General features: G+C 41.6%; 1 protein-coding gene across 3 annotated transcripts; it reads right to left on the bottom strand.

Moving 5' to 3' along the window:
- Nucleotides 1-41,571: 41,571 nt before the first annotated feature.
- Nucleotides 41,572-52,656, bottom strand: pcdh18b (protocadherin 18b). Of its 3 annotated transcripts, none has more exons than XM_073487732.1 (4): nt 49,872-52,656; nt 49,342-49,430; nt 48,785-48,954; nt 41,572-43,101 (listed from the first exon to the last, which is right to left on the bottom strand). In XM_073487732.1, exons 1-4 carry the CDS (start codon nt 52,371-52,373, stop codon nt 42,143-42,145), a joined length of 3,720 nt encoding a protein of 1,239 aa, XP_073343833.1. In that variant the 5' UTR covers nt 52,374-52,656; the 3' UTR covers nt 41,572-42,142. The 3 variants fall into 3 exon arrangements, with proteins under 3 accessions (XP_073343833.1, XP_073343835.1, XP_073343834.1); XM_073487734.1 differs by having other exon boundaries at nt 48,839-48,954; XM_073487733.1 differs by having other exon boundaries at nt 49,342-49,397.
- Between the last annotated feature and the right edge of the window lie 19,433 nt (nt 52,657-72,089).

The raw sequence follows: 72,089 nt of genomic DNA, 5'->3' as shown, positions 1-72,089 counted from the left end.
GTGATTACGGAGGATTTTGGCTGGTGTGGAGAGAGATTGAGCGATGCGAGAGCTGACATTTATCGAATATTTGCAGATGCTTTAACTACTAAAGCCACAAGCTGAACTTAATTGATTTTGCCGTCTGGCTCACTGCGCGGCAGAGCAGAGTGAGTAATCCCTGCCATCCTGTGGAACATGTGTGTGGTCAGGTGTTGTTTTTCCTTATGACAACTAGTTTTTGTTTTTTTTTCTACTTTTGAGTTGGGCTTAGCTTTGGTTTGATATATAAAACAATATTCAATATTTTGGGAAGTATGCCTATCTGCATACTTTCTGAGGATGAGATGATCATCCTCAGAAAGTAAGCAGATAGGCATACTTCACTCTGGCCACCAGTTTTAGCTGTTGTAATAAAATTGGATCAAAGGGCCAGAATCCAGAAGTATTTCAAATGGATATCTCTGAAAGTCTCTGGAGAATACGAACTGTTTCTAATGCATATACAGAGTTATGTTGATATGTGCCATATCTCGTCAAATATGGACTCAATATACATCACGAGGACATATGGTATACTAGGATACCAGATTCATTATATCTTTGTCATGTATGTAGTTCAAAAACTACCTCATGACCTGTCTGGAGATATCCAGGCTCAATATTTTTTCAGAATACGGATTGTATCTATGGCATAACTCTAAGTGTCATTGCACAAACAAATAAAGTCCATATTCAGTTCATATATGACTGAAAGCCATATCATTACTCTATATTCTCTACAGAATACAGACCATTCCCACTGCATATTCATAGTGTTGTTGGCATACACCATATCTGGTCAAATATGAATGAAATATACATTTTTGGGACATATCCTGGATACAATTTATGTCTTGGTGAAGAGCCCAAGAATGCAGAAACAATTTTCTTAATTCTCTGTAGAATCCAGTATAATGACCAGATGACTTCTCATAATTTCTCAAATATTAGGACTTTGGACCGTGTGCCCCAAATTTGACATCTTTGCATGTGACAGCCCAGATAGTGCTCGCTCTGCCCTCAACTCAGCAGATAAGCAGATGTCAGTCATTTCAGACAGCACACAGGACATGGCTGTCTGCACCGTCTTTCTCCTTCTTCTTATCCAAACAGTGTGGATAAGGGCACCAGGCCGAGTCACAGCTTTTTTCCAGTTTCAAATTTTAACTGTCCTAAAGGTTAACACAGAGAGCGCTCCGAGGAGTGGACAGCAGCACACAGATCTCCGACCTGACACAGTGAGTAAACTGTGTTGTCAAAATATGCTTTATTTGTGCAGTCACTTACCCAGTAAAGTTATACCCGTCATAAATAACATGGTTTATTGCTTTACTTGCTGTGTTTAATTCTGCCATTAAGCTAAGTTAACGCTAGCTGACCATGCAGCATGTTAGCTAATTAGCTAACCTAACTTAGCTTTGAGTTAATAAAGCTCTTAGGACAGGATTTACTCCTGCCTGGGAGGTGGGGTGATTTTCAAAGGTTCCCCGGTGGATCAGCATTAGTTACCAGCACTGGTCAGTCATTTTAATCAGTCCAGAGTAGATATGTGGTAAATAATTGAGTAGTAATTGCAGGCATAATTAATGCTAATACCAAGAAGCTGCTCATACTCATGTAACTCACCCTGTTTGTAGTTGATTATGTTTACATTTGGACAAATTAATGCCATTTAAAGTATGCCGAATAAGTTATTGACAGTTCTTGTTTCCAATAGCAGTGAATGTAGATATTTGTTACCAGATTACTTTGATACTGACCAAAACTACAAGAAAATCTGAGTATTCTCAGGCAAGTTCTGAAGCATAATCTTTCTCTGGTTTTTGAGCGGCTTTATGGAAGTACATTTTATTCAGGTTATTTCTCAGGGACAGTGCATATTAATGGATATTAAAAGTAAAAGTGCCAAAATTAAAAAGTTTAAAAACAATCATGATGCAAACCATCTCAATTACAGTAAAGGCAGGATGTTTCATCAACCTTAACCTGCACTCCACTGTGGAGGCTTTTGGCTTCGTCAGCTACATGTCCTTACAGAAATTGGTTGAAAGCATTAACATTAAATGCATCTTCGTTCTTCATGCCTACAGCATATTCACATGTGGCACCAATCTGATTCAGGGTCAGCCTGCCATCCTATCCTGCTGCCTGTGTAAAGAAAGAATAAATACAGTTTTACACTTGATTTAGCTGAATATTTTGTCAAATACTGACTATAGTCCACACGCAATCAGCTTTTAAAACCAAATAAATGTACACATTTTTCTTTCTGATGAGACCTTTACATCGAAAGCATTTTATTATAGTGTGACAGAGAAATGATTTCAGTGCACCGATGTGAATGACTCTTGAGTTTTGACAAACATCCTACAGATATGTATTGTGACATACATGGATATACAACATGTTGATCATTTCTTTTTGTGAACCCAGGTGTTAGCATCGCCCTGGTTCCCTTGTCAAAAAGCCTATGGGATTTTTGAATTGGATTTTGGAATATCGCTGAAAATAATCTCTGTGACAAACACAAGTTTATGATACTTACAGGTTTTGTTCATCAAGATTATCTTCACAGATGAACACCGCTTTGTGATTTTTTAAGCATAAATTAAATCTCTAGCTCTCTAAAAAGCTAATGTTAGGCTATAAATAGACTACATCACGGTAACATGACTTAAATGTCACCACCACTAACCCCTAAATTCCACCAGATCTGTGTTCGGTCCGTCTCCGATCTGCCACGGCAGCAGAGCTGATAGGTTTCACTCTAGTCTATGTATGTATTTCTTCTGGCTCCGCTGTGTTGCGTATCTGCTCCATTGCAGCTCCGGCAAGTCCGGACCCTTCCGTAGCAGATACGCTAGGCTTCTATTTCTGCCGGATGCTGGAGCATGGCGCATCAATTCAGCCAAATTCAGCACAAAGAAGACAGGAAGTCAGACACCGAAACAACAACATAACATCCGGTTAATTTTCACGATAAAACACTCTGTGTTGACACCAGCAGAAAAATCTTAACAAAAAGAGACAAATCCAAGCCATCTAACTCTAACTAAGTCTAACTGTGGTCACGCGTGATTCTGTGATTCTCGGTGGGGCTGTTTGCAGGGAGCAAAACCGCAGCGGAGCCATTCCACAACGTACATGCAACCAGTGGAATTCCTAGGTAAGTATCTTACTACACAATTACTATACAGTTTTCTATAAACTGATCAATGTACAAGTTGTAAAGTGGAGGTTGAGTAGATGAGTCTCTGTGTTCCTGATGACATTTAATGTCCCTGACAACCTCTGTAGTCTCATTTAGACACTTGTTAGCAACCTCCATTTTTTTTTAACACACGGAAGAGCATTATAATTAAACTGTGGGACATTTAATGTATTTTATGTCGCAGAACAAAACATGTAAATATCTCCAATAGGGTTGTCATGGTACTCCAAATCCTCGATTTGATTTGATTTTCAATTTTAAGGTCACAATTATTTTTTTTCTTTTAGAACAGATGGCTGTGCCATTTTTAGACTTGGCTCGTCTAGGATCATTGGTTTTATGCCATGACAACTCTTTTAATTTTTTAATCCTTATTTCAAAATATGGTCTTCATGGTGAACTGAGTGATATAATTTTTTTTTTTTTGCAATCTAAGGCTTTATTGTCAAATTAATATTTCATTAACAATATGTTGAAATTGATGGTAGGACAGGTGTGGTTATTACAAATTAATAATTAACAATAGTAACTGTTAAAATTAATAATCAATTTATTAATCAAACGTATTAATCAAATCATTGAAACGGAGCACCACCCTGGACTCAGGCACCAATAACCAGACAGAAAACAGTCTCAAAAGAAGAGTTCACTTTAAATGTAAATATTTGTAAAATATTTAAAATTAAAGGAACAGTGAAGGAAATTAATCCGAGCACTGACCATCACAACCAGCAGTTATCACAAAACATATGCACGAATAATAACATAAATCTGCTCTGTACAATATAATAGAATTTATTCGTGTTAGCAATTGATCAATAATCAATAATACTTCAATCAACAAACATCTATCATTCAACTACAGCAGCTAAACTATGAAACTAAAACACTGAGACAAACTCAAGCAACAAACAAGCATGCAGTGTGTGTCAGAGAGACAAAGGCTGTGTCCGAAATCACTCACTACTCCCTATATAGTGCACTATATAAGGAGTACGCCATTTTGTAGTGCTGTCCCAATGTCTAGTGGGAATTATTATACCCTATATAGTGGACTCAAAGTATCCCACAATGCATCGCGAAAAGTAGTGTACAACCGATGGTCACTAACCAAGCAATTTTTACCATCATGCATTGTGCTGAGAGAAAAATGGCGGACGGACGTATGGAGGTCACGGAGAGGGAGCTGATCTACAAATGTGAGAAATTTAAATAAAAAATATATATGGATGTGTTGAAGTTTGTGTTAACAGTTGCTTAGTAGTATTATGGCATAATTCGCAGCTAGCGACGCTCGCTAATGTTAGCTGACTGTCTTCTCTACAGTAGTTTGTAATTGCCATTAGCAGCGGCGCTAAGTGAAAACTAACTTTGATGAGCTACATTTTTTCTAATTCGTTAGCAGTGAAATTAAAGGAACTTGGGGCAGGATCAAGAAATAAGACTCAATAGTGACACGACGGCCGTTGCGACCATCAGGGTAACTGCAGCCATCAGTCAAGCCGGCGCGGGAGCACGCATGAACTCTTTACAGCAGTGCAGCTGATGCTGTGACACTGTTATTTCTTTACTCGCTTTAGTCGCTGTTCACGTGACTGTTTACTGTTTACTCCCGGATAACAGGTTGGGCTTTCGGTCCCATTTATGAAGGGACATATTTCTAACTATTCGGTTTCAGACTAAAGGGCCGTGGAAAAGCAGTCTGTAACTATTCAGTGTTACACAGCGGTGGACTAAGTTACATGTTTGCAGCTAATGCTACTTTGCACGTTAGGTCACTCCGAGTCCTCGGTGATCTCATATGATTTTCAAATCAAGCTCTAAACATGACCTGTGATGTTTTCTTACCCGGTTACTAGGAAATGAGCCATGTCAGCACCTGTTTTCAGTCCCAATTCAAGTTGAAGCTGCCTCCATGAGACGAACGCGTATCTAATGTTTATTCAGGTGCCAGCCCAGCTTTGGTCGTTGTAGGAGATACACTAATAATAAAACACTCGTTAATGGGGCACCACCTCCGTTATTTTGTCTATTTGAATAATCCGGAGGTAATTAATCAAATTCGACTGGACAAGTTTAACTTGTATCAATTCTAATCAATTTCAGATCAATTTATTCAATCTCATATATATGAAGCAGTGAATTCTACACATATCCATCGGTTCTCCACATTAAAAACAAACCTGCACAGACAACGACATACGGTTAAATATGTTTATTGACTAAATAATTCAGGTTAAATAAATGAAATGGCAATTTAAATGAATAACACAGGTAACAAGAAATATGAAATAACTAAGTCATGGGTTATTAGTGGAATATTGGCTGATGGTGAGATTACGAGTTAGGGTGAAGCATTTAAATATTACGGTAGTAATTTTAATACTAACGAGACCCTAACCGAATTTCTCTTAAGCTAAAAGATATGAATCAGAGCCATAGACCATCTCATGTATAATGTGTGGATCCAGCTGTTGTGAGTGATGGAGAGCCTACTTTCTTAGCAGAGTTGCGGGGTCCGCGGCGGCGGATTCCCTCGGGTGATTTGCAGCTCTAGCTGGCAGTCCCGGTCCAATGGCCGAGGGTCAGCTCGTCCGGTATCAGTCGGTTGGGCACCTCGGTCCGTTGTCTTAGGAAGAGGGCCGCTGGTCCCGTATCGATCCGGTGCAGATCTTGGCTCAGTGCCCAGCGGGATGGTACCGCTAGCGAGCGCTGGGGGCTTGTCACAGAGTCTTTCGTTGGAAACCGCTTGCACGGTCTCGGACACAGCAAGTTGCTGTAGTCGTGATGATGATTGTGATAAAGATGTTCTTCGTTTCTTCGAGTGGTTCTCAGGCTCTGACTTTGTAAACTAGATTTAACTTCTTGAATAAAATAACTGAGGATGATACGTTGATCAGGCGGATCTTCCGTTGTTAGTTAATGCAAGGTAATCTAAATTAAGTTCACTTCTTCAAAAGCGGGTTACGATACTTAACGGTATAAAACAAATTAAAACAGAACTTCGTTCTGGTACAAACTTAATAAAAGAAGCTAATCAATACTGCGAAAAATATAAAATGAGAAAAATCAACGCGTGAGCACTTCTGATGAGATCGCTGTCTTGGAGCGTGTTTCAAAGTAAAGTAAAGAGCTTCAAAATAAGTTACAAAAGAAAAACTTAAACAAAATTAAAACTGAACTAAAAACAAAAACTGTAAAACAAAACTTTTAAAAACAAAAACCTTTTTAAAAACTGACTCGAGAGACGTGATCTCTCCGTTTTATTATTCGCAAATCGAGGCGTGTCTAGGCGGGGCTTACCGGCTTTTATCTCCAAGATTTAAACGTTACAAAACAGTACTTCACCTTCTCACAGATTCTCACCATGGCTCAATAGATATACTTTGTCTATCATGAAAAGGATTATGACGTGATTAAGCATTAATTATACATATTCAGCTTAATACTTGTTAAAACAAAGACATATCAGAGTCATTTACTGGTTATAACCATGAACATATTAAACAGAATATTTCTCGTCCAACTGTATCAGGACTCACCATCAGGAGGTGCTGTGGTTCCACCGAACACAGTACAGATTAAACATTAAAATTTGATCTCAGTCAATCTTAATCGTAGAGAAACGGGAGAAAGATCAGTTTTATGAGCTTCTCTTACTGATTCTTAATGTGTTAGAAATAAGATTGTGAGATACTGACTTAATGGTTAATTAGAAATGGTCTGAAATCTGGAAGAATACAGAGGCCATTTGAATGGAATGTGACCAGATAAGGATACCAGGCATGTTGTAAATAATAGAAGACAGAGTAACAGCATAGAACAACACGTCACACGTCGACATGCCGTGTCGTCAACACGTCGACATGCCGCTGATAAAACCTTTGTTTTCTTCTTAGTATGACTTTTAAGTGGACTTTGTGTGGCGGTGGGTCGTTTGCTGGCCATAGCAGAATCCATTACTACCCAAACACTAGTTTGGGTCCACGCATTGTCTTCTTCCCATATCCAGCACACAGCACACAGCCTGTTCAAGGCAATGGAGAGACATGTGGGTGGGCTCATTCTTTTTGGTTTTGAACACTTCATCACCCATTAGCATTAAAAAACTTAAAATGCATGTTTATTTTTTCACAAATCCTGCCCCATGTCCCTTTAAGTTGGAGTGTCACACCAGCACTAGAGAAAATATCATAGTTTAATCTCTTCAGGGACTGACGACGATGTGTCCAAACTTATCCGCCTGAGGAGAGCCTCAATTAATACCAAACTTACAGGTTTTTGCTACATAGCTTGTAATGATTGAATAGGTACTTGGTAGATAAAAAAATAACTACAGTGTACATTTTTTGAAGTTCCCAAATTATTACACCCTTTATTCCATAACTTAACGTCTTGTTACCCTACATATATGTGTTGGTATGTGCTGTACTGGTACACTGTGAGAATCGAAGATTACACTGTAAACTCTGGGGTCAAGTTTTACATTGCAGGCTGTAAACTAAAGTGATAATAAAATGTCATATACTTTGCAATGTGTGCAGGAGCTAAGGAAACCACCGACAGGAAGTGGCACTGAATCAGGGGAGCCCACTGCTGCGACATGGAAGTGGTTCTCCCTCATGGATGAGGCGATAGGAGGCAGGCCATCTATTCAGCCTCCATGCCTCATTGCCTCAGCATGGGGAGAAAACCCCCTGATTCAGTGCCACCTGACTCTGACAGTGACACACCAGAGCCAGGGAATGAGACAGGTTCAGAGGAGCCAAGGCCACCAAAAAGGCAACGGCGTGATGCCATTTTGGAGTTGCTGGAGAGGGAGGAAAAGAGGGCAGAGGAGAGAGACAGGAGAGCTGAGGCCAGAGGCTGTTAAATTTGATAGAAAAGATTGTTGAAAAAACGTGATATATATATATATATATATATATATATATATATATATATATAGATAGATAGATAGATAGATAGATAGATATAGATATTGAAAAGACAGATCTTTGTTAATAAAATTTTCTTTATAAACACTGACTGTGAACTCATATCTATTATAACATATCAACATACCAACAATACCTTAACTCAATGGATTATCAATAACAAAAACTGATGAAAACTAATATTTACAAGGCAAATTCTAACATCAACATTTCCTTAACTAACATAAACAAATCAAAGATTATATTATTAAACTATTAACACTTTACATAATCATTTGAAACTATTTACAAGAAGTATAACCTAACCAAAAAACTTGACTTTATACTTCTGTTTTCTCTAATAATTTTTAACAATATTCATGTTCTTGAAGAGCTCGAGGAGTGTTGTCCGATGCAGACAGAGCAGCAGCGATGCGCCCACACAGCTGCTGCTCTGTCTGAAGCTGCTCAACTCCATCATCTGGAACCTCTTCCACAGGCTCTAGTATGTCTATTATGTCCCCATCCCTGATACAGAGGTTGTGCAAGATGGCACAACAGGCAATCACCTTGACGGCAAATGCAGGGTGCAGCTCCAGAGCCTTGAAGAAGATCGATCGCCATCTGGTCTTCATGATGCCAAAGGCCCGTTCTATGACTGAACGGGCCTTTGCATGGTGCCGGTTAAACCTTCCAGCGACCACACCTCTCACAGGCTCTCTGTAGGGGGTTACAAGGGCAACTGGTTGGGACATGCAGAGGTATCCACCATCCCCTAGAATGCAGTAGCCCTCAGGTGGATACAGGCTGCGGACATAAAGAGGGCTATTTTTCAAGACTCTGGAGTCATGCACTGAGCCTGGATACCCAACAAATATGTCCAAAAACTGGCACTGGTGGTCACACACAGCTTGCAATTGGATGGAATAGAACAATTTGCTATTGAAATAACACTGAGCATCTGCACTGGGTGGCTTTATCCGAACATGGCAGCCATCAATGCTGCCCACAACCCTGGCGAATGCTGGTGATCCAGCCAAGCGTGCAAAGCCATCACCGATTTGTTGCAGGTCATCAGGGAACGGAAAGCGGATGACTCTGTTCTTTATTTTTATTATTTTGTCAGCAACCCTGTGAATGACATCATGTACTGTGGACCGTGGGATGCCAAACGCTCTGGACACAACACGATAGGACGTCGCACTCGCCAGCCAAAACAAGAAGACAAGAACCTCGAGGTCATGACCCCAGCCGTGGTCAAACGGACAGCAGAGGACGTGGACAAGATGGGCCACTGTGGATCTTGAGAGGCGTCCAGGCGGAGGTCACTTTGGCCATCAAAGTATAAGGCCAAAACAGGGAGCTGGTAGTTCACTCTGCAGTAGTGAGATGGCTGTTCACACTGTAAAAAAATAAATAAAACTGATAACATAGTGTCATAAAATAAAATGTGCAATAAGAATTATTTTTAACTTATTTATTCGTGTGTTTTTATGAGCTACTGGACACCTGAATTTCCCCTAAGGGATGAATAAAGTATCTATCTATTTATCCATCCATCTAATCTGATTTATGAACAAAGTTGTGCCATGTCTGTTTCCACAGGAGGGGGTGGTAGTCTGACAATACGAGTGAATTATTGACACTGACAATACATTAATGATTTAAATGTCTTGTATAAATGTAAAATCCCTAATCTTTATACTTACAACCTGACGACGTTTTGCTAGATTAGCAAGAGCCGCAAATCTCACTCTTCTTCATCTTGTTTGTTGGATTCTTATTCTCCTTCTGATCAAAATCATCTGGATGATGGTGAGTAAGAATACAGATAAATTGATGTTTGGTGGCATTTTGGGGAGCTCTGAGACTCATGAAATTGCGAAGTAAATGGGGTCTAACTATATCTCTGATCGCACGGTACAAGATAAAAGAGACGAAAGATGTGGCGCAAAAATGGTGTTTATACACATACATGTATATAGTATATAGATTTTATATATATATATATAATCGGGATGTACATTAAAATGCTTGTGTTTTGACTCAATATTAACGGTATACTTTTTAAATACTCATTTAAATATATATTTAAGTATTTATTATGGATAGTCCACAACCGGCAATGATGTATGACGTTTCAACTGTGCGACAGCAGTGACGTAATTAACGGCGCCTGAGTAGTGTCCGAAAGTGCTTTTTTCTTTCTGCCGAAGAGCTCCCTATATAGTTCACTATGTTGGACTCCCTCTGTAGTGACTAGGGAGTAGGGAATGAGTGAGTGATTTCGGACACAGCCAAAGAGAGAGAGAGCCAAGATGACGGAGAGCAAAGAAGGCTGACGTGATCTCTTGGAAGATGACATCATGGACTGTTCAAGATGGCGGACGTGGCCACGTCACACCAAGGGCTGCTCAATGGAGGTGACAAGGCTTGAACAAACAATGGAACAGTGTCTGTCGACCTAACGTGCCTTGAATCACAGTTTGGTTTGGACAGAGTTGGACCATGATGTTCCGAATTTGTTGTGAGTGCTACTGTGACACGTGTCTGATGATATAGCAAAGGTTGTTAACCTTTAGCTTTCAACAAGACGCTCATGAAACTATGTGTGTGCGTTTACCCGGACATAAGCATGCGTGTACGTGTGGGTTAGTAGAGAGAAATAAAGAGAGCTACCGCTGGGAGTGCAGCACGGAGGGAGAAACAGCCGTGGAGACACAAGACTCACCTTCCTATTACTCAGCGGCCGGTGAATGAACTCAGGCTCGAATCACCTTCAGCTGATCCTTGATAGAAACGTGGCTTATTGTACACTCACACAGCGGCAAAGATATTACTTTAGCTCCACAGAGTGGAGAGGCTCATATCAGCTTGTGATGAGCAGAAAGAAAGGCAAGCAACAAACAAAGTTTTACAGTGTAAAACTAGCAGCAAAAAGGACTCAGTGGTCCACAAACTCACAAACAATGTAGCTTACAAGCATGCAATACACACTAATTTCTAGTATCTGCCCAGACACTAATTAAGCCTCACTTGTGATAGCGTCTTCTTTTATCCAGCTCGCTTCCTCAGCGTGGATTAAAGGCGTTGCAGTGTCCTACGGGCTGACGGTGGCTGATGAAAAGAGTTTGACGTGGGCGAAGGAAACGGGTCAGAGCTGGTTGCCTTGAGGGGACGTTCTTCTTCTGCAGTGATGAGACTGGGGTTGCACAGCTCTCCTCTGGATCCAGAACGTGTTTGGTAAACACAGGGCAATCTTGGCTCATCCAGCGAGATGAAAGACTGCGGCCTCCGAGGGTAAAAGCTTAACGTTTGTGGTCAGGTTTGTCATCCCCTAGCACTAAAAGATGCTGTTGTGAATCTAAAACATCAAATAATTCCTGAAGAATATAAAGAATTATGTATATTATGTATGTATGTATATACTTACATGTGGATATACTGTTATTTCTCACCAAAACGCATTAGACATCCCTGATGTTTGTGAAATGTTGTAAATATTTTGAATGGGTAAGTGAAGAACAAATACTTCTGTGAGAATTCTTTGTATACTACATACACTCCATCACTGCACTCTACAATGTTATGTATGCGACTAATATCATTTCCAATGACAAAAACATTATCCCCAGTTGAAACTTTGACAGTCCACTTGTCACAGGCCATTTCACCATATTGTGCTTTCACTGACAGTCCACCTCCAATTGGCCCAACAAAGTGCTGTTTTTTAAAAGAGGTAACATTTAATGGAGCGTCAGTGAACCTCTTCTCTGACAGCCGACGGATAATTTGGGCAAGAGGAAAGTCTGGTTTTCTAAATAGCTTTTTGAGCTCGGCCAGGTGACTTTCATAGGGAAATGCAGAAATTGAGTCAAGGCAACCATGTTGTTGTACTTCATCTGCCAGATGGACCAAACCATGTACATTATAAATAATTCTGTGTGTGGCAGGATAGTCCAGGACTTATTAAAATAGCAATACCAGAGGAGAGCAGCATGGAATTGCTGTACATATTTCTGTCCAGGAAGGTTCCTAGCATTACAGGTCCTGTATATAACAGAAACTGTCTGAACTCAGTGGCCTTCCACCGATCTAATTCCCTGAGTGATCTGGGCTTTCGGGCAAATTCCAGAGGAATAAAGGAACACGTCTACAATTTTGACATTCTCTCTGCTATGTTTGCAGGTACTCAGAAATTTAGAGGACCCCTGAGCCAGATGTGTAACAATCGTCTAACAACGCCTAAACAAACCAAATGCATTTAGTCCAGAGGGAACTGTGAAACCATGCCAACATTGCTGTCATTAAATGGATGTGGCCCCTCATTATGATTACTCTCATCAACCTTGTTTTCGAATGATTCGTCCGTCCTTAGGGCATAGTCTGTACATGGCTGTGTCATGCATCTGTTAATGTATTTTCCAGGCTGTGCACATTTGTCACAACCATGGTAGCCATTGTGGTTCTTTGTGTTTTTAACAAAGGACCTGGCTGGTGTGTCACAAATGGCTGTGTCCAGTTTGAGCCTCAAATTCCTACCCTCAAAATCAAAACCTTTCTCAAGCTGTTGTAACTCTATAACAAAATCTTCAAGGAACTCTTTTGCTGAGCTAGGTTTCTTTGGTCCACTGAATAAACCTATCACTACTGGTTCTTTCATGGGAACACTCAGTAGAAGACCTAGGATAGGCCACAGTTGCAGACTAGAACTCTTAAACTGAGGAAGTCCATCAATGTTTATTTGCAACTTTAAAGTGAAACTGTCCGCCAGCGTGTGGGTGTACTTGGACAGTGTATTTCTAAGAGATAGCAGAATACCAAAGTAGTGATACTGTCCTCCAGCCTTTTCCAGAATAGAGTATTTGGTCTTAGTCTTAAGGAGGGCCCTAGCATCCTTTAGAAGATCAGGATGACAAATTCAAAGTATGCCCAAAAGTGCTGTCAAAGCAACCAAAGAAATGCCAAAGTGTATTGCCCAGTTGGAAAAGCTGTCAGAGAGTGAAGTCTTATAGACTTCATCATCAGAATGCTCTGAGTCAGATGACTGAATCCGCCCTCAGTTATGTCCACCTCATCTACTTCGATATCACCTTCCTCCTCACTAAAGACTACACCAGTTGCAATGTCCGACCAAGTTGGACTGTCTGTGCAATTTGGTTCCTCAAAAAACTCTCCTCTGAAATCTCCAAGGTCCCTCTCTGTTGTCATTAGAAAGTCAGTCAAATTTGTGTAGTCATTCCTAATATTCTTTGAAGTCATTTGTCAACGTCTAAACGTGTCCTCCATCTTAAGGTGGAACTGGAAACAGGCACAGTCTTTCTATTCATTTTATCTGAAAGAAATATTTCAGAAACACAAAAGACATATTGCAACCAGTAAGGTGTGGAAAAGTGGCAATGATTTGTGATGTTTTTAAATATATATATATATATATATATATATATATATATATAAATAAATATATATATATATATACATATGTATGTATATATATATATATATATATATATATATATATATATATATATATATAAAAACGACAAGATTATGATAATATTTTGCCATAGCTTTAATTAGGGATGCATGATATAATTTGGTCTGATATTGGCAACTTTTTATGTTCTGCTAGTTATCGGTATCTGTGAAACTACAGCCAATAATAGAGGCAATAATATAAAGCTAAAATGCTTTCATTGACTTCATCAGTGCAGCATTCCTCACAAAAGGAGAAAAGGAAAAATAAGGAAAAGAAGGGGAGGAACAAGCTCAAAATGCTGTCATCACACTCATGGTGTCAAACTGTGTTTCAAAGGAGGACAACATGATTTTAATATGCAAAACATGTTCTACAAGACTTCAGAGAGGACGGGAAAAGTCTAAGAGTTTTAACACTACAAATCTTTGATATTGCCTCGAAAGGCAGTTAATGATCGGCATAGCCTGAAAAAAATCCATATCATTCACTGCCTAGTTTTTACACTTTGATCTGTGTCATGTAGCCTGGTGAGTTGTGCTGGACGTACCTGATGGACCAATCAGAGCAGCAGAACTTTGATTGACTGGTTTCCAGGCCAGAAAGACTGTTGTAGGCCTAAATAAATAAAAAGGAGAGGCAGTTGGTGTTACACAAAAAAATATTTCCATGAGGTAACAATGAGACATTTCTTAATTGCTTGTAAGTAGAGATAATAGATTTTACATGGCATTTGCAGAGGTGATATAAACCAATAAAACACATCATGAAATAGGGCTGTCTATTGGCATTGATCTCAAGAGTCGATTTGATTATGATTCACAAAAACCTGAACAGATTTATTTCAACTAATTTGATTCAGTTCAATGACATCAATTCATCGTGGGAAATTATATTTGTTCAACCTTCGACGAGTAATAAACACTGTTGTTTCCTTGAAAATAAAACTGTAAAGTACAAATTGTTAGATGAATTCTAAACAGATTAACCCACTTTTAAAAATAATGATCAATGATTTTTCCACCTTGTGCAATGCAAAAAGACTAAAATATGACATGTGTGCAAAATTTGTGATTTTGTCCACCAGCCAAATGTCTAGTGAGTGTTAAAATTATACCAGCCACTTGCATATTTTATCATCAATTGTTTGGTGGCTGGTGCTAAATTTGTGCATTGGGCAAACAGGAGCAAAACAGTCGAGCAAGAATAATAAAAGACCTGCAACACAACGCATTTTTCTTTTTAAATAAATGCTATCTGATACAGTTGCACATACATTTTCAGTTCTAGCTCATTGTAAGCACAAACAGCACAAAATGGTAAGTTCACTCACTAATTCATCTCGCTGTTTGTCATCACATTTTTGTTAACAAGACATAATTTCACTATTGCATTAAATATCAACTACTCCTGCTGTCTTTGTAAATATCACTATATATTCAAGCCAAATACAATTTGGTTATACAGAGCTGGAGTTAAAGGTTGAATTTGAGTTAAAAGAAAAAGGAAAAAAAGTCCTTGTAGCTAATCTCAGTCAAAATTAAGCCTTCATACAGTACAGACACACAAAACACAGTGCATCTTTCAGTGTGATTAAACTCTGAGTGATGGATGACATCTCTGAGGTAAATCACATATTTGTGTCCATAAATCCACTTTAAAATCAGAGAAAAAACGCTTCAGAACTTGACTATGAATTATTGTGTGTAAGTTCTCTTCAGTGTCAAAGTAACCCACAGATACTTCTCTGTACATCCATGGCTACATAGCAAAACGGAGCTGTTAACGGCAAATTAAGCAGACTTACAATGCCCTCAATTTGCCAAAATGTGAACATATTGGCTAAAAACAGGACCCAAACGTGTAGTATAACCTAGCTTCAACAGCCCGTTTGAGTTACGTTTGGTAATGCCAACGTCAGCATTAATTTCACCTGTAAAGGGGGAAAAAAAAAAAGTAGCCTACATAATGTTTTGCGCTTGTGACTGAATTAAACTTAGCAGGGCAGGTAACTAGCTAATGTGAAAGCCATCCTCCCAGACAGAAATAAATCCTGTACAAATGAGGCTTGTTATCTTTTAGAGCTAACATTAATGGTAACGTTAAGCTAACTTGTTGCAAAGGTTAGCTAGCCATTATCACACACTTCTTAATTAGAAACGACAAAACCAAACAGAGAACTACGTTATAATTTTACTGGCTGTAGTCAACTGTAGTACTAATAAAGCATATATTACATAGGTTACTTACTGTGTTCCTGTCCTGCTGCTAGTCCTCAGCTCCTTTCCAGCTCTCCCTGAGAACCGCCAGCCAGAATGGTTAACTATTTGAAATCACGAACAAAAAAAAACAAAAAAGGCACGTACAATGTGCGGGTCCGAAGTGACTGAGACAGTAGAGCAGATGTGCCGACCTGAGGACGGATCTGCCCCGCAGTCCACTGCTATCTGGGAAGTGTCTTGGCAGATACTAGATATTATCATGTATTATGTGCATACGAAGTCTGATTTATGTGCTGCTTCTGAATACTGTAAAGTATTCTGATTGTTTGCCTTTCATGAGCTGATTTGAGCCTCTACATGTTGTGGAGTGTTAGCTTTGCCACTGTGTGAGCGCACAGTCAGTGGCGAACTTAGCCATTTGGGGGCTCCAGGCGAACAGTCATTTGGGGGCCCCTGCATCTACCGGTCTAATGTACCTTATATCGCATGATGAGATACTCCATACAAGGGATGAACAAAAGTCGCTATCCTTCCTTTCGTCCATCACGCTCGGCCAGTGTAATCCATATTGGATTAAACATCCTTTTCTATGGATATTGCAAACTCTCATATTTTCCTAAGGCATGGATGTGTGCAAACAGATTTGAATTTGTTTCAACTTTAGTTTTCCTGATTTTGTTTTCCGAAAAGGCGGCAAAAAAAGCAAAAAACACGGTCTGCACTTTCACTGTAGACTAACCAAGACCTGTTCACCCTCTCGGCATTTTTCATTACTATGTAATAGTTTGCCTTTGTGAATCTGCGGCCCTTTTCATTTTGTGGAAAACCTTTATCTTTGACCTGGACTGGCCCCATTTTGACTATTGAGCAGCGCTCTCTATCAGTGAGCAGCTTGGGCCAGAGGGCTGGGTCATCCACAAGAATATGTGTCTCGCTGTCATTGTTGTCATAATCAATATCCGAAGTGGAAGAAGAAGAGGGAGAAATGCTGTTACTCACCGCCAGTTGTGCATCATCTCCGTCAGTTTGTTGATTATCCACATTAACGTCATTAGCATCGCTGTTGGCTGAGCCAGAGCCACTTGGATTGACAAGAGTGATACTGTTATCGGTGATAGCTTCAGCTGTAACGTTACCGGTGAGAGCAAACGGTGTAGACGGCTGCTCTTGTTCCGCCGACGGTCCCGCTGCCACCGCGGTTCCTGTAAAAAGGCTCGATAGCTTTGGCAGCTTTGAAATAAACTCCTGCCTTTGGTTCCTCTTCTTTTTCTGTGACCTGCTTTCGTATATTCGCTTCATTTCTCTCAATTTATCTCTTCTCTCTCTCTTACCGCTATTTACTGATTTTACGTCGTAATCATTTCCGCATACGTGCAGTGTGATGAGCATGATGCGTAACATGGAATTGTCCATGTTACGCATCACAACCGTAACATGGCAGAAAGACCGTCAGAACATGAGTAACTGATCAAATTAGACATCCCGATGCTACTATTGTGAAGAGATTTTTATAAAAACAATACATTTGGGGACAAAATATAAAGAGGGCATTTTGGGGGCCCCAAAGGGCCTTGTATGGGGCCCGGGGCTCCAGGCAAATGCCTGGTTTGCCTAATAGTACGGCCTACCTCTGCGCACAATAAGCCAGATTTCTATCTGTAACAGGGACCAGAGGAAGGTGATCAAGCCTGATAGAAAAAGCCTGGTGAAAAACAAATATTGTGTCTCATCACGGTCTAAACCTCCTTGCTGCACTCCAAGTCTCTTTTTCCTTTGCTCGCTTTCTCCTCACTACTAACCCAAACACACACACACACACACACACACACACACACACACACAGACATGCATGCATCACACACACCTCTTGTGAACAGATCAAGTTGAGATCGATTTAGTTTATTTAGCCTCCAAGCCATTGTTACACCAGATGCATGTGTCACGGTATAACACACAGCTACATTGGGTGTGTAATGTTCAGCTCTGTCCAACTCCATACTGTGATACTGTGAAGACACGTGTTAGGTCAGCAGACACGGTTCAACCATTGTCTCATTCCAGTCTTGTGGTCACCGTCTGACCAGCTGCTTGTGTGACGTACCCACTGACGAGGCCATGTTCGCCATCTTGCCTCTCTCACACTCACACTCTCTCACACACACACACACACACACACACACACACACACACACACACACACACACACACACACGCTACATGCATGTTTTGTTGATGCTTAAAGCTATGGTCTACGATTTGAAAGATTGATCATTATTATTAACATTATTTAGATGGTGGTTATGGCCCAATAGTATGACATACACAATGTGAAGAGCAAAAGGAACCAAATAAATCCATTCTCTCTAGCGCCTGCAAAACTGAAAAGAAATTGACCAATAGCAGCCATCCGGTCGGGATGGGAGTTTCCCCTTGCTCAAATTTGCACTCTCTCTCTTGGACCCTCCATCCAATCCCCTCGCTCACTCCCCAGCTCCTGGTCGCGTCTCGTCCCAACCCACTTCCACATTTCAAACTACAAGCGGGCAGGAGGTTTGCTTGGCCCTGAGCAGTTCAGGTATGGAGGGAAAACAGAGCGACAGTAGCAAGCGGCAAAGGCTGAAAGAAAGCGCAAGTCTGTAACTGAAAAGGCAGAGACAAAGCGGAGATGCGACACAAAGAGGGCTCAACCCGAGTAAACGTTGGGTCGAAAGCTCCGTGAAGATATGGACCTGAAAAGCGATGCTGATACAGCAGAGTTTTTGTTGAACAGGTAATCTTTCGTCGTTATTGTGGATGTTGTGACACAGATAACCGATGCTGGCTTATGACTGTGAAAGCTGCCGTTAGTTTTTTTCTGTGTTATTAAACGGTGTCGAGACAATTTCTGTCTCTGCAGTATTGTCGACACTTGTTTACTTGTTCGACGGAGACGTTAGCCTCTATGTTAGCATTGTAAGCTGAAATTGCTATAATGTTTACACCAAATCAGCCTATTTATTTGCTCGTGGCAGCTAAATGAAGCAGCAAGTAATGCAAGTAAGATGAATGAATGGATGAATGAAACCCTCCGCTTCGCGTTGGGGTTTCATTCACCCTGTCCGGATTTATTTCTCCATAAAAACCTCTTGCCCGGTCACTACTCAACTGTTTTGCTAACCCTCCTCCCGGTCTTGTCCATTTGTTTTCAACGAAGCCTTTGCTAAATCAATATGATGGATTATCATATATGCGTTACGATGTGTGTATTTGTGTGCTTTTTTCAAATCTTTCTCAGAACGTAGACCACAGCTTTAAGTGTACTGTTGTGTTTTGTAGTTGGCTAGTTGATGTTTATGTATTGAAGTATTATTGATTATTGATTTTGCTAATGTTGACACTATTATACTGTACAGAGCAGTTGTCTGTGAATTTTTGGTGCATATGTGTTGTACTAACAGCCCTGTTATTATTATTTATATTAATAATTAGATGTAGCAAAAAACATATTTTTTTTTTTATAAAACCCTTTTTATACATTTAATTGTAACCTTGTATTTACTTTGTAATAATCAAACCTGCCCTACCAGTGTACCAACACTGGATTCTCTGTACTCATCCAGATCACCCAAGTGGTAAGCGACAGTCTATGACAAACTTAATGGATTAGTTATACAGATATTTCCATATATCTTTATAACCCTAATTAAAATGTAGAGTTAAAAGATATATGAAGCTTTAACCATCAATCCGCTGACAAAAAATAGTCCTTTTATTTCTTTTTCCATTACTTTCAGTCAAACTACATTTCATCTTTATCAGCAGATGGAGTTGCCCGGCTGTCATGAAATTGAACAAATTTATATTTTTCTAAGCACTACCCCACTTCTCACCCTTTTTATTATAAAAGCAGAAGTTTGAAGTTCATTCTTGAGCTTGGAAATGGTAAGGAAGGTCTAAAATAAAGCTCAACTTGTTACAATCTCAAACAGGGGACTGAAAAGCAGCCACAGACTAAGGGGTAGATTGAAAAAGTTTTTATTGTCCAAAAACTGTTTCAGAGGGCGAGGGAAATGGAAGGGAGAGAAGTCCAGGCTGGGGAAGGCAGGAGAAGTCCGGGTGCAAACAAAAGGGGTAGGTGGTGGTGTGGCAGGCAGGCAGGCAGGCAGGAAGACTGAGAATGAATCCTAGGCACAAAAAGGCAACGGTTAGAAAGCAGAGCAAAATTCACAAAAGAGCAAAAAACACAAGGAGCCGGAGTCACAAATACCACAGAGGGCGTTTAACAATCTGGCGAGGATGGCGTGAAGAACCGGGGTAGATACTGCAGAGTTGATTGCTCGATGGGCTGCAGGCGAGTGGCTTGGAGCAGGTGTGTAGATGATCTCAGGGAGCAGGCACAGACCACAGACACAGACAGGAGAAAGAAGGAGGGGGGGAGAAAATAAATCAAGGGTACGGCCGAGGCCATAAAAACAATAACAGATGTGACAGAAGAGGGCAAGAAACCACGGGCTTGTAATAGACTTCATCAAATAAAGAATAAAACAAACTTAAAAAAACATTAATTGCTCAAGTAAAATATAGAAATACAACCAAAATAGAATATAGGAGACAGAATGCAGTACTGATCAGCTGACAAATCATATGTAGTAAATTTAGACAATGATCTTTATAGAATTTTCTTAAAAGCACGTTCTCTCTCCTAAATTTAATTGGTTCCTCCCCTTCTCTTCAGTTTGTCTTTATCTCCCCTCTTCCTCCTCTCATCTCCTTCCTGTTGTAAATCCACTGTCCTCTCAGCCGTGTGTGATTGACTCTAGCAGAGCTGATTGCTTCTAATTACTCCAACACATTGCTGATTAAACCTCTGACACACATTGGAGCACATGCACAGATACGATCTGCAAATACAACAACTTCCTGTGTTATCTTATGCTTATGAGGACCTCCAGTATCTTAAACTATGACTATTCATTTATGTCCTAAATTTAAAGTTAAACATTTTTGGGAAATATTTGCTTTCTTTCCAATACCAACATGACAAAGAGGAATGATATCAATATCATGTCTGTTTGTTATCCAAGGAAAGTCTGCAGTGTCTCAAGCTCTTCCTAACGGTCTTCTTGTTTTATGTTTTATTTTGTAACCAGCACATCAGCTGTCCCATATGCAGCCGTTCTGACTCCCAATGTGTCAAATACAGCAACCTGGTCAGTATCAGATTCATCAGATTTCTACAAAGTAATGTCAACTGATTAAAAATATATAATGTAAAATAAGTGATTGCATAAGTATTCACTCCCTTTAAAGTGACCTAATTCAACAGAGGTCCAGCCAGTTGGTGCTATATTGGTGAATACTTATGCAATCACTTATTTTACGTTATATATTTTTAATTAATTGACATTACTCTGTAGAATTCTAAAGCCAAATTATATTGACCATGATTCCATTTATAAAAGTAATAAAAGGGGAAAACATTGGGTGAATACTTTTTATAGGCACTGTATATAGTCATTCTTTGATAATGAACAGTTGTTATACAAACTCTTAACAGTGACATTTGTAGACTATCCAGACTAAACAACATGAACTCTGATTGTGGAAAGAGACGTTGCTGCTGGTGTTTTTGGAATGTCATTTTTCAGTGCTGTGAGCACGACATACTGAATATTGTTCATGTGTTTTATTGGAGTGGAGGCAAAAATATCACAGTTGGATATCTCAAAAACTTGGTGGATAAATCCAAAACTGTATACTCTTTACAGCGAATAAAAAGGTATGTTTCTTTATGTTTGGGGTTAAAGCAAAAATCACATATAATCCACCGCAAAATAACTCAATATGTACAGGAACTGAAGCTGGATTTACCTTGCTTTTAATGAAGGTTATTGGTGTGTGTCATGTGGTGTATGTCTTCATAATAAGGCCAGGTAAAGCTCTGCGTGGCTCAAACTGTGATTAAGGCTTATACAGGTATGTTTGTCAAGACGTCGTCATCAAGGGCGGATTAAGGGGTGAAGAGGCCCCTGGGTACAGAGTCTGTGCTCGACTACATCCGCCATACTACTGCTAGACCCTGCCAAAGCCCAGTCTGACCAATATCCATCTGTCAATCAACACTCTGTAATGAAAAATTGCCAAGAGTGTGTCACTCTGTACACATCTGTGTTTTATCTAGGAAGGAGAACATGTTCATGTTCTTTTACAACACATCACAGTTAAATTAAATGATTAAGTCGCTATGTCAAGACTGTCTGACAGAGTGCATTTCATATAGTTGTATATTTTGAATTAGCATCCTTTTACAGCGTTTTTTTAACAATTTGTTCTTATTTGAGGCTTGTAACTAATGTGGAGTAAAACAAAAGTAATTTAAAATATTGATTAGGCATTAACAAGGCCATAAAAAAAAAAAACCCTTAAAAAGAAGTGTCTAGTTAGATTCTATTGCTCAAAATGTCAAGGTTCAAGCTTGCTAGCTTTTTTCCAGAGCTTTTGACTCCCAGCATCATTTGAGGTCTCCCTGACAACAAGAACACTCTATTGTAAGGCATATGGACAACACCGCCACCATTGGCCGCATTACAAACAACAATGTGAGGTCATCAAGGAAATCAACAATCTCACTGAGTAGTTTATTGTGTTTCAACGTCAAAATCATCAAGGAATTATTTAGGAATTGTTTGCCAATCTTTAAAGGTCATGCTTGTAGGATTTAGTGGCATCTAGCAATGAGGTTGCAGATTGCAACCAGCTGAATACCCCTCGCCTCACCCTCTCCTACAGTGGCCGCTAAAAATGCCAAAGGCCCTCTCTAGAGCCAGTGTATGGTTTGTCCACTCTGGGCTACCATAGACACATTGGCTATGCAACATGGCAGACTATGTAGAAGAGGACTCACTCCTTAAATCCAACAATCTGGACTTTTAACAGACCATCCCTCTAGTATTTATAGTTTGTCAGCATTGTTAGTTCAAGGCGGCTCTTACCAGAAGCTCTTCAGCCAGTTACCACGTTTAGAGAGCTGCAGCACTGGTGTTAGCCTAACAAATCATTGATTTAACCCATTTACTGCAGTTTTTCTGGTTTTTTTTGCTGCATCACTGTTCACAGAGGAGCAGAGAATAGCTGCAGGGCAGGTTATAAACGTTTATGAACCTAGTCTTGTCTCACAATTACCATACTGTAAACTAGATACAATGGAAATAGAGAAAGGTGACGGAACATTAAGCTGTAGCTGATGGAAAAGCAGAGAGGAGGTGTGGTGTAGAGCAGCACAGGGCCCTGTGTCTTCACTACTTGAGACCCAACACTGGCATCGCCTCCTCAGTTGACATCCAGTGTGTTCAAAAGGGGCAATAGTCAGGATGCCACCAGGAAGGGCACTTTAACTGGACAACGATCACAATGTGCACTTGTCGACACTTAACAGCTGATGATTGGAGGAACTAAAATGTGAATTTTGTTGAATGTAGTGTGAGTGTAGTGTAGTTCTAGGTAATGCGCATTGCTAACAAAAAAAGCATTAGTATTTATTTGACTCTTTGAACTTTAAGCATAATAAAAGGGAGATAAAGAAGCTGTTTCATGTTAACTGAAGCCCACCCCGACACTTGAGAGTATTCAAAGCATCAGCCCTAACAGGCCACCCACAGCTGACTTAGGGTGTGTTCGTGATTGCCTACTAACATACTAGTCAGGGGGCCAAAACTGATATTGTAACTTATGTGGACACCTCAGGGTACAAGCTGACAACCTATCCAGTGTTAATTTAAATTTCAGTGTTAATTTTAATTTCAGTGGTAATTTTGAGCAAATTTGCAATATAATCCAATTCATATGCAAACATGATCTTTAGAAAACAATAATCAATATACCAAAGGAGTATAGGGGGTGTTTTGTCAGCACAGCTGTCGAATGAGGCATGAAGTGGAATTCTTGGAATGAGGCAACAGTGAAGATGATCACAGCAGGAGTCAACAGTCTCAACAGGGTAATGTATTTCAGATAATATATTTTATTTGTCTAATTGTCTACAAACAAAAGCATCTAATGCTACTTCTACCACCAAATGTTGTCAGAAAAAGGTAGGCGACGCTTTTTCCCAACTAGCTAAACTTCAAAGCTAAGCTAATGTACTTTCATACATACTACAAATGTGAATGAGTGTGTACTGGGGATATATGGTGACAATTTATTTTATGCACAGCCTACTCTACAGTCTGCTAGTTAAAAGTGTTAGCCAGCCTGTTAGCAAGCCAACTCATCGTATGTCAGATGACATTGTGGTGATCCATGTTTTTATTTTTCTCCTCATAAGACGCAATCAGGCTAGAGTTAGTGATCTTTAAAAAGATCTTTGTAAATTGGCAAAAATGTTTGTTTGTTTGTCAAAATGACTATGGAAAATACAGCAAAGATAAACAGCTAAGAAAACCATCTGAGGATGGGCTGATTCGTGAATTTCTGGACACAGAAATCGACAAGGTAAAATGGCACAAAACATGCTATGCTGCTTTTACCAATGTCACGTTCATTGCTCGTCTGCAGAAGAGCTTTGAAAGTGCTCAATTGGAACCTGCAAGCAACTCCTGTCCTGCTCCACTAGACATTCAGTACCGGTAAACGGTTTGGAAACAGTCACTAGTGACGCATCCAAAGTTGCCCTCACCAACTAGTTGTGGTTGGCACATGAAGGATGGTGTACTGGTTCCCCTGCTTTTAACCAAAGAACCTTTACAGGCCAGATGTTTGGAGCTGACAACCTGTGGATGCAAGGAAAGTGGAAGTCAATGCAGTACCAGGCAGTGTCGATGTCGAAGGAGTGGAGTATATTGTTCTGGGGCATGTGGGTGTGCCTGTGCAGCTTGGTGCAAGAATACTCAGGTACCAACATAATCATCACTGATATGTTTTTGTCATGTATATTGGGCTTATGTTATGTCCTCTGGTGTGATGTATTGTATTGTATTGTGAAAGTAAAAGCATCCTCAAAACTAAAACTATAAACTCTTCTCTTGTGTCTCTGAACAGGACTCTGACTGAGCACATGGACATGGTCCATAGGTGCCTTCTCACAGCTGTCTGCTATCATTGGAGGAAGACAGTTTGGATGGGGAAAAAAAAGTTCTACCGACAGGGTTTACTGGAAATTGCATGTTGCCAAAGTGAATGAAGATTCTGTAATTTTGTGATCATGTGATTATTAAACAATGTTTTTGTCAAAATCATCCCTAAGTTGCCTCAAATGTATTATATCTTAGCCATACAAATATTACACAGTTATTACTACAAATCATTAGTAGTTTCTAACTCTAGAGGAAGTGAGACAGCTGTTGAATTTGGAAGGAATTTGTAGTGAAATGTCAAATAAATATTCTAGATTTCCGCCTGGACATTTAAGCACTAAAATGTGTGCAGTGTTGCACTGTCTCACACTATAAGCTTTAAACTTGGCATGATTTATTCCCCTACATTTGGGTACTGATTGATACAGGTTTGGGGCTGCTATTTTGTGTTTCCAAGTAGATATTCACTTTAAAAACTGGCTCTCTTTAGGCGGAGATTGATTTTTACAAGTTCTAGCCCTATTTGCTCTTACACTGTTAAATAGATTTTCATTCTGACACTTCTGCAGACATCCCCTGAGTGTAATCTTTCATTTGATATCAAGTTTGTGTATGTGGTCCTTGTGGTTGTCGAGACATTTGACATTTATTGTGGGCAGGTCGTGTTAAGCAGGAAACCTGAAAATTTGCTTAAAATTGCTTCCAAAACTCACAAAAATATTTTTTCAGGTTGACAACCACCCTAGAATTTCACTTGTAGGTCCCTTCTAACTAAAAAAAAACATGTCCGCAAAAGTCTTAACGGAAGCACTTTTCAGAATTGGCCCCCTGACTATACTACGCATACCAAGTTTGACGTCAGTTGAGTATGTAGTGTGTTTCAACTGCATAATATGCAGATTTTGTGTACATGAGAAATACCCGGTTGTAGATTACATTGGCAGAATTTCTGAGTATGTGGCGGAAGCTTACTGCATATACTCAACTGCCCCAGAATGCATTGCGCCTGTTCAGAAAGATGGCATTGCGATTCAGCCCCGCGTTCCAGTCACGGATTCTTCCAGGTCCGAGCACGGTCCTGTCATGGACCGGTTATGGCCCCGTCACGGAGGAACGGGAGTTTTAAGAGGCTTCATCTTTATCACCAGAGTAATGGCTGACTGATGCTAACAGTATTCTCCTTATACATCTGTGACTGTGGTGGTACCTCAAGCTGAATATCTCCACCGGAGGTACAACTATAAAGCAGTATAACGAGACAGGATGAACTGCTAGCTAGCTTAACATGGAAACTTCAGTACCCTGTTTTAAAGGAATTGATGTTTTAGCTCAGTTTCTTAAGTCAGTTCAACTGAAATGTTGGGTGTACTCAAAATGTCAAGTTCAACTGTGCCCAACTAATCAGTTCAATCAGAATAGTTCAGGCAACATACATTTATTATCTGACTCAACTATGTTATCTGTGGCCTCTGCAAAAATGCAGAAGCCACCACACATAGCCAACAAGGGTCAACAGCAGTCCACCTGGACAGTGCCATGCACTACAACAACCCTAACTCTTGGATCAGGAGTTCTCAAGGTAAGAACAAACCTTTAACCTGCTTGTATTTATCAAAATTCTTGTTGAATTAAGTGTTACACTATGCCAAAGTTAACCTCGCAGCAGCATTTTTTTAATGACTGAAACAAACAAACATTGTTTTTAGACAATTGTATACCCTGTGTAATTCTTAGCTAACGGACTGTAGTGAACATAGCCAAACTAAGGATGTTGTCAATATTAGTGCCCCGTTTCTGAAAAATAATTATTTTGCAAATGAGTACATCATGGAAAATTACTATGACTATGCATATCACTTTTTTTAATTTCAGCCTTGTGTGTTCATATTGGCCTTTTGATGAACTGGCAACTTGTCCAGGGTGCACCCCACCACTCTCCTAATGTCAGCAGGTTCAGCTCCAACCACCCGTGACCCTGTCAAAGATAAGCGGTTACCGATAATGGATGGATGTTCCTTTTGGTTGAGTCTGCAGTACACATTTCATGTCCCATTCTTAATAAGAAAGTTCAGTATGTTTTACAGTATCAGTGCAACATTGGGTGATATGGTTGACCAATTTGGGCCCAAAGCTTTTTATTTGCCTTGGGTTTGCATGTTCATCCAGCTCCAGCAGAGTAAGAGTGTACTACTGTGTGACAACCATGCAAGCAAATTATTTGCTTTAATTTAAAAGCCCTAAATATGATAAGAAAATGTGTTTGGCTTAGAAAGTGGCAGCATCTACAATAAGACATCCTCTTTGTACCTGATGTAGCCGTTCCACAGTTATTGAGAGCTGTGCCAGAACAGTTACACCTGTGACTGAAGTTGATCCGGAGCAGAGAGGGTGTGTAAACTGTATCTCACGGTTGAACTCATCCTTTATGCATTGCTGTTGGTGTAAAAAGAGAAAGCGACAGCAGATGTGCACAGCAATCTGTTGAGGCTTTGGAGACGGGACGAGAAATCCAATTTAAGTGAGTATACCGGAGATGCATTTTAACACCAGGTGTAAATGTAATCCTGCTAAATCAGAGCAGAGACACACAGCAGATATGAGACACATGCTGGTGCCAGTTGGAGAGAAGGACAGAGCTGGAGAAACAGGGGATATCGAGGGATCATATCCATCCTTTTGTTATTCCACCACTGATCCATTCGCTGCTTTAGTCAGAGAGCTGGCAGCCACATCCACAGGGAGGGAAAAGAAGCAGAGAGTGAGGGAGACTCCTGAGGTATAGGAAGAGCTCCACCTAGTGGCGGGAAAAAAATGGAACTTATGCAAACACAGTGAGCAATGGGGGAGAGAGAGAGAGAGGAGGGTGAACACACACTCTTGTCATATAATGGCCATGGCACAATCAAGATGTGAAACGCACACTCCTTCTAATGCAGAAATTAATAAGTTGTGAAAGTGCAAACCTTTGCTCGCAAAAGACACACCTATACACACTCACAAAGGCTCAATTACATGTCCATTCCACCCTCTAGTAACACCCTCTTTTCCCCCTCTCTTTGTACTTTTAATAGAAGCCAATTGCTCATTATCACATCAGGGTCAGCCCCTTCTGGCTGCACACACACACTCTTATATCACCCTCGTACACAGCGATATAAAAGGTGTCAGGTGGGTTCGCCTTGCCTGATGACTAACATGTCTTTATTAATATGGGAGGCAGCTTTGTTAGCGGATTCATTCATCAGCGGCTGGTCGTTTCTGGCAGGGAGAAGTGTTTGGTAATTTATGAGGTGCTGTTGATGCAGCGCGGCGTGGAGAAACGTATGCTGTGTGGCAGGTTATATGGTGCACAGCTATAGTTTGCCAAGTCGGGTGTTACTGTATCTTATAAGGTTCCTTCTTGGCAAGTGTGATCGTGTGACTCAGGTAAGAGAACAGTTGGGACACGCACACACACACACACACACACACACACACACACACACACACACACACACACACACACACAGCAGATCAGACACACTGCTGATGTTGCTGCACAGTGGCCAACAGCAGCTCTGAGCTCTGATTATGTGTGACTGGGGGAATACTGGACAGGGTGTATGGGGAGAAGAGCATTTGAAATAAATAAACTAAATAATAAAAAAGTTCTAGATTTAGATATGAGAGATTTCATTGGGGCCATTTTTCAAAAGTGAAGATGGAACTTCCATCCATCAGGTGGGCACAAACAGGACTCCAAATCAACAATGTGCAATATTGCATGTAGCAACTGTTTGCACAGTATTCATATGAAGTATTATGGCTGGACCAGGTCTTTTTTTGAAATTCAAAGCCTCTATTGAGGTTTTCAAATTAAGCGGCTTTGTCTGTCTCTTGTCATATTTTCTCACCCGAAAAAAGACTAAATCCTCAATTTGAGTAAAGTGATTTATCGGACTAAAGTGAGTACCAAGCACAAGCACAAGCACACATGACATATTTTTAGACCAGCAATAGACAACTTTTTTTTTTTTAATGTTTACATATGATTAGGAAGTGTTTTTTTTTGTTTGTTTGTTTTAAAACCAGCATAGATGTCATTTCATGTATTCTGGTGCCTTCTAACAGGTGGCTTGATACATGTATCTGGCTATACTAGCATTCGAACATATTTGAAGATACTGAGAAGAAAAAGTAAAGAAATTGATTCATTGACTAATTTATATTTGTGGTAGAGGCATGTGATAGATCCTTGTTTGTAGCTGAAAATAGATATTTGCTAACACTTCTAATAGCAAGCTTAAAGCTCCTGCCTGACTTGATAACCTTCATCCCTTTTTGTTTACTTCACTTCTTTACCTCTTCATTTCAGCCCTTTCTCTCCCTCTAGTTTAGTTTCATTTGTCATCTCACTTTCCTGGCATGTTTCCCTTCTTCCTTGTAAACTCCCTTTGCTTGAGGCTTTTTGCGGAGATATTGCGTGACCCTCCCTAAGTCAGCGTCCTGTCATTCGTAACGTATGCAAGGTAGCAGTGAAAACGTGGTTTGGATTTTCATTGATTTGGAGATTCTCTCAATGAGCGAGTGAAATGGATTTGACAATGACACAGCGCTTTGAAAAGAGCACCGAGTGGATAAACCGATGCGTCTTCTACAAGGTAAACGTTGTGGGTTCTAAACTAATTACCACCCTTGCATAATAGCTACAATGGCCATGAGCACAGCTCATTTAAGGGAACAGTGAAGCATGAGGAAAAGAGTAAGTTGTCAGTAAACAAAGGCTGTAACTTCTCAGGACCAAAGTGAAGATCATGTGTGCTGTGCTGGAAAGGAGAAGGAGGCCTGGGAAGAAAACAAACACCTCCTCTGCTCCCTGACTACAGCCTGGAAACTGAGCAGGAAAGGCTAACAGCCAAAATTGATTTTTTGTTACTGTGCTTATATTATTGTAATTTATGGTGCTGTTAGATTGCAGTTACACCACCCCCAGGTGGTGCCTCTGTGTCGGGTAAGTGGGAGAGCAGAGCAGTTTGTACGGCAAAGAAAATGTTTTGGAAAGACTTAACACCGACAAATATTGATTGTAGCAGAATATTTTAATGGATAAAAAAATGTTTTGGAAATTATTTGAAATATCTTCATTCAGTAGATTCTGACTTTTGGACTTTACAGCGCTCTGGAGTTTTTGGAAATTTTAAATCACATGAATCAGAATCAAGCCACACAGCCACCACTGGAAGATAATTCTACAAATAGTAGGAATTATAATAATATTAGTGTAGATTAATCTTTACCTGCAACTTGGCAGACATTTAAACAGAATAAATAGACATAAAAACAGATGCTGGGCAGCATTCGATTGTTGATTTAGAATTTGAATGTCATCATGTTGAATGAAGCTTCGAGGCTTTGAACTATTCATTACAGCTCAATCAGTATATGATAACATGTCCAAAAAAAATCTGTTAAGGCAGCTTAAAACAGCACAAAACAACACATAGCATTCTCTGGCTCTTGATAGACAATTAAAACAAATGAATAGATGCAGCAGCATATTGTCATTTATTTTACATGCATTCTTCATTCTTGTCAAATTCTGGTGCCTACATTACCCAAAATGCAACCACCAACAGTTCAATCAGGGTTATGCTAGCAGCAGTTAAAGTAGCCTGCAGCCTGAAGCAGAGATAATGGGTCCTCTTTAGACGGTCTATGGCGCTCGATCTAAATTGCAGCACGCTAGTGTGTTTAGGGCGTGTCCAAGTCCATTTTACTAGTTAGGGCACAAAGAGGTGGTATTCAAACTCTGAATTAGTCATGGGTGTGTTTTGGGCAGAACATAAATCAAACCAATCCAAGTGTCGTCTCCCATTCTTTTTAAGAGCCAGGTGCACCAGGACCTGACACATGCAGTATTAAACGAGTTACGAGTTAATTCTATTTCTTATCTCTTATTATATTGTTTATTTTTTACTTTTTATTATTGTTTAAGTGTGATACTGTCCTTTGGCTGCTGTGACTAAGGAATTTCCCCATTTGCGGGACAAATAAAGGATTTCTGATCCTGATTCTGATTCTGAAACAGTAGCACTTGTCTTCACTGAGGGACATGTATGTGGTCCTCGGCTGCTGGACCCTGTGCCTCACCGTCTCACAACCATCTGTCCCATCAACAACTCTGTTTGACTGCATATGAGAAAATACACAGATTTTAAACTGAGGAGGAGGAGGAGGAGGAGCACTGCTGTCTCTTTGTGTGTGTGCTGATCTCAGTCCATGGATCAGGAGGGACGGGTCATAAAAAGTATCATCCTGATCAATAACGGTGGGATGTGAGGGTGAAATACGTCCTTAATGAGGAAAATATTAATGACATTACCTGCAGCGATCCTCCAGCAGCACAAACCATATGTGTATCTCTACATTAACATGCGCATTTGTGCACGAGGAACAGCTGATAAACTTCATTGATTATTTAAAACTCCTGACTCATCCTCTCTGGAGAGTTTATAACTACAGCTTTTAGTTTTGCTCATTGAATGTGCCACAATATTTGTTACAGTGACATTACTGTGTTCATGGAAATGTTTGAAATAACTGAGAGCAGCCTCTTAAATCATGAAATCAGAGTGTATGAACGGTGTGAACCCGCCTGTGTAGGTGCGTCTAATGCGTCCTTTAAATAGCAGGAAACAGACTGCGCTTTTGACTTCAGACCAGCTTTTTGTTGGTCTACGATGCTGTCACTTTCTGCTGCCTCAAGATAGCAATCCTCCATCAGTGTGCCTGACCGCACCTCACTTTAAGACCAGCACATAGTACATCTGCTATTAACACAACGTGGGTGCTGGGCGTGAAAATGACAACTGTGTCAGTCTGAAACTAGCAATGACACCTGAGCTGTGCACTGCTTTGCCCCTAGCGTAAGATAGATCCCAAGGAGCGGGTGCCACACCTTCAGATTATTACCTCCACCTTGGAGGTTATGTTTTCCTCTATGTCTGTTGGTTTGTCAGCAGGATTACACAGAAACTACTGAACGGATTTCCACCAAATTTGAATGCAGGATGGGTCTTGGTCCAGAATAGACCCCATTAGCTTTTGGTGCAGATCCGGATGAAAATACAGATCCAGGAATTTTCCACATTTTCTTTAACATTGTTAAATATAGCATGTTCCAACAATGTTTGTTTATTTCTCAGGGAATAATGCATAGATCTTGAGGGGGAAAAATCAGGCATATCTGGGTGGCTGGTATCTATGAGTCAGTCATTATTCTTCCACAACACAGTGGAGATTATGACTCTATCTGCAGGGTTGTGTTCTCCTGTGGTTGGCTGCTACACATCTGCTGAACTTAAATTATGGTTCAGCAGTTATGGGTGGTTTAATATTTAAAGTGATGCGGTGCTATCCAGTTTGATATTGGATTAGGCTTGACTGAATTGAAGGGGACTGTCGGGCCATGGCATTTTGACACATCAAATGTGTCCATAAGAACATTTCGTTTGACTCGTGTTGAATTTTTTATCTTTCATTTGATTTATTTTAAATACATTTTTTTTATTTTTATTATTACAATATTTTTTATTAATGATTGAATGGCTTTTGCAGAAAAACACACACAAGGCTGATGTGTCCTTCAAGCCTTCTTTCCCTCTAATTCAAGTCTTATTTTTTAACACACACACACACACACACACACACACACACACACACACACAGTTGAAATCACATAAAGTACATCTAAGGTGAGAGAAGATTAACCCCCCTGCACACATAGACTTCCATCAGCTTTGTATGTCTTACACGCACAAACCCACCCACCCACCAACACACACACACACACACACACACACACACACAGTGATATCAGGCTAATCTGTTGTGGTACAGCCCCAATGTGTCTACAGATAGTGGCCAGCAACCCAGCTAGGTGTTTACTCCCATATACAGGGAGATTACACTGGCTTATTGAGCCCTACTCATACACACACACACACACACACACACACACACACACACACACACACACACACACAGGTTCGCAAACACTCAGATGCATCAAAGGAGCTACATACTGAATACTATCGACCAAGAGTATACACACATACATGCTCATGTCATTACATAAATGTGCTCCACAAAACAATCAAGAAATCAAAACGGCTCGCACTCAAAATGGAGATCACGAAAAAGATAAAGACGCAGCGAGAACGTAAGACATTCATACACACACACACACATACAGCTATTGTTCAGCTGATGGTCCATTATCTAACCACTGCCAGACCTTCTCATCAGTTTGTGTGAGTGTGTGTGTGTGTGTGTGTGTGTGTGTGTGTGTGTATTTGGACAGCAAACCTCTGTCCCACCCACTGTGGCTATAAGCTTTCTGTCACACTACAGTGCTGCTACATTTACTCCACACGCACAGAATGAAATACACACCCACCTGCACACACACACATAAATGCAGTGATACACAAAACAGCTATTGTTGCAGCAGTAATCCACAAGAAAAACATCTTCTGGGATGAGAACAGGAGCATATTGTCTTATTATTGCAGCTGTGTTGCTTTGTGAACGGTGAAAACCAAAGTGAAAACAAGAGTGATGATCCACAGAGATACCTGATACATAACACTAAACATGTTAATGTTTAGTGTAAAGTAAATAATAAAATAAACATGAACATGTTTAGTGTTATGTATTAGGTATCTCAACAATGTACACTTAACAGGTCCTTCTAAACTATTTACAGTATGTTGACCAGAACCAGCAGTAACTGTACATGTATTTCAGTGTCTACAGGTGTAGTTCGACTCATCTGTAGCATTTATGGAGTGGATACAGAAGCCTGTACCGTGAGATCTGTGGATTATACCGAGAATCTGTAACTGTTGGTGTTGATTTTTCCCCTTCGGAACATATACCTGTGGGATACAGCCTCTCTACCTCCTCTACGTGCGTCGATAAGCTTAACTCTAAACGTTTTTGACTTGTGAAAGCAGTAAAGGACAGGTGGAATTAAAAACACTGGTACAGTGCTAGTTCAAAACATGCAGTCCAATAATAAAACATATGATACATTATTATTCATCAAACTATTCAGCATTACATTAGAATTAAAGCTCCACCCCGAACAGACATTTGCCTGGGGCCACACTTCAATAATCTGCCCCTGAACAACACACACAAGAGAGTTACAAAGCAGCCATCTGGTAATAAACATTCTGTTTTTACAGCTAAAGCGTACACTTAAATATCATTCAAAAACATTTGAAGTAGCAAATGCAGTATAGTATATACATATTTGAGCAGTGTATTCAGATGCTTCTTTCTTCACACTAGTGGCACATATAACCTTCAGTAAACACCTTAAAAGGTTGTAAAGGGAACTGCAAACATAGTTATTAATTGCAAAATAGGTGTATTAGTCGCTTGCATTGATGTAACCACTGCAGTTATAAAGAAGAGCATGAATTTATTTAGCCATAGTAATGTTAGTGTCATAAGATAGTGTGGCAAAACTACTACTGGGCTACTTTTTTTTTTATCTACAGCAAGTTGTTTGCTTCCCCATGAGAAACATGTTTCCAGCTTCTGTCTGCAGAGTCTGCTGCACAGAGCGGTGTTCACTGTTTATTCAAAATGATTCATATTGAATTCATAGTGTCGCATGTCTAAATTGCGCCAAATTCAACACAGCACGTCCTTGTGTCCTCAGCATCAACCCTGTCAGGTGTAAGGTAGACTAGATGAATGGTTCTCAGGAAATGCGAATAACATACATACATACAGACAGACAGACAGACAGACAGACAGAGGGAGGTACATTTCTGCAGTTAGATAGATCAGATTCTCACAGCCCTAAATTGAATAGTGCCAACTCACGAGTGTGCAAAATCAAGGGATGAAGCATAGAGGAGAGTGTTTAGGACTAGAGGTAGGATGAGGACATTTTGTTTAGTGATGTCACCATGCTGAAGTCCTGTGCTGATATCTCCAGCAGCCACCAGAGAAGAGAAGACAAAATCACTGTCCAATATCCCAGAGAGTGTTTTAGCATCTCAACAAGATGGCAGCTTCTTGCTGTCATCCTCAGCCTGTTGTTGAGTCAGTCAATACAAAACTGATAATGGCAGCTACACTCACACGACACACACACACAAACGCTCATGATGAACGACACTCACGATGAACAACACACGCACATACACACAGAAGCACACACTGTGTATCAGTGTACTCACGACAACAGAAGCTTTGGTGGCTTCATTCCCGCTGTCACTGAGGGGATCTGTATTGACGAGATAGCAGACAAAATGTGTGTGTGTTTGTGTGTGTGTGTGTGTGTGTGTGTGTGTGTGTGTGTTATGAGAATGAGGGCTGAATTGCATTCAAAGCTGTTATGTCTCTCTACCTCTCTCCCTCACACAGTTTCAGTTTCTCTCTCTCCTATACTGTCTGCCTCTCTCTCTCTCTCTGATGCTCACTCACTCTGTCTGTCCTCAGATTGCACTGACAGACAGAGGCTTTGAAAAGAGAATCAGACTGATTAAAGCAGTCTTGTTTGCTTTCTTTTATCATATTTGTTTTGTAATACGTACAACTGAAACATATTTTGGTCCTTAAATAATGCAGCAAAAACAAGCTCACTAACCAGTAATACTACTGCCTATATACCAAAATGGCACTCTCCATGTTGTTCTGATCATACAATTCATTTTTGTTCATTCAGCTGTTTATTTAAACACCTTTCAAAAGTGAAAAGTGTGCATTTTTAAAAGTATTATAAAGCCTTTTGTGGTTTCAGAGGAAGCTGCATGTAAAAAAATTAAAAAATTGCTCCAGTGGTGCCACTCAGTGGCCAAGTTGCATTGTGGTTAATGTAAGCACCAGCTTTTGGAAAGCAGTTCACTCTACTAACATTGCTCTCCTTTATCACTGTTGGACTACACAGAACTGATACAGCAGAACCAGCTTGCAGGTCGATTAATATTGTTTATTTAACCTTTACAAGGGTAAAGTTGGACACTACATTGTGTTGGTATTACTAAGGAATGTTACATTCAGGCTAGTATGCCCATCTGTTGTTGCTTGTTGGGCTTGAGTTTGACATGTTATGCTTTCAGCATATTTTTTTAGGTTATTTTAGAGGATATTCTGGACAGTATCTGTCATTGTTTTGGATTGTTGCAATAATAAGAAATATACATTTTACATATTACATACATACTTGTCCACACCCATGTTGGTAAGAGTATGAAAAACTAAAGGTACATTTAGGACAGATAAAAAATGTGCCATCAATGTGCGATTATTCGCAAGATAACTATGTACAATCATGCGATTAATCGTGATAAAATATTTGAATCGATCGCCGGCCGTAATATATATATCTATATATATATATATATATATATATATATATATATATATATATATATATATATATATATATATGTGTGTATATATATATATATATACACACACATTTTGTAATATATACATACATTACATAAGATATTGTGCATTGAATTTTGTGACTATAAGGTACATCAATAAACATTAATTGTATATACAAGCCTGATTCCAAAGAAGTTGGGACACTGTGCAAAACATAAGTAATAACAGAATTTAATCATTTTATCATACAAACAAACTATATTTACTGACAACAGTTTTCTTCTTCCTGAGCCCATGTAGTAATCTCCTTTATACAATCATGTGCTGAACCTCGCCCCATCCTTGCTTGTGAACAACTGAGCCTTTCAAGGATGTCACTTCATACCCAATCCTGATACTATCACCTGTTGCCACTGAACCTGTTTACCTGTGGAATCATAGCCATTTCTTGCTATATGCAGATTATGCGGTTGCATAGTGTCCCAAACCAACCAGGTAGCCCCCATGCTGAAATACAATTGTCATATGAATGGGCTCCGGGAACTGATTGACTGAACTGATAACAGGTGTCTGATAGCAGTAGAAACAGTACCTTGTTGTGGTGGCTCAGCACGCAGGTGACTGGACGTCCTGAAAACTTGACCCTTTTCATGGCAGACATTTGGACTGTAGTGTCTGAGTGTTTCTAATACCTCCTGAGCTCTGAGTGACAGGACAGGATGGGACAGGATCAAATGCTTTCCTTTAAGTATATTTGGGAAGGAGACAATGTAGAGGTCTCATGTTCAGGATAACAACACATTAGTTCTGTAGTGTAACGCACACACCTCCATGTACACATATTCCCTTGAGAGAGAGATGTTATGCAGACCCATCCTTTTCTAATAGGATAGAGGGGTCCTCAGTTCCCCAAAAAGGAAACAATTAGAGAAACAGGCGGGCCTGAGCGAATAGACTCTAAAAAGACACACACACCAGAGAACGGGGGTGATTTTGGTTGATCTCCTAAGACTGAGGGTCAGAGAGGAGTTCTGATAGAGCAGAGAGCAAAGTATTTTGGGCCTCACTTTGCCAAGATTTGAGAATACCAGGGAGTGGCCACACTCTGGTTCGGACGCTGGCTTGAAATCTGTTTCAATAAAGATTGCTCTGTCAAATCCACCCAGCCTTGCCTCCGTAGAATCTTTTATCAACATACTACACGCCGACACCTTTCGAGGACGACAGCCCATACACTTCAGGACTTAAGGCAGGAAAACAACAGGTGTGATCGATAACGTATTGTCTTAGTAAGTCATGTCAGTGAGTGAGCATGCACAGTATCAGAGCCCTGGAAATAGCTCACCTAAATATAATGCAGTCATCATTAATGATATAAATTCCACCTGTGATTTTCCTTCTTTGACACACCAAAATGTCTGCCATGAAAAGGGTCTATTTATGATGGTCCCAAATAATGAACAGTTGTCCTAATCCTGAATCCTGCCCTTTTTGTCCCGAAAATCAGTAGTAATAGATAATATATGAAGACATTTGTGTGCTGTGAGACTGAACATGACTTGAGACATACTCCTGGGAATCAAAATCACAGAGGCTAGATTCTGGAGCCAAATTCTCCTTAACTTTTACAAAGAAGAAATAGAAAGCATCCTGACTGGAACCATCACAAACTGTCATGGTTCATCACGGCCCAGGACAGGAAGGCTCTACAGCAGGTGATTAAAACCACCAAGAACATCACTGATACCATCTACAGAGCATCAGTGACATCAGTGAACTGAGATGTCTGCACAGAGCCCAAAGATACTAAAAGACAACAACCACCCAGTCACAGTCTGTTCACCCTGCTGCCATCTGACAACACATACAGAAGTATCTGCTGCCGTACCACCAGACTACAGAGCAGCTTCATTCATCAGACTGTGAGACTCCTGAACTCATCCTCAACACTCCATTTTATAAAATAGTTTGTTTTGTGTTTTAAGTGGATAAAGGGGCTTAAACTCTGGTGTTGTCAAAATGACAAATAAATGAACCTTTGACCGAACAGGCATAATGCTGAGGACTTGGAACTGCTGACTTGGTGACACAGTAATGGTGATAAATGCTGCTCTGAACTTACTGTGTATTTTTGAGTGCTGCCAAATTCATGAAAGTCATGAATAATTAATAACATAACAGAGATGTGTGCAACAAGCTGCTGCTGTCACCAGAATAAAGAAGATGATATTCTGATATTCAAATGACAGAACCCTTTCATTGAATTATGAAATAGTCTAAATGAATTAGAAGTGATTGTTTTTTTTAACTGAATCTGTGAAGATATTCTGATTAAATGACTTAGGTATGCTACCATTTCTGCTTTGAATGGTTGAAAATGTCCTGTTTGTTTTTAAAATATGTGTATTATTATTTTCCCCTGTCTATTGCACTGATCGGGCAAACGATGGCTGTCACTCTGCCTGTTTTAAACCAGGTGACAGAGTGCAGCTGCTACTGCCGGAGGAATTTGTGATAAAAACTATCTGAAACTATGTTTGTTAACTCGTACAGGTTAATGACAAACTTGTCTTCTGAAAAGATCTTTGAAATGACTGTAACGTACCTGTCACCTGGATATAATAATTCACGCGTCTTTTACACACGGCCAGCACACTTTGCTTCATATCATCCTACAGCCATCTATTTTATCCAGATTAACAGATTATCACAATTAGAGTGTGATTTTACTCTTATTGTGCTATACTATTTAATTGTTCTAATATTTGAAGTTAATACACCTGTTTGAGTCACTGGTTGAACATGACGTTAACTAGGTATAGCATACTGTACATTGTGAGGTACATGAATCAACTGGACCCAGGAATAGTGTTTGGTACCTACTTTCTGAAGTAAACATTACTGTTTGAATGATTTTACTTGTAATGTGGTTGTGAATTTATTCTTGTTAAAAATAAAAAAGAAGTTGCAGTAACGAGGACGGGGAAGTGTAGCTGTACACAACTCAGACACAGAGTGATCTTACACGATGAGCTGACAGATGTGATCGGCAGCGCACTGCTGACTGCTGTAACGGAAAATGATGCACACACTGTTCATTAAACACTGTCATTGTGTCTCTGCCTGTATTCCACATTAAAGTTATTTCTATCTATTTTGCTTTTATTGTGAACAACTAAAATAACAGGAGTTGAAGTAAATTAAACTTCTGTTATATGACCAATCATGCTACCTTCAAACAAGAATACAAGGTGGCCTTTAGGGTCAGTTGGTTTAGATGATGCTCGCGCTTCTCAAGTTTTTTGTTGTGTTGTTGTAAAGCAAAAATAAAAAGGGGTTTGGAATCCCCCCCACCATAGTTTCCCAAAATATGGGCCCCCAAACACATTTTTCATAGGGCCCCCCAAAAATAGAAACGTCCCTGTGCCGAATGTGTTTTTGGAGCATTCCACAACTTTCAGTCTTTTGTACCCAACAAGTTTGAAACATGTTGCTGCCATCAAATTCACAAAATGCTTATATTAACAAAAATCTATGAAGTTGTTGAGGTAAATATTAAGTATATTTGACTTATGTCACAAAGGATCACATTGTGTTTCGTTTTTCTGTTTTGTGGAATGGGATCGAATTGTAGTGGAGATGAGCCGGGCCAAAGCAGAACTGATCAACAGTGATCCCCACCCAATGCATGTCAGTTAAATATGTTTCTATTTGTGACATCATGCTGACACACAGCAGATTAGCCTGACATCACTGTTTGTTTGTTTGTGTGTGTGTGTGTGCATGTGTGCGTGCTTGTGTGTGGACTGCCTTGAGTGTGTGCTTGGTTTTTCCTGCAGGTTAAATTTTCCTCCACTTTCCCCGACAGCTGCAGGGTGGCGATGTCTCCTCCAGGGGGCTCTGTCTGGTTGTCTGCTCTCACTCCTCCTTGGCTCCTTGTCAGGGCTTGGTGCTGCTAGTTGTAGTAGTAATGTGTTGGTAAAAGCTGGCTGCTGGAGTCATTGGTTTACAGTGCACATGGTGAACCTCTAGGTGTCACCCATAATCTAGTTGTTAGGGCAACAGAGGTGGGAGGTGACTCCATCGAATCCAAACCCCTCCGTGAAACTCTCAACAGCTCTCTGTCTCTCCACAGCAGCTTTTTTCCATCTGCTTCCACAGCACATTTCTCCCATTAGCCACCACACATCCAAGCCTGATTCTTTTGTTTTGTGAATTCAAGTGGCTCAGAGATTGCTGACTGAACGCAGAGCCTCTCCATGTTTTTCTGGGCTAAGACAACAACCCTGGCTGTATCAAGTCATTTAGTGTTTGTGGAAATGCTTCAGAGCTTTTTCAAATGAGCAGGAACATGTCGTGCAAATTGCAAACACAGTCAAGAACTGAAATTTGCTGATGTGAAAATGAGGAGTCCTGATAGTTTGAGTGAAGGTTACTTTTGTACTGTTCATACACAGCGTTTTCACAGACACAATCTGTCCAAGCATTTCAGTAAACAAGAGCACTGCAGGGCTGCTGTATGACTATTGTTAGAGATATGTCTGATGTCCACTGGGACTTCAAATGTCTTTTTTTGTCTGACCAACAGTCTGAAACCCAAAAGAACCAGAGAGATGTCGCACATACTTACTGCCTAATTGTTCCAGGACTGAACAAATGGAGTAATGAATTCTTCCTCTTCACAACATTTTGTCTTCTTTGGTACTGAGTGTGTGTTGTGTGTTATTTCACTTCTTACTTCAGTGGCATTGTAAACATAGTTGACAAACTCGTCTCACCACAAGGCCTGTTTACTTGTAGAGAAGTCTTTATTAAACATCTACAACTTCCTGGCAGCCGGGTCGACTGTATCTGGTGAGGAAAATCATGTGATGCAGATGCAACTTCTGATTGGATAAGTAAGATAGATCACATACTTCATATATCCTCAACAGTGGCTGGCTCTGTTTTGGCATGTCATTTGGAAACTTTTGACTTACGAATAATCTTGTAACGTTTTCCATTTTGGATATAAGACATGAACTTATTTTGGTGATAAATATTCAATCATTTTGCTTTTTTTTTTCTATTTATACTTTTCCATCATCTTCTATCTATGATTTGTACCTTGACCCCTTCTTGATTGGTTGTTGCAGCCTGTAAAGATGTCTTAGTTTCATATTGTGAGTTGAAAATAGAATTGGAGGTACCAACAATGTATTCACTCTTAGAAAGTACATTAAAAACTATAGAACCTCCCACTATCACAACAAAATACAGATATAAACCACAGACACCTGAATAATATTTGTGTATTATTATTTTTATTTGTGTACGGTCCACTTCCCCACAATAATCCACAACGACAAATGTCCATTAATTAATTAATATATTTATATATACATAACATAGTGACAAATAAAAAAGAATCACAATACAAAAGACAATTTAAATATGTAGAATGTCGATCGCATGTCAAAGTCTTGATTCAATGTTTTTAAACTCAACATGCATTCAAAATATAAAAATAGACTTCTGATTAAGTTTATATACACTTTTTTTTATAAATATAAGTATACAAATGTATTTTTAAAATACAAAGATAAATACAGTCACATAGTGTACATTGTGTACCAAACCAGCAATTACAAACAATTTTTTGGATATTTAGCATTCACAAAACACAATTATTACATTAGAAATGCAACTTTAACGACAATTGCAGGTCTTGTTTTTTGTCTCATTGTTTTTTTTCTCTCTGCTTTAGATTTTTTCTGTCCTTCTTTTTCCACCCGCTGTCCCTCACTTTTATTGTGAAGTAAAGAGAGCAGTCAGTGAGTGGTGAATAAATAAAGAGGGTAAAAAACGGATGTTTAGCTCTGCCGAACATCCTGTAAGAGTTTGTTGATCTCAGCCACCAGCTCGCTGGCATCCACTAGCTCATGTCTGCTGTCGCTGCGTTTGCCCTGAAGGTGGCTGAGCACTGAGTCAAAATCATCCTCCTCATAGTTTTCTGGGATCTCCTCCATGGCTGGCAGCCACTTGGAGGAGGGCCCGGGGAGAGGAACTGGCACTTGCACTGGGGCCGGGGAAGCCTGCACCAGAGTGGGGCTGACCAGTGCCGTGAGCAAAGGGCTGCTGTGGGGTTTGGGGTTGTGGCCGCTGTTCTGGGGGCTGTTTTTGGGCGCCTGCAATCCCTTATGGCTGGTACTCTGAGAGCTGAGCTTGGTGCTGGGTTTCAGGGTGTGGTAGCTGCCACCCTGGTGGTGGCCAGATGGGCCGATGCTGCTACCCGGGTTCTGGAAGTGGGTGTTGGCAGCCCAGGCTGCCACACCCTGCTGGTGGACAGAGGGGTTGGACTTGCCAGGGAGATGTCCCCTCCTGCGATCTAAAGATCCAGTCATGGGGACACCCACCCCACTCAGGCTAGTCCCTTTCTGGTTCTCGTTGACCTGGACGTATGAGTCCAGACCCTGGGGTAGCAACCGCTGGAACACACTGCTCATCTCTGACAGCAACGATGTGGTCCCACACAGATCTTCATCTCTGGCCTCACCATCACCATCCTCTCCCCCCTCCTCTTCTCCACCGTCCTCACCAACCAGGTCCTTGCCGAAGGTGGAGAAGCTCTGGTTCCGGGTGGGGCCAGTGTCAGTGCAGGGCTGTGGAGTCTTTTCCTGGGACAGGTCAGTGGGTTGGCGGGCTTCTTCTCCCGGGATGTAGAGGTTACTGCGGTAGTCGGAGGAGGATGAAGCCGGGGAGGCCAGGGGGGGCATCCAGCACTGATCTGAGTGGCCCAGGACACGACACTCCTCTGTGCACAGCCTCATAGCTGGGAAAACAGATAGAAACACGCATAAGTAATCAGCCACATGCTGTCACTGTAGCCAGAAGTTCAGCGCGACTAACAATTATACTCATTACTGATTTAGTTGTCAATTAATCATTTAAGCGATTAAAGTCAAAACACCTCCTGTTCCCAGAGACATCTTCTCATTTCTTGTTTTGTTCAAGCAGAAGTCCAAAACCCAAAGATGTTCAGTTATAATGGTGTAATACAGAAAGAAGCACAAAAAGAAGCTAGAAGCTGTTTTGTCACATTTTATTGATTAAATGACTAAAACGATGAATCCATTATCAAACTTCCTGCCAACTAAGTTTTTTGTTGATCAACTCATTGATTAATCTCAGCTCTCTTAATTGTTTCAGCTGTATTTACACTATATTGATTAAGAGATTAGACTGTACTGAGGTTGGTCAGTTGTATACGTGTTGTATTTGCTGTGCAGATATGTGTATGTATGTGAGTATACACAAATATTTAAGTAGAGAATGTGTGAACAGGAAGTGGGGCGGGAGGAATTGCTTTGAAGGTTGGAGCCAGTGGACCAGTCAAACCCACAGATCTCCATATTTGGTGATTAAAAGGATGAACCAAAAGATTCTACTTTATGAGCTGAGAAAATGACTCTGCATATATTAGATGTATTTTGCAGATAATGCTAAAATAAACCCTATTATTTTATGTGTATGTACATTTTAACAAAACAAACCATAAGTTTGATCACAAAATATAAGAAGATATGAAGCTGATTCCTGTCAGTAAGTCTCTTTCCTTCCATCTACTATTTGTCTGCTTCTCTTCAGGTGTTTTTGCTGCACTGTCTCTGGAAACATGGTGGAAATCTGCCCTAATTAGTCTGAAAGGCTCTCTGCAGGAGTACTGCCTGCTACAGTACAGTACCTTCCAACATATTTACCATGGAGAGACAATTCAGCAAGGCTGATCAATGCCTATTACCCATTCAAAATAACTCCTCCTCTAAAAGCCCTGCATTTTTCCCTTTCAAGTCACTCTTTTCAATATTAAATCTTCAAATAGAAAATCTCTGAAGAATAAATTAGACAAATCAAATATGCCAACTTAAAGCCTTCATTAAAAGAGTGCGGCGCTTTTCAGGCGTGCTATTGAGGGACTTCATTATCCCCTCATTAACATGAAAGGAACATTTATAATACATCTTAGAGCAGATGAAAAGTGCATTTGGGTGCACTGGAAGGGAAAAAACAGCGCGGGGGCAGCGGCAGATTGGTGCCCTGCTGATGAAAGGGTAAAAATGAAAGATTTAACCCAAATGATTTGTGTGTAAAAATGAAAAGAGAACATGTCAGGCAAACATTAACTGAAAGCCTGCCCGTCTGATTGACTGCAATGTTAATTCAGCTAACTTACTGACTGATCATTTATTGGCCAGTAAATTAGACTAGTTTTATTCAGAGCTCTAAACTAGCTCACTGCTGATAATGCGTTTGTTTATTTGAGAGCTTTTCTTTTTTCAAATTGATCAGGAAACAAGCGGCAGGGTGCTGTTATCCACTGAGCAGAGGGACAGACAAGGAGTGTTGGCAGTGAGATTCAGATTAGACTGAGGACTACAAGACTTTGATGATTTAGTACAGTTCCACAAAGTCCGAATGACTGTGGGAGAAAGATTCAAACAAGGCTTGTCCAAATTGAGGCAGCAGAAGCTAAGATATCCTGAGTTTCAGTTCAGAGTATATGGCCAACTGTAAAAACACTAGTTCTGCACTTGCCATGATGCAACTAGATAGCATCTATTGTTAGCCTGGTAAATGACAAACTCCAAACACTCAATTTATAACACAGGCTTTAAATAATACATTTGTCTCCACGCCCAAGCTGGTAAAGCCCTGATTTCATCACTATGACATCATCAGGGTTATTTCCCCAAAGTATATAAAGAGCCACACAAGGTATTAATCAACTGTTTTAGTACTGACAGGTAGTAAACTGACTTTGACATGTGAAATTGCCTACATGTCTTTCTTCACTCCTGCCTGTACGTGACAACACGTCTCATTCATTATGCAAAAAGAATGGGGTCAGGCTCGACAGTGAGAATATTTTTAACCAACGTTATCGCACACAAACTGTTTTCAGCACTCTGACCTTCTGTTCATCAGTGTTGCTAATGTCTGACATGAACAAAAGCACCTACCAGCATCTGTTACGTTCCCTTATTAACATGTTGTATCTAGTTTTTTTTAACATACTCAATAAAGAAATGTTTAAACAACACTCATTGTTGACAAAGAAACATTTTACCTGTCACAGTACCCAATGGTTTACAGATTCAGTCAGACAGCACAGGTTTTAATTCAGGCACCATGCTACCATGTTAATCTACCTATCAATTTAAAAAATGGGACACAGCATACTAATTAGTCAGCTTAAGCAGTAGATGTATGAACTTTGGATGGAGCCAGGCTAGAAATTTCTACCTGCTTCCAGTATTTATGCTAAGCTAGGCTAACCGCCTCCAGAATCCAGCTCTGTATCTAACACACAGGCTGAGCAGTCCTTATTTTCTCTTCTCACTGTATATCACAAAACATCAGCTATTCTTTAAAGAAGACAAAACAGAATAAGGACCACAAAGGGGTTCTTTGGGCATTTGAGCATGAGTTTTGCAACCCTGAAGTTAAATTCCCAGGTGATACAATGTATAATATCGTCTGCATCTATAGAGCTACAACAAAGAGTTTCTACTTCAGCATCCTTGTGTGGGGAGAGTTGCCACATCCATCCATAATGACAGGGCACTGACTACACGCTGCCTGAAATCATCCGTGCTGCAGTGGACATGGGGGCGGGAGGCGGGGTGAACATACAGAAGGAGAAAGGTGAGCTTTGAGATGTAATTATGCTCTTCAGGGCTTAATCATGAGCACAACTCTGTGCTGACTCCATAGCAACTATTCGTCACATGGCAATTAAATGCCTTCTTTTCATCAGAGGAGCACTAGGGCTTCATTTTTGGACGCCTGAAAGTGAAGGCTTGAAGGTGGGAAAAGGGAGAATGACTAACAAGCAGAGCTCCTCCACACAGCTATGAAGGGAAGGCGGGTGGAAGGGGGGTGGTGTTAGTGATGAGATTGTCTGCCCGTCTGGGTCGACTTTAATTGGGATGTAGCTCAAATGCAGTGTCGAGTGATGGCTGTGTGGGAAGCTGGCTGGAAAGACGGCGGGAGCTCTGGGAGGAGAGGGATGGCGTGATAAAGGAAGCTGTGGCAGCTTGCAACCTGGGTGAAGTTAGCTGAGGCAGGCTGGGAGGCAGAGGAGTTTTAGAGTGTGTGACCTAGTGTTTCCAACTCAACTAGTCAGGGAAACCTGCCTGCCAGATATTTGATGCTAGGTGGGTAGAATATCTCGAAGTCAGTCAGGTCAATCAATTTTCAGCAAGTGTTCAAAATTCTTCCTCGTTTACATGGTTGGGGAGACTCCATGCAATGTGACAGTAGGGAGAAGACATGGGTGACTGTGAAGGAGGATCAGTTGAGCTATCCAGAGAAATATATCAACAACTTTGTGACAGTGCAGTGAAACAAAGTGGTGGAGTAGGCACGGTATCATTCACAAACCTCCAAGGCCAGTGCACATGCAGTCACTTGCAGAACAAAGAAGGCATGCCGAAACTGCTAAAGCAGTGTTCTGCTAACAGGCAGCAGATGAGTACAAAGGGGTATGGCACTTGTTATGTCTTAACACAAGATTGTCATGATCCCAGCATGAAGGGAGCCCCACATGTAATGACAGAGGAAATTAAAGCTAGGTTAAGTTTCTAAAGTCTGTCTTAATACAATAAAGCCTTTAATTTGCCCATAGGCACACTGAGTCATTGGTCAATGGCTGCCAAGTGATTACTTTATAGCTTGACTCCACTGTTAGAGACTGTTCACATTTGATATCAACATCCGTCCTGAGTGATTTAGTCACTAGGACAGCTCCAAGTACATCTGTGAACACCCCCATGACACACCGAAGACGCATTTGAGACTCCCTTAAAGAATCAAATGATTATGAGTTGTTGAGTGAAGAGAAACTTAAACTTTGCTATGACTGATTCAAAATTACTCATTTTACGGTAAATTTTACAAATCACTAAATTTAGTGAGAAAATGTATAAACTTTGTGAAATGCTGTCTCTGACCAATTCCTAACTATTTGGGCCTTCTTGTTATTTCGGCAAATGTCATACATAATGACATGTCTTTATTTGTGTAAAAAACTGTGCTAGAAAGGGATCACTTCAGGGACAGTGTATGTTTGATCGTACATATAGCATGTGAGTATTGCATTACAATAGACTTAAAAAACAGAACATATCCTTTGAGATAGATCTGTATGTATATATATATATATATATATATATATATATATATATATATATATATATATATATACATATATATATATATATATATACACATACATATATATAATTCAAAACTATTAAATCAAGGTTAATACCCTAAGGTTGAGAAACTTCAGCCATAGTTAAGGATTTAAGAAAGAAATTGCGGGCCAGCGTTTGACCAGAGTTGATGATCTGTGTTACTGACCATGTAGTGACATAGATGGAATCATTTCCTTTACACTATAAATATTTTAGTGCTGAACAATTGCTCATCTTGTCTCATACCAAATGAAAATGTTTAACATATGCAGGTTCCGGCCCCTATATATGTTTTCTCTGGGTTTAGAACTATATTTTAGAGACAACACCTTGAAATTGGGAAACTTGTCATGGGAATTTTTCAGTTCAAACAGTAATGAGAATAATTATCAGCCCTCATCTTTGCTCACACCTTTCCAGGGAAATTTAGTAGATACAGTATTAAAGTTTTTGGAAACCTATAGTACAACATAAGGATAGGTAACGTTTCATTTTACAGGTCTCAAAATGTCATGGCAAGCAGGTGGTTGATTAATAATTAGTCACTTGATTCTTAATTATGAAGTTGGTAATTAGCTATTTATGGTGGTTAACTATAAAAATTGACATTTAGGTAAATTGTTCCAAAGTTGGACTGGTCTGCTGGTGAGAATGTACACACTTCAATTTACTGATCAGCAGTTTTGCAGAAACCAGGTGGAAGTTTCCTGGAAATGTATTAAATAAATTAGCAGCTATTTATTAACTGTTTGTTGGAAAGCAGAATATTATTATTAAATCATGTTGGGATAATTTCATTATCATTACTGTTGTGATTTGGGGTTCATTTCAAAGAATTTCAAATGTTGTCGCTGTCCAGTGAAAACCACTTATCTCCAAATGGTGTTTTTTTTTTTTATGATAAAACTGAAGGACCTTTATGAGTTGAGACAATTCTCGTATTTCTTCAGCCAAACAAACCATTTACAAAGTCATTGAATGATCTGAAAAATGCATTTCCAGAAAGCTGAAAACATGGCTGTTTTTCTTAGCTCATTTTGGAGATATGTGGTTTTGACTGGACAGCAACTCTATGTTAATTACCACCAAATTCTTACCATGAAATCTATGAATATAAATGAATTGATGCACTGTAAAAACTGATGCATAAACTGCACTCTGGGTTCAGGACTAGATGCGAGGGAGACAGGAGGGGAATGATAGGGGATATAAAGGGAGGGTTGTGGGGTGTGGTGGATGGGGGACCAAAGGGTGTACCTGCATGCGATCTGTGCTGGCCATCAGGGGCATATATCTCAGTAAAGCCCTCACCAAGGAGCCTATCCATGGGTGACTCCCTGCCAGGCTCATAGTCGCTGTCTCCGGCTTCACTGTCTCCACGACCGCTGTCCTTCAGACTGAACTTATCCATCTCATTTAGGGCGTATCTGCATAGAGAGACACACAGAGGTTTGATACATTTCTCATAGAAGACTGGCTAATCATTGACAATAATATTATCAACTTGTTAAGGGGAAGCCATGCTACTGATGGATAATAAGGCGCACAGAGAGGCAGAGAGTGCTCTGCAGAAGAGGTTTTACATAAAATTATGCAAATTCAAAGTTAGTGAGCATACACTTTGACTCTAAACCAAAAAAGCTACTGGATATGGATATAACAGATTATGTGAGAGTGCTGACAACAAAATACAGTGGAAATGTGTTACCGTGATATTACAGAGGTGTACACAAGGGTATCCCTTAATTTTGACCTTACTTCTGCCAATGTCAGACAGTAACGGCTTCAGACACTTCATTTTGTATGTGCATTACCTGTAGCTCCTGGTGTATTTGTTGCCTCTGAAACTTGGTCGTGGCTGGTACTGGCCCTGATGGAGCATGGATAGAAGCTGTGAGACTTGCTACAATCCCAAGAGAAACAAAAAAAGACAAAAAGAAAGAAAAAGACAAAAATAAAAGGAAAAATGAAGAGGGGAAAATGAATGGAGTCAAACAAGCAAGGCCACAAGACAATGTTGGGTGGGGGGATTGTGGGGAAGGGGTAGGGGTGACATGAGTTTGTGACTAGGTCCTGTATGTGATGGTCAACAAAAATATGACACAAAGGGCTGAAGGTAACAGAATATGGGAGCAAGGGATAAATTCAGAACAAATACTTGATTTGAGACAAAACAAAACGTGCATACTGGCCTATGGGACAGAAATATGAAACGTGGTTTATCTTTTGGCTTTAACAGCTGTGTACAGATGATGTTTACCCGACTGTTACCACAAACAGCAGTCATGATGTAGCATATAAGTCTTTAAGGATATTAACGATAAGCATGAAATCACTGTCTTACCTCTACAGGAGGTGTGGCGTGGGCCAGCTCCAGGGCAAAGTTCTCCGGCACATGATTGGAGGAGATGGTGACCAGGCTGTTGAGGGACTGCCGGCTATGATGGCTCTGCCTGCTCCCCAGGGTGCCCCTCTCAGGTGTAGGGGAGGCTGAGGGGGAGCGTGGGTGGGCACGGATAGGCAAGGTCCCGTTTACAGTTGGGACCAGGGTGATGTCTGCCTTGTGGATCTGCCTTGCGGGCTTCTTGGGGTGGTTCTGGTAGCTGCTCTCTGCCACTCTGCAGTTGTAGTTGTGTCTGGGGTCTTTCTTCTCCCGGCTGCAGCGGGCAGTGGCAAACATCACCATGACGATGAGCAGCAGAGCGCATACGGCGCCTAGAGAGATGATGACGATGAGGGAGAGATCCAGTGAGGCCTGGCTGGAGCCAGTGGGGTAGAGAGGGGGGAGGATGTCCATGGTCTCCTGTAGAGAGAGCCTGAGGAGGGCCCCTGTGGACAGCCGACTGGTGCCCCTGTCCTGCACTTCCACCCTGATCTCCATCACGTCGCGTGGAGCCTGCTCCAGGCTGGCGTTGGTTCTGAGCTCACATCTGCGGGCGTCCATCACAAACAGTCCATCCTCATTGCCACCAACGATGGTGCAGCTCACCTCTCCATTGGCGCCGGCGTCGCGGTCAGTGACTTTAAGCGCAGTGATCAGCTGACCCGGTGATGCGTACTTCCACACCGGCAGCTCAGCAGTGTGATTCCTGAGGGAGGGGGAGTGGATGATGGGCGGGTTGTCATTTTCATCCAAAACAGTCAGCAGGACAGTGGTGTTAGTTGACAGTGCAGGGTTTCCCCCGTCACGAGCCTGAATGGTGAAGGCAATCCGACTGACATCCTCATGGTCGAAGCTGCGTAAGGCGTAGATGGCGCCATTAGAAGGGTCAATGGTGACGTAGGTGGAGATGGGGCTCCCCTGGACCAGAGCATCTATAATGGTGTAGGTGACTTGGCCATTGGTGCCCAGATCTGGATCTGAGGCCACTACCGTCATCAGGTAGGCTCCAGGAGAATTGTTCTCTGACTTAAAGACCTCGTAGCGGCTCTTCTCAAAACTTGGAGGATTGTCATTTTCATCCAGAACCTGGACGGTGAAGTGTTTGATGGTGGAGAGGCTGGGGGAGCCCCTGTCCTCAGCTATGACTGTCAGACTGTACTCTGACCGCTTCTCCCTGTCTAGAGAGACATTGGTCAGGATCATGTAATTCTTCTCGTAGGTCTTCTGCAGTCTAAAGTGGCCGTGGCCGTGCAGCCTGCACACCACCTCACCGTTGAGCCCAGCGTCGATGTCGTCAACACGCACCAGAGCGATGAAGGTGTCCACAGGGGCGCCCTCGGAAATGTAGGCCACTTCCTCTTTGCCAGGCGTCATCAGGTTGATGTTTATCTCTGGTTTGTTGTCATTCACATCCACTACTTTCACCACAATTTTGCAAAGTCCAGGAATAGAATTAGGGCCTAAGTCCTGAGCCTGGACGTCCAGCTCATAGGAAGCAGTGGTTTCATAGTCCACTTTTTTAATAAGAGTAATGTGTCCATTTTCTGGGTTTATCTTAAATGTTTCAAGGATCTTTGGTGAGACATGGCTGCTGAAAGAGTAGACTATTTTCCCATTAGTGCCCTCGTCTGGATCTGTGGCGTTTAAATCAATGATTAGAGTCCCAAGGGGAGAGTTTTCCAGCAGATTGATGATATAAGCCTGCTCATCAAAGGCTGGGCTGTTGTCGTTGGAATCGGAGATGCTGATCTTGAGCAAAGTGGAGCCAGACTTTGGGGGCACACCATTATCTGAGGCTGTGAGCTGCAGCTGGTAATTTGACTGCACCTCCCGGTCTAACTCCCTCATCACCACCAGCTCTGCGTACTTAGCCCCGTCCGTCCTGGTCCTGATGTCGATCTTAAAGAAGTTGTTGGGTGTGAGGGAGTATGTGTGCAGGGAGTTCTCCCCGACGTCCGCATCCACGGCGCCATCCAGCGGGACGCGCGTCCCCACGGATGCGCTCTCGGAGATCTCGATTGGAACGATGGCGCGGGAGAAGTGCGGGGAGTTGTCGTTAATGTCCAGCACTTCCACCTCCACATGGAACAGCTGCAGGTACTCCGTCGGGAGAGTGACCACGTCGAATTCAATGGAGCAGTTTAAGTTTTTCTCACAGAGCTTCTCACGGTCGATTTTGGTGCCAATACTGATCTCCCCGTCCTCCTCCCGGACAGACAGGAACGGCGTACTCCCTCGTTGCATAGCGCGGAACCGAAAGGTCAGGGTACTCGGTAGTTTGGATAAAACCCCGGCTACATCCTCCTTTAAGCGTGCAATAACAGTGCCCACTTTCTGCTCCTCGTAAACTTTATATTTATAAGTCTTACCGGAGGCACCGTGCACAAGCGCGACCAAAAGCAGTAGTTTGAGCAGTGCCGAAGAGAAAATATTTCCTTTGGTTTGGATTCTTTTTGCCCCCATCTTCTGCGCGCACACTGTGGCGATCACTTCCACAGAGGGAAAAAGTCGGGGCGTAGAATAGATGTCTTCTCAGACGTCTGGCATGTTAAATCCTCGGCTGCTCTCTCACTCTCCGCAAAGAGCTCCGCAAAACAGACGGAGAAAAAAAAAAGAATAAATAAATAAATGAGTAAACTTTACTTCTTTGGGGAGAGAAAAGCGGTCGAAAGCAACCCGCGGCGCTCTGCTTGTACACAGATCTGTTGCATATATCGACATATGCCCGTCGCCTTACGAGCGTGTGCGCCTGTGAATGAGTGAGAGTGAATGTCTGAGCGAAGAAAAGGCGCAGCTTTCTCCCAGTCTGTGCACGAGAGTGTGTGTGTGAGAGAAAGAGAGAGAGGGAGAGCGAGAACGGGGGAGGGAGTGTGTGGAGCGGCGACAGAGCAGAGCGCACGGAGCAGGGCGCGCACACACTCTCTCTCTCTCTGCCCGCCCCGCACCCAAACTGCGTATCCCCCCCTCCTCCTCCTAAAGCATCAGAATGGCCTCCTTCAGCAGCACAGGAGGGACTATTGATAGCAGCCCCGTCTCTCGCCTCCACCTCCCCCCACAGCACAGAAGACACCCCAGTATTGCAAGTGTGCCACAACAATAGGCCGGAGCAGGAATTATTCTGGGGGCAGCCACTTTTAACACAACCACACACTCACCCACGGCAGACTTACATTGTTATGGTTGCAATGCACAACGTGTGCCAAGTCGGGTCTTTTGTCATCAGGAAAGGAAACATGGTCATCACTCAGCGCGGTTATGTGACACTTTAAAACAAAATCACAGAAAAGTTTTCTATTGTGTTTGTGTTGGCCAAGAGCAAACTCGTATCTACTTTACCTTAACACTGCCATCATTTCCTTTATGTGGCTAATGACTGCTGTTCTCACCAGACCGTATGCTCTTTGTGCACACTGGTTACACAATAATGCACGAAATACCTTTAAATCGGTTGATTCTGGTGCCATTAAATCCAAATATTAATGTCTTCGAGCTTTGTATTGGGAACCTGACATGAAGCCAAATATGCCCATATTACCACCGGTAATTATCAGTATTATCAGTACAAGAGCTGAAGACATTGTGTGTAAGACACAAGATACCCAGAGTTTACACTACTTTAAAATCTGATTGCATTGCCTTCATTTCCATTTGGGGCTTATGATATTGCAATTTATCCAAATGATCTTAAACTGTTTGCTTTTTGCCGATTAGTTTAGCTTTTTCTCCTGACAAAAAGAAGAATGTCAATTTGGGCGACAAGTCTGCCAAACCAGTGACTGCAGTTCAAGTTTATCTTTTCAAAAGTCATAAGTGTGAAACCACTGGATATTTTTAAGGAGACCAAGGGGCATCTGCTGCCATGATTGCGGTGACCAAAACAGGCATTTTAAACCAAAACATGCTGTTTTTCTAACCCTACCAAGTAATAGTTGTGCCTAAACCTAACCAGAGACAAAAGAAAAACTGAAAGTTGCAACATAAAGACACGTAAAGCTTTAACAAACTACTTTAACACACTTTCCCAACATTCATTCTGGTAATTGGTTTGATTCTAAAATAGTCGTCTCTGTATGTTTCCATATATTTATGATGCTTTAAAACACATCCTCACGCTCACTAAGTGTTAAGTTATGGTGAGTGCTTTGCCATCTATGCAGCTGACCCCCCACGTGTGCACTTCTGGCAAACCTCCCCCTCATCCTCTTGCTGCATAATAATGTTTTATGCGAGCCTACAACTCCTGATCCCACCAAATTACCATCCTGCAAACTCAAAGTGTCGCTCAGAGAGCAAACAACTGGGCAAGCAGAGTCTTTATGAGAGGAGCAGCAGGCCATCTGGCTCGAGCTTCAGACAACCCAAACCTACAATTATCATCTATTCAGACGCTGCCGCCTCCCAGCCAAGTAACACCAAGTGAGAATAAGCCCCAGTCAGATAAAGTATGATATCCTCATTGTATTGCTGCAGTATGACTCTTCTAAAGCAGTTTTATGAGTGTCCTAATCAGTAGTAATGAGAGGCAGTCAGTGAACTTTGGATTGACTTTACTTGGATGTCTCAGAGCTGCTGATTTGTTTCAGAAGAACAAAAAGGGCATTAAGATCACAGAGGCTGATAAGTCTTTTTATGTCATATTAATTCATTCTCCACCCTTAAAGTGTGCAGTTTCACATCAGAGCAAACATTTCTATAGTACACCCTCATCAGTGTGTCACAGTCTCCAGTAAGCCAGCAGAAGCCCATTCTGAAGGTTCCCCAGATTCCATTTCCCCCAAATCATTTGGAAAGTAATGAGTTGCGCTTAGACTTATATTTTCAATAAGTTTCATTCAGGGTGCAAGCCATATCTGATAACTGGTGCACTGATTGGTTTCAACAGAGCAAATTATCTGGGGCCGGCATCTTTGAGAGGATGCGTCTCTGTGATGGATTTTATCTGCATTTTAAATTCCTATGTGTGACCCGTGGGAACAGGCCCTCTGCACTGCCATCTGTCTCTGAGCAAACACATGGACATCAGCTCTGAGCTGATATACACACACACTGATGCTGAGTGACTCAACAAGGGCAAAGTGTCCATTCAGTCCAATTTAACACTGGAAGTGCCAGAATTCCATGAAACTGCTGGAACTGCTGCGAGTCCTTGTTTTGTCCGCCACAATCCAAACTCTGTCAACTCTCAAGATAAATCCCCAGTGTAGAGAGTAATGCATTTATTGTGTTAGGATATTTTTTAAAAAGTCACTACAGGTGTTTGAACTAATATCCCCCTCACACACACACACACACACACACACACACAAAATAAATAATTAAATAAATAATAAAATAAAGTGGAGAAGGTTTGGAAATTTGAAAATAAAACTGATAGAAAATACAATTAAGTAGCTAACTAAGTCAGTCAAACATGGGACATTGACATCTTTACTTGAACATACAACACATACTTACAAATTAAATAATTGGATGCAACAAGACCAAATTTGGACACACTCACTATAATTTAGGGTACAAAAATCAAATGTTGCACCACTGAACTAAATCTTTGTGTATTTTGTATCATTAAACGGTTGTAAGCGGTAAAGTCATGGTCTCATCCACCCGATTACGCATTAACAGAACCATTACGCACGGTGCCAAGGTCTCTCCATGCGCAGCAACAACACTGTGGTGGTGTCTCTCACAGGGGCAGACATGGTGCCCCAGCATGTCTACAATAGAATCAACTGCAGATGAAAGAGTCCCGTAACATATAACAACATTAGCCACGGGCCGTTGCTCCTGCACATATAGTTCTACAGCCTCCCTGGTGAGAAGCTGATGGTGCCCTAATGCCATTATTGGAGTCGGGAACGCGCTCAAATCACATTTCCTCTGCAAGAGAAGAAAAAGGAAAAGCTCAACACGTCACACAGATTTCAGCCAAGAAGTTTCTCTAATCCCAACAGAGCTGCTGCTGCAGAGCTGCACCAGGGGACTGAACTGTGTGTGAGACTGTGGCGCCTGATACAACCTAATGCATAGACAACCTCACTGTGACTAGGTTTATGGATGAGATTTTTAAGACTTAATTCTTTTAATGAATAAGAAACTTTCTGTCAACTGGTGGTGATGACAACGATCTGAGGATGATGATGATGATGATAATGATGATGCAATCACATTCCAAATGTTCCCAGTTTCAGCAAATTGAATATTCAGTCAGACCCATTTTTAACTTTCATTCTTCTTCCAGAAGGCAGAAGGACTGCAGCATCCTCCCAGGCCACTCATATGGCCAGTTGGAGGGAGGATGACTGGGTGGGTGATGGGGTAAATGCAAAGTTTCTGCCCTTGGGGACCATAAAATTGCTGAAAGGAGTTCGGAGGGGAGTGTGGGGGGTGCAGGGTGAGGGGCAACTTTGTCATTGAAATGAAACAGAGGATCCCAATGACAAAGGCTGCATAGCAGGTGGAGAGAGGGCGGCGCAGGGCGGCCCTACCAAACCATCCTCCCTCCCCCAGAGAATCAGTGCACACCAGGGGTATGGTGGTGGAGGCTGGGGGTGGTGGTGGGAATATATGTGCTCCCTCCATTTCCATTCATCTGTCGGATTTTTTCTTTTCTTATTTTCAATTCATATACTATGCTGGGAAAGAGTGGAGAGAGAGGATAATCGGTAATAAGAGAAAAAGTAGTAAGAATAAAAATAGCTGTTTACAGCAAATCTTTACTATTCAGTAAAAACCTCTATAGTTATAAAGTCATTTGCATCCCTGTATGTAGATATTCATCATCCCTCTGTCTTCATCAGGCAGGAGGGGAGTCTCGGCGTGCGTCGGGGGGTCTGGAGGATTGTAAAGGCACGCGAGCATCTGCCACCATCTCATTAGCATGCTGTTAGCTCGCATGAGACGGAAGGGATTTGGGCTCAAAGAGAGGGGAGTCAGGATCCTCTCCTCCACCCACCAAGCCTGGCCAGAGATGACACATCATAAAGCCAGAATATAAATGTGACACCTCACCAGCTGATCGCTGGTTCAAGTACTGTTAATAACAAAAACAAGTGGGAAACACAGTCTAAATTAATGAAGAAAATAAAAGCATGATCATTGATGACACAGTGTTAAAGCAAAATTGACCCTGCTGACAAACATTTCACATTGTATGACATATTATGACGTTTATATTGTTATTAACGTTGTCAAGCGGTCACAGTTTGGTTAGGTTTAGGCACAGTTTGAGGAAAATACCGTACTTTGGGTTAAAATAACTACATTCAGTGAATGGCCCACTCCTCCAGCTCAGACTTTTCTCCCCCTTTATACCACTGCACCGGAGGGATGCATCTAGAAGTGATGCTCGATGTCAAACTTAGAAGTGCAAGGCCACTGACCAGGCTTATGTATATGATGGATCTGGGAATGAGACCAGGCTATGGTAGGCGTATGTTTTATACATTTGGGCAGAGCTATGCTGGCTATTTCCCCTCACTTTCAGTCTTTATGCTAAGCTAAGCTAATCATGTCCTAGATCTGCTCCGTAACTACCGCTGAGTCATGAGATTGATATTTCTCCTCGCATCTCACTCTCAAAGATAACATTTCACGTTCCCAGGCCCCCTCACAAAATTCTGTCTCTTAAACATGCAATGTTCACTGTATACCAGAAGTAAGTTTGACTTTTTTGCTGCATCCTCAGCATGCATTGTTTATCTCTACAGCAGATAGTGTTTTCGGACATTTCTGAAATGTGCTGGAAAAAAGGTTCTTTGTTAAGATGTGACAATGGAGAGAAGATGTTGCAAAATTGCACAAAAAGAAAGAGGACAGGAGAGAGAGTATTGTGACAGATCTGCAACCATGCAAGCTGCATATTTGAATCTTTGTCTCATCTGGATTTCCTCCTGGTAATTGTTAAACTGTGGTGCAAATAGTTGCCCTTTGATCAGAGAGACATCACGTTCTGGTGTCAGTGCCTTGGAATAAAGCTCCATTGTAGTTGTGGAGAAGCTAGCACAGCATGATATCATGTTGTCTACATTTGCAGATATCCACAGGAAGAACAATACAGAGACAGCTTCTGTTTTCTTGGTTTGGTCTTATCCCCGTAGGTCTAATGATGGAAGGTCCAGAGATACGCACACGTCATTTTCTGCAAGTCCAAGCCAAGTCTCAAGTCTCTTATGGGTGTAATGAGCGTTCTGTCATCTGCTACATGCTATCCGGTCTGCTTAGAACACTGCATAGTTATATCTAAGGAATTCAAAGCATGATAGCTGATGCTGAGCATAACATGTTTGCTAACTGTCCATAAGCACTGAGGTTAACTTTGACATTACCAAGTGACTGACCTATCCGGGTGTGTTTTCAGGTGCGTGATAAAGTTTGATGTGGTCGATCCAGCATCCTTTATATTCATTCCGCAAACATTGCATTTGGTGATTCTTTTGTTTGCACCTTGTGTGTAGTTCCTGAGGGCAAAGCTTATGACACACGGGAGAGCAGCAGCAGTTGTTGTGCTCGTCGCCATAGTGTTGTTGCCACTTGTGGCCACGCGCACCGGATACAGAGTCTCAAGTCAAATCTCAAGTCACTTGAGTCTGCGACTGAGCATCACTATTCCCCATTGGACCAAGCCAGGTCCATAAAGAAATGGGCTGCTTGGATCCACCTGGTTAAAGGCTTCCACAATGAAAAGCCTACCTGGAGTTGATTATTTGGACCATTTGCCCAACTCTGATCTCTGCTTAGGTCTTGAGAACCCGATTACATGTACTTTGGTGTCAGATATGAAAAGGGTGTAAACTACTATCATTGACCAGCCTGTTCTCACTCCCAGCGTATCAAATACAGAAGCCTTGTTAGTTGCCCTACCCTTCTTAGTTTGACGCTGTAGGTGCTCCTCTGCAGTAGAGCAGGAAAAGTCTGAGTCAGAGGGTGGTTGGATGAGTCATACATTGGCATTCCCCTCCAGAGATTGGGGTTTGTCTCCCATTTGTGACCAAGAGTCAAGAGTGATTTGTTTTAAAGTTATGTTACATAAGTTAACGTACTGAATGTAAATAATGTAACTTACATCACTGTCATTATGAGACTAAATGTAGTTATTTTAACTCAAAGGGTGATCTTTTCCTAAACCTAACCAAACTGTGACAACTTTAATAATATGTCATAATATGTGAACTGTGACGCTTGTGTAAATAACCGCCAATCAAGATGCTGAGCCTTGACCTCTAGGTAGTCAGAAATGTTGCTGAAATGTTAAGACTGGGCGATTTGGATGATTCTGTTTTAAGCACATGGTTGCTTTCAGTTACACCATAAACTTGACATGTTCACATTGGACTGCTGTTGTGTGATTGACATCATATTTGACACCTTCAGCATTATAACAGGCATTTTGTAACTGGACTTTTGGACTGTTTTGGACTTACATTCAAGATTTAAATGAATTAATTCAACTCATGGAAAATGTAACTATACTGACATCAAATTTTTGTTTCAAATAGTTCTGGTTATTTGTCCAATGCATTTACATTTGACCTCACAATAGACTTTGAGAGACAGGAAAATGGTAATAGTACAAACAAGCGTTTGCCAACAGACAATAATGCAACAGCATATTATGAACAGCAGCAATAAAAGAAAAACATTTGTACTCACATCAGGAAGGTTTGAACAGCAGTCAGCCTCTTCAACAACATGATTTTCATGTGCTCCTAAATGTTAGTGTACGGTGATCTGTGTATCGCCCGAGCAAATACTGCAGGCCTGTGTCACATGACAAAAGATAAACAAAGAAAGTGAGGAATCTTCATGTAAATTCAGTGTAAGTTGTAATTACTGCATTGTTTACATCACATGTGAGGGTGTTCATCCTCAGCTGCTCTCATGCAGTAAAGCCTGTTCGCCTTTCTCTGCAGCAGAAAAGCTTGTTTGCTCTCCTCTTGTCTCTGATCAGCTCTGATTGTCGGATTGCCAGCCCATCCATAAAGCCCCTGCTTCTACCTGGGGTGCAGTCTTGTTAACTGCCCCCCAGGACTTCATTCACATTTGGAGGTATTGAAGGAGCTCCTTGACTTGGTGATGGGGTTTTCGAGCTGTATACAAGGCCCTTGTCTTGTTAGGTATGTGCTGTGCCCCACCACCATTTACCTTGTTGACTTTCTCAGAGCTTTGAAAAGAAGCTTTTAGATGTCCTGTTTGGCTTTGAAGAGCAGCTCTCACAAAGAAACCACACAGTGTAAAAAGGTCTCTAAATGTGCAGGGATGATTTGCCCTGAAAAGAAAAATAAAATTAGACTCATTTCTATGGAGGGACTTGAAGGAAGCCACAGCTGTAGCCTTCGCTCAGAAGTTACACATTTTAAACTCGGCTCTTGCTGAACTTGTTTTACAACTTATGAAATATTCATGAGCTTCAAAAATCAGGAATATCTCGTCGATACTCTCTGCAAGCAGCAAGTTGTCATCGACCGTGCTCTGTAAATTAGAGCAGTGCTGACAAACACCACAAAGGTATCCATCTGTGAGGATTCTGCTGGCGGGTTTTCTCTGCCACAAAGGCTAATTGACTTCTCTGGCTCACCTCAAAAGACTTGCGGCAGTCTTATGTTTCATGTACGAACAGCACAAGCCTGTTTAGGATGATCACAGGCAGTTTTTTCAGCGGGTCCTTCCCTGCAGTCATCTTGTGACAGAGCCAAAGCCCTCCTCTCTGATGGACACACGTCTGGCATATGCTGCCCTGATACCTGATCACTTGTTTTTGAATTCGCACAATAGCCTTTCCTGGTCTACGCCCTCTTTTCATATCTTAGGACTGGGAGATTAGTGTCTGGCTAGTTGTTGTCACAGTACAATATCTTCTAAACCTTCAATAATACCTTTATGTATCCATCCACCTTTATCCATTTTACCACACCCTTCTTTTACTTTTCTCTGTCTTCAAAGGGGTAGTTTGAAGGACTATATGCCAGATGCCACTTTTCTTTTTGTCTAATTTTAGTTACATTCAAAAGCCATTCTCTCTGCTAGCCCACATACCCACATAGCAAAGTTGGTCAGGCCCAGTGATGGGTAACACAGCCACATCCACCCACATACAGCCTAGAATTATTGGTGCAGAGGTGGTCCAGATCCGGTAGACAGAATACAGGTGCCCATGACACACAGTAGGTCTGGGTTCAGCCAATTGTACTTTGACTGTAGCTGGCCCAGAACCCAAGCACAGGACATTCACTCAGGAGACCACTGTACATGTCCAGTGTGAAACCAGAAGTCAACAGTGAGTTCTTTGAACTTACTAACTCAGTGAAGTAACATCACTTGACACAGTAACACATTGATTTTAACCCAAACCGCCATGTTTTCCTGAACCTCACCAAACTGCGACCGTACATCGAATGTCTGGTACTTGTGACATTGTTACGCTGCAGCGGTCGTGTTGTTTTGGGAACGGTCACATATGTTGTCGTTTTGGTATGAGGATGTGTTGGAGCTGAGTGTAAGTGGTTGTGTGGCCTGTCACGGGTCCAGACTAACTTTGCTCAGTGTGTAAAGTAGCAGTGCCTCCTCAAGCACTAGTAATTGTTCTGGTGTTGTTCATAAAACTTAGCAAGTTATTCAGGTTGCTCCCCCTAACATGGCTCACTAAAATCGTAGTTTGCCAACAACATGGAAGAGTGTCAACTCATTAGGCTCTCCAACACAAAGCTGTCTTTTCTCAACCTGTCTGAGAGTTGTGGGTGATGCGTGCTAGCAGGACAATAGGGGGAGGACAGCAGCACGTAAGGAGTTTTTGTGAGTGTCGGTGGGGGAGAGGAGAGCGAACAAAGCCCTCCTATCTGGCTCGAGTTGAATGTTTACCACGTGCAGGGCCAATGGGTGACATATTTTCGGAGGTGCTCATTCATTAGACTGAAGATTTACTACCCGCAGCCGCCCACCAGCCCCCACTTCTTTTCTGTTTGTCTTGGCAGATGTGAGGCAGGCGCTGGCCTTTTCTTTCTCTCTTTTCCTTTGCGTTTTTGGAGTGGGGGTAGAATCTTTCTGACCGGAGCGCCACGTGTTCTTAATTTTGGAGCCATTTGCATGGAAACTCTTGTAGATCCCTGGATCAGCTTTCACAGCAGGCTCGACGTTGTCCCTCTGTTGTGATTTGGATTTTGCTGAGGTCTGTAGCAGAGCCTGAGTCCTGTTTTCCTCCAGTTTAACCGGTGGTCTAAACTGCCTTCGCTTAGTTACCCTTTTGTGTGCAATTCCCTGTAATTAGGAAGCATCTAATTCATATTCATATCATATTTTACATTTTTAATTGTTATATTGCAATTAGATGCAAGACTTCCTGTAAAGTGGGGGCTATTCCTCTGATTTGTTCGTCATTATTAACCATTACCTTACTAACTTTACAGGCAAACAGAGCTCCCATTGAGTAATTGGGTGCACCACAGAGCTTTGTTAATAATGGCCTGCTACAGTACCCCACACAGACACCAACATTCTCTATATGGGGTTTCACAATAACTGGCTATTACAGGCAATCCAGTGCTATTAGTTATCACTGCAGGATCTTGTTTTACAACCTTAATTAAAAAGTCCAGACAGTGAAAACAGCAGTTGTGTTTATCATGGTGGCCCGAGGGGAAGGGGTACTAAAGGGTGTACTTATTACACGGCCCATAACCAGGCCAGTCATAATGATTCTCAGACCCAGTGCTTTATCCAAACACATTCCAGGTTTGTCCTGTGGAGGAAAGGGCAAGGGCCTCATCTAGTGAACCTTAAAGGCTTCAGCACTCAACTAATGACCTCAGTATGAGCCTCAGCTTTGTCTGACCTCCAGTAGAAGCGAGGTCTTGAAGGAAATTCAGGTTTAAGTCAGATAATCTAAGAGAATCTCTTCAATCAAACAAGTCTCGTGTGGTGCATACTCAGCCAAACACCAGCAAAAGCCTAAAACATGACAGAGTTGGGCTTGTAGAAACAACTGTAAGTGTATATTTGTTGAAGTCTGCTCTCAAATCCACCAGTTGGTTTGAGTCACTAAGAGAAATAGACAGGGGAAAAGCACAAGTGCAGCCGGTACAAGTTTTTGGAAGTGTAGCAGGGATGAGAAAGCCCCAGAGTGGGGCTGTGGCGCGGTGTAAAAATGAAAAGTAAACAAGATTTTCTGACAGCTAAAGAGTCTCCTGGCATCTACTGAGCTCATGTTCTCCAGACAGACCCACTCCCAGCTTCTGAGGGAAGTGTACAGGCAGCTGCAGGGCACAGCGACAGGGGCCTGCAGTGTGTGTGTGTGTACGTGGGTGCAAATTTTGTGTGAAATCACATGACTGGAATGTGGGCCAGAGCGAGCGCTACACCCAGGGCCAGTACCTGCGTGTTGATGAGGAGGGACACATTAAAAGCAGCCCCCGATTCACATTAAGAGCCACAAACACTTAGCGGCATGCTCCTTCTTGAATCATTCATAAGCAACTCAACACATACATTCAAAAAAGACAGAAAAGTGGGGGCAGGGAAGGAGAGGCAGATGATTTGCATTAGGAAAAGTTGAAATGTCAGACGACTGAGAAGCATTTCTCCTGTGAGCTTCTGCTTCCACATACGGGAGCGAGCTCTGGCATGCATGTTAATAGTCAGGCTAATTGACTATTAATTTGAATCAGAGCCTTGTGCAGGATAAAAATAACTTTGAGAAACCACCCTAATGATCTGATTTGGTGCGTTGTGCGCTTTCTTTTTTCTCCGTTCTCCCTGCCGCTCTTCTTCCTCTCCCCCATTCATCCCAGTGGGTTTGTTAATGAAAACTTAAGGCTCAAACAGATCCAGTCCTCCCAGGAGAGATTCTCTATCGGGGCAGGCTGAAGAAAAAGAGGGAGATGCTCCAGAAGCATCTCTTTGCCTAGCTGTGTTTAAGCTAATGAAAGAGCTTCCTAATTACTCTGCCAGCGTTGATTTCCATGAGAAAGCCGTAGTCATCAGTCACGACACCTTATTCATCGGTCTTGCCTAAAGGACACCCCCACCCCTCGTCTACTGCTTTCATTTCTAATCTACTCTTCCTCACTCCCTTGCTTTTCCCCCCTATTATAATAAGCCATAGTGTTTTCAGAGTGAGGGAAGGGGAGAGGTGCAATAAAGGGAGTAGCTGCATTCATGACACAAAGCTTCATGGAGGCTATAGGGATGAAGTCCCTGAGTGTTGATGTCATGGCGAGCAGTGGGACATTGTTTTAGGTCTTTGATGCCAAATTAAAAGTCCTTTATGATAATTGGCAGTTTAATCTAAAGAGTTTACCATGGGACGTGCAGGCAAAGTTCATTTTGAGATGTAACTTGATTATACAGTGCTGAGGACAGCAGAAAACACAGGAGTGATATCTTTTCTAAATGTAATCTTAATCTTGGGGTCACCCATAACATTGTACTACTAACCTGAGTTCACAAGCAAGAAACACACGATTACTGATCTTCCCAGTGTTCCTGTGCCTCAGCCCTTTCATGGTTATGACAACATAACCAGAGAAAATGAAGGTAAAAACTGAAAAAACTAGAATGGCACTCATTAGAGCACATACCTCCACAAAAGCCCAACAACCCCTTTACTCTTTCCACTAATACCACTCTGAAAATAGTCCCGTACAAGTCCTGCATTAAAAAAAAAAGATTTTTTCACTGTATCTCAAGGTCTTTTGTCAAGACCTGCGAAAATTGAGATATTATCACCTGGAAACTATGTAAGATAGCCTAGAGCTACTCTATTTATCCTTAAAAATCCACAAGTTCAACTACATAATGTATTTAACACCTTAAAAGCAGTACTGAACCACTATTACGCAGTATGTGTTTACACTCTGTCTTAACTCAATACATCATACTCTTTGTGGTAGCACTGCGTTGGTGAGTCTGACAAAAGCTGCGCTCTGCACTCTGCACCTGTTCATCTGCTGGTACGCTCAGCCTTCACTTTAAGGTTATTTTGTCCAATCGGACCAATGAATAGCTTCAATGAGATGCAGATGGATGGCGGCCTAAATCAGCCGATCTGCTGATGCTCGACAGCAGGCACTGCTCAGCGCCTCATCATGCTGGAGCACATCTACAGATGTCCACCACCAGCCCCCTCTCTCTGCTGCTCTCTGTCGCGCTCTCGCTCCCGCTGAGGGATAAGTGTCAATGTGTCGGGATGTACAGATGCTGATCCGTCATTGTTAGAGGCCAGGCGAGAGCTGATGGTAATAAGTCTTCTCCTCCCAGCCCCCACTCCCAGGAACATGACTTTTTGTTGGGGGTTCAGGCCCCTTTTATCAGGCCACATGTGACCCCTGACCCCTCAGCCCTTCCTCCACTGGCATGTGGAGTTAGGGCTTAGTTTAGTTAAACCCTAACTCACACATTCTCATAAGTCGCGCGCAGCACCACCCTCCCACAGACACACTTCTAGACAAAGACACTTGTGTGCTGACACTGATTCGACCCTCTCCCTCTGTCTGCGTCTTTCTTCCTCCGAGCTCTTTGTGGGAGGTAGGCCTCCTGCAGGTTATTAGCGCGCAGTGTGCTGAGATTAAGAGAGCCTCCTCCTTTAATTAAGAGTAAAAGAAAGAGGAGCGACACAGGGGATAGATAGACATTAGATGGAGAAAGAAAAGAGAGAAGCATTGCTTGAACCATTAAAGCTTACGGAGCAGAATACCTCTCACCTAACTTTCTCCTAAATCAGCCCGTATCCATCACTCTCTGATTGAGGCTGCCTGTAAGACACACACAATTCAGTATTAATGCATTTCCCCACATTAGCATTAACATTTTAACAGCTTCCTTAGGGGACATCGCACATAAAGAGTTTCCTCCAGGAGATCACACATTACCTTTGTCAATAGCTGAACCCAGAACATTTCTCTTAGCTCTGCATTATCAAGGGGGGTTCCAGGAGAGGGTAGTTTAAAGTTTTTAAGCGAACGATGAGTTTTTCTTTCTTTTCTGGAAGCAAAGTAACTTTACCTCACAGTTTGAGGATACGCAGGGAGCTCAAGTAGTTTGTATTCCACTGTGGCCCACCTCATCGCCTGGATTTTAAGACATTATACAGAATGCCTCAAAAAGTACTGAGGGGGGTTGGCAGTGGTGGAAATGAGCGAGAATCGAAAATGTAAAAAGATGAAAGTGGGCGACTTATCGGGATGAATATTGATGTGGAGCCTATTTGGAAATCACCCTACTTTCTCTACATCAAACTGGGAAAAAAAACAATATTGACCTCCTTTCTACCTTCGCCTCCTTGCTCAAAGAAGTATCAGGAAAATCAAATAGTCAGATCAGTAAAAACTTGCTTAAGGTATGCCAGTTTTCTTTGTTATTAAAAATTCAGCACTCACTAACCGGGTTAAATCATAAAGTCCAGTCATCTGAATACATTATCTCACAAATGGATTGGGAAGATTTCAGATGACTGCAGGAACACAGTGCAGTTAATATAGTTACTGTTTTACCATGTGCAATAAAGTCATCTGTTTCTATTCATGTAGAGGTTGTAGTCTTAGGAGCTGAGGGTGTGTTATGCTGCACAGGGACGCAATCTAAAGAAAAAACACGCCACGATCATGGTGTGGGTTTGATCGCTGCAATTTTATTAAGTCTGAATAAATAAAGTCCACTTGCAGGATGTCTGTGTCACATGTGATCAACTACTTTTTTACAGTTTTGTTGGTCAGGCACAGCCTGAAAGAGCGACTGACTACATGACATTGCATATTAGTAGGAGGAATACAGAATCAGCAGGTGGAGTGAGGCAGCTTCAGTAAAGACCAATCAGATGAGCTCCTCTCATCTCCTTTTAAAGGCAGCAAAAAAGATGAAAGGAACCAGAGAAGAGAGGAGAGAGGAGAGGAGTGTCCGGGAAAAGAACAAAAAGCTGATAGGTGACATTTTTTTGCTAACGTTCAGACTTTAGACCATCACTGACACCCTGTATAATAACCAAGTCATATACAGTATGTGTGTCTCGTGATTGCATCAAATGTTCCACATTGTGGCAGAGAGGGATTCTGATTCAAACACTCCCATATGTGTGATGTGTTAAAGGTACCTTGTGGACGTTTTTTTAAAAAAGAAACAAAGTTTTAAATACATAGATTTTTAAATCATTTTGTTAGCGTCCATATTTGCTAGCTGTAAGTTTTCTTCTTACCTTTTCTGACACATTGCTTGATTTCTTGTTGCGTTACCACCAACATCAAATGACATGCCTTTATTAAAACGGCTGTGGCTCCTCCATGCACAAACAAGTCTTCCCAGAAAGAAAACAATTGTAACAGGAACAAAGGAACAAGGATAATGAATCCATCTGGAATATAAAAGAATGCCAGAGTCAAATTCACACTGAAAAAACAACAACAAACGAAATAAATAAAAATGTAACTTAAGTGCTTAATTTAGACCAGTGTTGTAGTGTTGATGAATTCTTAGTATATAAGAAATCAAAATGAATGACAGTGACTGACTGGGCACTGATACGTGTTGAAACTTGAACACGTATCAGTCTCATTCTGCCAACTGGAGGGTGCTCTTCGTTCTTTTTCAGTCTGAGCGGCACCTCGGCTAATCAGTGCAGCAATCGGCCTGCTCTCTCGCTCTGTGTGTGTGTGTGTGTGTGTGTTGGTGTGTGCGTGTGTGTCTAATTTCACTGCAGCATTCATTCCACTCCATTTGTCCTCACTGCTCTGCCACCTCCCCCCAACTGTCCTTTCACATTCTGTCACTCATTTTCTTCTCTTTCCCACTTCCTTAATTTCTTTCTTTCAGTGGCGGACCCCGCCCCTCCCACCAAACTGTCGGCTTGGCAAGGACCTCATAGCAGTTGTGGTGTGCGTTTGTGTGATTTCAAAGCAAGGCTACCAATACACAGGCATACACATTAGAAACATGCTAACCAAATGCCCATATGTGTGCACACAGAGCACAAACTCACACACACACACACACACACACACACACACACACACACACACACACACAGAGAGAAATGTATGCAGATCAAAACGCACCACATCACAGGCATAACAGCGTACCACATCACACAAACACACAGAGGGACAGCACCTCCCTCAGTCTTCCTCTTGAGGAAATTAGTCTCATCTGGAGCCTCACAGCTCTCTCTCTCTCTCTCTCTCTCTCTCTCTCTCTCTGCTTCCCCTCTCTGTCTCTCCACCCTCCCTCAGAGAAAATCAACCCCAACTGCATCTCAGCCTACAAGTCTCAACCCCCCAAAAGCTGAGTAGAACAATTTATTACCAGCATGATTGTGAGGGGTTAATATTTAAATGTACTCTCCCTTACCATCATTACACACAACAGCTGATAATATGACAACACACTAAAATCATTGAATTATGATCTATTTTTAACAATGCAAATCATTGCAGCCTGTCAGATTATTCAATTTCCAAACACAGCACCAAACTCTTATCTTACCAGTATGCCTTGCCGGTGGATTAAAGTGTACCTAGGAAACAAACTAGGACACTCTGTTTGGTGGTAAATTTAACTTTACAAAAATCAGCCAAACATGTCAAATAGAAAATCATTAATGTGACTTACAGCAATACCCTAGGTGATGTTGCTTAAAATATGTTGGAGGTTTAGGGGAAACACAGTGCAGGTTAACAATGAGAAGAAATACAGAGGCAGGAGAACATCTCTTTGGAGGTAGGCTTTGCATACAGTGGATGGGTCTCAGACAAGACTGTTAACATCCTTCCAGTTACTACCAGTGTTTCATTTAACCATGAGCACAGTCTTTACCATAGACTTATCGTATCTGCAATTAACCAACGCAACCAATTATATCTATCAAATAAATGTAGTGTCAGATTGACCTCTGAAATGTAGTGGAGAAGTAGATAGCAGCAGACCATAGCAATACAAGTGCTTTATTTAACTAGAGTACAGTACTTAACCTACTTTCCACCACTGTGAAATACTCACTTTATTTTCCCTGTTTTTGTACAGCAATGTCAAACAGTATTTTACTATTTGTTTTGGAGAACGTGTTTGGTTACCGACCCTCCACTGGAACAGCACAGGATGATAAAGAAGGTGACCTTGAATTAAGACAATAATTTGTAATAATCGTTTGAGTTTTAGGTTCGTTCTCATTCTCATGTGCTTATGAAGATACTTGTTATATTGGTTAGGCTGTTGTTGTACCTGCGATGATTTTATAGCCATTTCCATTTTCATGATTTTTTTTTTCCTAATTATGCATGTTCATGTATGTTGCTGATTCATGTGTTTAATTTCATTGATTCACAAGTTTCTTACATCTGACATCAGGTGGTCAAAGAGGTGTAAAACACTGGCCTTTAGAAGACACATCTTCACTCAGTTTTTAACCTATCCTCTGTAATTAGGTTTATCCCGATGCTCCAGGCAACATATGGACGGTGATGAGGCAGGACACTGGGATGTGGGAGCAGAGGTTAATCTCCCCTCACCACCCCCACCACCTCCACCTCCACCCAGACACACACACACACACAACACATGCAGCCACGAGCGCATCTCTTCCCCACGATGAGATCTATGAATGCATGGGGTCATGGAGCAGCAGAGGGGCCTGTGTGTGTGTGTGTGTGTGTGTGTGTGTGTGTGTGTGTGTGTGTGTGTGTGTGTGTTTGGACAATGGAGGAGATGACCTTGGTGATGTGATTCACACACAAATACCACAGGTGTGACTCTAGTCTCACTATCTCACCCCCTCATTCTCTCTCATTCTGTGTTTGTTTGCGTGTGTGTGTACGTGTGTGTAGCGTCACACAAAGACAGTGTGTCTACCAGCTGGACACCTGACTCAAGGCTCTTTTAATAGTGCACGCACACACGTGCAAACACACAAACACAAACCACGTGTCAGGGCCCACTGGAGATGTTCTCAGTGTATTCTCCCATAGCTGTCTGCGCTTTATGTTGCCAATGAGTCATTAACTGCACGCACACGCACACACGCACACGCACACGCACACACACACACACACACACACAACATCTGTCATTAATGGCCAGTATTTGGGGACCACTCTGGGTGCCGTGTGGTTGCTAAGTGGATGGACTGTGGACACAATTCTTGCAGGCAGTAACTTTTAGTAAATGTTAACTGGCATAGATTAGATTCAATACAAGTCACAAGGCTCAAAGGACCTGCAGACAAAAGATGTATATTAGGAAAATGCACGTGTTACACTTTTGGGAAATGTACTGTACTTTTTTGAAAGGTTATCAAAAGACACCCTTTCAATCTCGTCATGTGATGCAAGTTACGTACGTTAACTTACGCGTAACATAAATTAAAAAAACAAATCACTCTTGACACAAAACGGGACACAAAGCTCAGTCTCTAGAGGCAAAGTCCAGTGTATCACCCATCCAACCATCACCTGAGATCCCCTTTCTACTACTGCACTAGAGGGGCCCTTCAAGAGGTGACACCACAGGGGTAACTACAGCGTCACACTTAGAGGCAGAGGGCCACTGATCAGGCTGCTGTTTCTGATGCATTGGGAGTCAGACTTTGATTTAATGCAAGCATTGTTTATGAGGTAAATGACTCAGCAACCACGTTTGCATACTTTATACTGTATACATACTTTATATTAAGTCTGACCTGAGAGTGGTGCTTTGATTCACTGCTGGGGAAAACTCAAATGCTAAAAGCCACTGATTCAGTCAGTGACAGTGATGATTCAGTCCACTCAGTGTTCAGGATTGGTTTGTCCACATACACCTGTTTTGAATTTGTCTTTAATGGAGAGCCAGGATGATATCAACCAGATATCAATTTAAAGATCCCATACTCCACCTATTTCTGTGTCGAAGAACACATTATCTCATACTGTCCTTGCTGCAACACCTATATTCAAGCTTTATTCTAGTGCCTGTCAGCTCTCACATGCCAGAGCAGGCACCACCTACCGTGTTTCTACATCGGCTCCGTCGGGATTTTTGCAACCACAGCCGTACTGGGGTCGTGGCTGAGGGTGGTGACTGTATAGTTGTGACATCACAACCTTACGGAAGTCCTGATGGCTCGTTTAAAGGCACAGTTTCTTTAAATAAGATCATGGTCACAGGAAACATCCATTAGTATGTTTCTGAAATCAGGAAAAGCTCAGGGTTCAGGGGACGAGTGGCTGCAGCTGCCGTGGATGAATCAGATGAAAGAACACAGTAAATCTCACAGGCTGCTGGTCATTCCATACATACTGTAGCTTCTGAAACTCATAACACACGGAGCTGAGGCTTTAAGGCAAAGTAAAACAAATGCCATCAGGACATTTGGCATTATTTTAAGACTTTGTGACTATAAACTGTTCTCATGCTTGACTTCCACATGTGCACACTTTCCAGTCGGGTCCTTTCAAAAATCATAACTTGAGTGTTGTAAACTTCACGGCACTTTTTACTATTCTTTTATTTGTCACATATGTGTCGTTGTGTCTGAGCGCAGAGCCTCTGCGTCTTCAAGAAAACCTTCTCTCACAAGTCGACCAAGCAGAACAGAGAGAAGCAGAGACGATGTAAGATGATTTAAGCATGATGAAGCAGCAGAATTCCTGTGTTTAGCCTCCTGGGCTCTCTCTCTCTCTCTCTCTCTCTCTCTCTCTCTCTGTGTGTGTGTGTGTGTGGGACGGAGACGAAGTAGGAGGTTTTGATGGGAAATATTTATTTTGGAATCCGAGTTTTTGGAAACTACAGTTTCTTTCTTTCTCTCTCTTTCTCCCTCTAGTTTTTTCTCCCCCTCCACTCACCACCTCCACCCTCCTGGTGTCCCATAACCAAAATGGACCACTCCACATCACTTGAAACATAAAACCTCCTCCATCCCACCCCCTCCTCTCTGTCTTCTCCCTTTTGAGGGAATTCAAAACAATGAGATCCTTTATACTCTCTCTCCCCCTGTCTGTCTCCCCAGACACCAGCCGACCCCCGGCTCCCCACCCCCAGTCCATACCTACACTCCCCCTACAGCCCACTGCCTAGACAGTGAAGAAAGCCCTGCTGCCCTTAAAGCAAACCATAGACTTCCTCTGTCCAACATGCACATTCACATAAACACATATGCACGTATACAGTGTCTTTAATGGTGCCCATCAAGAAATTCAAACCTTAATATTTCATCAGACAAGTTATATATTT

The sequence above is a fragment of the Pagrus major genome, chromosome 18 (genome assembly GCF_040436345.1).
Source record: "Pagrus major chromosome 18, Pma_NU_1.0".
In the NCBI taxonomy this organism is placed as follows: Eukaryota; Metazoa; Chordata; class Actinopteri; order Spariformes; family Sparidae; genus Pagrus; species Pagrus major.
Note: the sequence above shows the minus strand (reverse complement) of the source record. Positions and strands in the feature narration are given on the sequence as shown.

Bases quoted from the DNA above. Each gene is read 5' to 3' on its own strand.
- pcdh18b (XM_073487732.1), bottom strand. From the start codon at position 52,373: ATGGGGGCAAAAAGAATCCAAACCAAAGGAAATATTTTCTCTTCGGCA. The intron at 49,431-49,871 runs GTAAGACAGTGA...TTGGGATTGTAG, and splicing joins ACGCCACACCTCCTGTAGAG to CAAGTCTCACAGCTTCTATC. The intron at 48,955-49,341 runs GTAATGCACATA...CTCTCTATGCAG, and splicing joins AAATACACCAGGAGCTACAG to ATACGCCCTAAATGAGATGG.